Source organism: Cornus florida, unplaced genomic scaffold (genome assembly GCF_030987335.1).
Source record: "Cornus florida cultivar Cherokee Brave unplaced genomic scaffold, ASM3098733v1 CherokeeBrave_3.0.0_Hap2_Chr07, whole genome shotgun sequence".
Classification (NCBI taxonomy): Eukaryota; Viridiplantae; Streptophyta; class Magnoliopsida; order Cornales; family Cornaceae; genus Cornus; species Cornus florida.
In genome coordinates, this window is record NW_026775577.1 from 15,596,284 (window position 1) to 15,657,231 (window position 60,948).

Here is a 60,948-nt window from a genome sequence, read left to right on the forward strand (position 1 = left end):
ATTAATATGGCAAGAGTTTGTTATCCTTACTTAATATTGTAGGTTCATTCTTGGTTGTGCACCTTTCTAGCAGTTTTCATTCAGTATTAGGTATATTTTGGTTTACTGTTGTCTAAGTTAAATGACATGTGATTATCCATCATTCAAAGAATGATAAATCATTATGAATTCAAGGATTCACAACTTGAATTCGGGAATTGGGAAATAATTTGTACTTACAGCGCCATAAATGTGGAATCTTTGTTAGGCATTTTATATATCAGATCAATGTCATTGAAGCTCTGAACGGCTCTTTAAAGGACTTGTAATTCCTATCAATTTCTTGATCAGCCAATAAAAGAAGAAAGCAAGAAAGACTAACAAAAGGTAGAAGTGAGTGTAGAACCAGGAATCCTTCCACTCTTCCTTCAACCTTCAGTTGGCTAGCTACAAGCTCCAATTAGAATAACATTTGCTCACTGTGAACACCAAAAATCAGCTAAGGCCTAAATAATCATATTATACTAGAAACTTCAAATTAAAAGGATTACTAATCCTTATCCACTACGAGACACTCTCTTTCTTTTATAAAAGTAAACCGCTAAATTCTTTGATCTCTTAGTAATAAAGCATTCTGATTTAAAATTTACACCATAGATTAGCATAACAGATAAAAATAACCTATGTTCAATTAGACATTCTGCTACCATTACTCATGCAAACAACATACCTGTATCAAGCCCTTTACACGCCAAACATTATGTTTTAGAACAACAATATCTGGGTCATCCGGGTGCAAAGAATGCAATTCCTGTCTGACAGACTCTATGCTCGCATTATGCTCTGCTGAAAGCTGGATGGCAAGCACCTCCCCAGTTGCCTTGACAAGCCTCCCCAAAACAGCACGAGAATCGCCAAGGTTGGCTATGTAAAGGGTCCCACCACAGATCACACCGACTAGGCAGCAAGATCCAACAGCTGCAATTTGGGGTTTCACAGGAAATTGTTTACTAACAAGAGAGAGAAACCCCTCTTCTGTTGCTTGAAAAGCTTTCCGTATTGCATCCACTGACATGGACTGTTCCTCCGAGGTGAACCCTGCAAATTTCATTTGCAACTGAACCGTCAGTGATCAAAACACAGATTTTATATCACCGCCAAAGCACCACCTCCAAATGAATATATGAATAACAATAACAGCCACCGGTATGCATAAAAAAATATAGCAATTCTTGGAATTCTTAGTTATAATGAAAACTAAAAAATGCAGAACTTTACAAAACATTCTATTGTCAGGAAGTTACAAATTCAGTTCTAGTTCACTTACTCTTGAGATGCTGAAAAAGGTGGTCATTGATGTAGCGCGATGTCTCGGGGCCACCATGACCATCATATATTCCAACAAAGGTTCCATACGGACCAGAATCGAGCAAGCTTAACGAGCCGGATTCAATCTGGCTCTGGTCCTCAAGCAGATTGTTGGCCTGGACAACAGCCATTGAGAATTCACCAGTCAAATGCTGTCCACTGTCTTTGTACCAAAGGAGCCCATCTTGCCGCCCAGCTGTGTCGGAACCCTTGTGCACATATCGGTCTGATGCCGGCCGCCAGCAGGCTTTCAGGAATTTTATCAACTTTGATAACATCCCTCATCTCACCCAAGCCTACCTTCAATTCCTCAACATCCCAAATGGATGCAAAGACCACTCCAATCAAAAAAATCCACCAGCCTTCTTCACTGCAAACCAAATAATAACTATAATAACAAGTAAAAAGAAAAAAAAGATTAAACTAACAACCACAATATTTAGATGATTGGATCAAATCATTGATGAAATATATTAGCTTTCTAACCAAATTTAGCTATATTTTTCTTCTTAAATGAGAACAAAACTGTTTCTTATCTTGAACCCATCTCTATTTCGACTATAAAAGAGAAGAATTATAACCCATATCTTAACAATCCCTAAAGTTTGAAAGAAAACATCATAAACAACAAAGATTTCTGGCTAAAAGCAAAGGTTATACACACTTGAATCAGACAACTACTTGGGTCACACACACCCAATACAAGGTGGATTTTAAATGCCGAAACAGAAAGCAACAAAGAAGATATAAATTTGAAAAACAACATCAATAATCACCTGAATTCACAGTAGGAGAGGAGGCATTCACAGTATGATATACACGTTTTTCTTGTGTTTCTGGTCAGCTACTGAACAATATCAAATGGATACGGTGGAGATCTGACAGAAATAGAGCAACCCATGTGGCTATGAAAGCGTTAGATCTGTAGATCCTTCAAATCACACTCTATACACAAATACATACATACATATTATCATATATATAAATACACACCCGGTTTATTTGATTGAAGGTGTCTATGTCTTCTCTCTCCTCTAGGTTTCCTTGTGGGTGATTTTGAGAGAGAAGATGAATAAAAGATAAAGGTCATTGAAGGGTAAGAAGGGAGGAGGGAGTTTTCACGATTAGTGTGTTCGATTGATCAAAGTAGTGGAAAACTCTATCTCCCCTCTCTCTCTCTCTCCAAACAGACCCTTTTAAAGAAAGTGAACAATTCGATGGCTGAAAGCCAGCAATGCCCAAAATGAGTAATCATGGGCTCCACATACATTTCAATTAAAAATACAGTTATATATATATATATATATTGGGCTGCACATACATTTCAATTAAAAATACAGTTTTATATATATATTATTATGTATTTTTCTTTAAATATATGTGTATATAATAATATAGTACACACAAGGTGATGAACAATGATCATGCACTTTGAAGGATCACACAAGAATCGTTTGGCGTTGCTGATGATTAAAAAAAAAAAACATTTTTGTCAGTAAAATTGTAATACATTATAGTCTTTTTTACCATTAAAATAATTTTTAGTCTGTTTGATAATAATATTTTTTTAAACACTTTATAACTAATTTTACAATAATGTCCTTTAAAAAAAATGTATTTTTTTTTTTTTCAAATGTTACAATACTTGATAATAACTTAACAAAAGAATAATAAACTTACTCAGGAGAAAATAGTTATCTAAAATATAGAAGCTTTAATATCTGCACTTGTAAAAGTTAGAAATTTTAACTTCATTCAAAAGGTCTACTAAGTTAAAATTGATAATTAGAAAAGTGTTTTTAATGATTATCAAATACATTTAAAATAAATAAATAAAGAAAAGTGTTTTTAAGTGGTTCAACAACCATCTCAAAAGAGCTCTTAATAGTTTAGATTTTAAGTGACACAATTAAACATTTAAAATTTAAAAAGATATTAAAAAATATTTTTAATTTCCATTTTTTAAAAATTAACACTTAAAATTCAGCTTTTAAAATTTTTCGTACTTAATGTTTAGTTTTTTCACGGACCTAAAACTATTCATGAGATAAATATGATAACATATAATATATAATATAACATACATACATGCAAAAATAATATGTATATTATATTCAATCTCTTATTGGTAGCAAAACATGTTCATTCTTTCAAAATAACCAAAAGAAAAAATAAAAATTTGAGCTTATACAAAGTCATACAGTATTTTAGAAACATGTTATGTTTCATAGAGTTTGAAAAATAAATTCTAAACCACTTTGATTTAGAAAATAAGATTTAAAAAATGAATTGACAATAATTTGACACTATAATTATAAAAGAGTAGAGAAAATTCACAAAAATGAATGTATTGGTCCAATGTTACGGTTTTCATTTATATTTTGTCATTCTTCTAACCAAGTAAAGAAATCAAATAGTAATTTTTATTCAAGGATTTAAAGTCTCAAAATTATTTTACTGACATCAGCATATATAACTTTATTTTTGAAATTTGGCAACAAAAGAAAAAAATTGCATAACCAAATGTTATTTAAATAACTAATAATAATAACTATTTAAACTTATATAGTTTAAGCAACATTTAACCTCTCATTGACATAGATTATTCACCAACTAAAAAGTTTTGTAGTGGAACATTGTGTTGCTTTGATTTTACATCAAAATCTTCTTTTTATGTCGTTGATGTTAGTAAAATTTAATTAAAAAAGAATCCACTCAAAAAAAAGTTGCTTGCTTTTAGTATTTTCTAGAAAGTGTTTTCATGCAATTTGAAGAAAGAAGATTTATTTTACTGACATTGTACAAAGCAACACGTTGTACCTAAAAATATTTGTCCATATTTTTGCATTCTCTATTCCAATTTTTACCCATCTAATTTTTTTTTTTAGACGTTCTATGCCCACATGGAGTCTCAACACCCGACCTTTCTTTTAGAGAGAAGGGCTTGCCGGAAGATTTTGTACCAACTGAGCTATTGCAATTTTGATAAAAGAAACAAAATACACCCGTGACCCGACCTCTCCTTTAGAGAGGAGGGCTTGTTGGAAGGTTTTGTACCGAGCTATTACAATTTTGATAAAAGAAACAAATACACCCGTGACCCCACCTCTCCTTTAAAGAGGAGGGCTGGCTGGGAGGTCTTGTACCAATCGGGCTATTGCCATTTTGATAAAAGAAACAAAGTTAAGTGGCTGTTGGGATTCGTCACCACGGCCGCAACATGAAATTCTTACCACTAAACTACAACCACATTGTTTCTTACACATCTAATTTTGATTTAACATATATTTTTGTGGCAAAATCCTAACAACGATGTTTGTAGAGTAAAATATTCATGCAATTAAAGAGCTAATCACACAATCAACGCTAGATATATGATCCACTCAAACGAATGCACCGAAGTAATGTGATCCATTATGAAAAAGATGAAGAATTATAATACAGAATTTCTTACTGTGATCCACTCAATGGATTACTGTTACGTTTACGGACTGCACCGAACAATTTCATTATAGAGAAGATGAATAATTACAATAGAGAATTTCCTCTTAATCTCTGTCTAGATCTTTCTAGGATTGGTACAAAACCTATTATATATAAGAAAACAACATGCTGCACAAAATTTTGAACTTTTTGAAGAGTCTAAAACAAATAAAAAAACTAATTCCCCAACTTGTAAGGAAAATATGTATATATATTTTTTACAGTAAGAAAGTCAAATTAAAAGTTAGAGATATGAAAATTTGAGGTCCGGCTTTCAAAGACAATAGGAAACAATTCAATAGTTGGGCTACAAAGACATTCACAATTAAATATCATGTTTCTAAATTATGCTACTAAAAATTAATTTAAAATTTTAAGTACATAGTTGTGAGGACCTTGTGGGCGGGTGTGTCGTGGGCGGGTGCGAGAGATATTGACAGGCTACCACACTGGCGAGTTACGGATGCACAGTCTCACATCATCTAGATAGAGGAAAGGTGAAATGCTTATATGTAAGTGTGTCATCTCCAATTGGTATGAGGCATTTTAGGGTAAAGTTTAAGAGCAAGACCGTACGGGTTCAGACCCAAAGCGGACAATATTATACTATGTGGTGGAGTGGATCGTTACAAATGGTATCAGAGCCTGACTCAGCCGGAAGTGTACCGACGGGGACATCGGATCTCCAAGGGGGTGGATTATGAGGACCCTGTGGGCAGGTGTGCCATGGGCGAGTGCGAGAGACACTGACATGCTACCACACTGACGAACTGGGTAGAGGAAAGGTGAAGTACTTATATGTAAGTATGTCATCTCCAATTGGCATGAGGCATTTTGGGGTGAAGCCCAAAAGTCAAACCGTGCAGACTCGGGTTCAAAGCGGACAATATCATACCACGTGGTAGAGTGGGTCGTTACAATAGTGATTAACACTTGAATTTCCAAAATAAAAATTAAAAATTTCTTAATTTACAAGTACCACTTAACTCTTAAAAAATTTGACACTTTCGTTCTTTTTTAATTTTATCAAATAGTGCCTTAATAATGGCTCTTCTACAAAATGAATACTGAAAATCTTTTTAAATTTTTTTTTTTTTTTGGTGCACATTTTAAATATCCAACAAAATGAACAGCCATCAAGGTTTAATGGCTATTCATTTTTTGTAGAATAGCCATTTGAATTCATTAGTAGAAAAAGTTCGGGTGCACATTTTTTAAATACCCCACAAATTGAATAGTGAAAATTCTTTTTTTTTAATGCTTAATCTACTTCGATTGAATTCATCCGTGAAAAAAGTTCACCGCACTTTTTAAATATCCCACAAAATGAATACTGAAAATCTGTTTTTTTCCTTAATGCTTAATCTACTTGGATTGAATTCATCCGTGAAAAATTAATGGCTATTCATTTTTTGTAGAATAGCCATTTGAATTCATTCATAGAAAAAGTTCGGGTGCACATTTTTTACATACCCCACAAAATGAATAGTGAAAATTCTTTTTTTTTTTTTTTTTTTTTTTTTTTTAATGCTTAATCTACTTAGATTGAATTCATCGGTGAAAAAAGTTCAACGCACTTTTTAAATATCCCACAAAATGAATAGTGAAAATCTTTTTTTTTTCCCTTAATGCTTAATCTACTTAGCTTGAATTCATCCGTGAAAAAAGTTCAACGTACCTTTTAAATATCCCACAAAATGAATAGTGAAAATCCATTTTTTGATTCTTAATCTACTTAGAGATAGATAGAATCAGTAAATATCCCTGAATAGTAAAAACCCACTTTTTGATGCTTAATCTACTTAGATTAGATTCATTCATGCGAAAAGTTAGAGCCCACCTTTTGAATATCCCACAAAGTAAACTTTGCATTTCACCAAGTAATCATGCCTTCAAATGCAAGGGTGTTACAAGAAAATATTTGTACCATATCGAATTCGGATAAAAAAATGATTAGGTAAAATTAGGTAAGTATGCAGTACTATCGAATAACTTGAGTATCCTTAATCCGGTATCACGCCAAGCGTCCGGCCTAGAAGGCGTCCAAGTGAGTCACCTCAAGTAGGGAAGGTGACTAGATAACTTGAACTTTTAGATAAATAGACAAGGGTCCACCCATTATAATAAATCACTAAAAAATGAAAACATCTATTAATTTTGAAAAACAAATTATCATAAAAGATTCATAATTAATTCTGTATGTGTGCGGATGGTTACTTAGTTCAGTGAATCTGCATTAATGTTTTTAATACTAGATATGATTTTTTTTTAAATATTTAAACAATGTTTTTATAATCTCTTGTCATGGCTAGTAGGGATGACACAAAACGCCAATGTGTGGTGTGATTTTTTTATTTTACTTTTATATATTTTTTGTAAATGTAGTTGAACTTTTAAAGATTATTTAATTTGAATGGTGAATTTAATATGAATTTTAGCAAAACATGCTTATTAATGTTTATCTTTCACTATTTTACTAACACAAATGATCAAGGCATATCATTGTCTCAATGTTGTATGAATGCCACAAAATTAAAAAAAAAAATCTAGATTGAAAAAGTCAAAACTAAATTTATTAATATATTTTCATAATTCAACTTTAAAATAGAGATTTAATTTGGCTAAAGTTAAATGGATCCACTTTGAACCAATCCAAAAAATGAGAAAAAAAAATATATATATATATAATAAACAAGGTCAAAAACTTATCATTAAAGTGGAATACTTATATCTAGATAACAATTCAAAGTAAGATATTATAGATTTGTTGTATCTAAAGGTACATCTATGACCATATAGCATTTACACAACATCCCACTTGCCAAAGCTTAAAATTGAAAACAATAATAATAATAACAACAATTAAAACATGATTGAAATTGGAAAATAATTCACATCCAAGTAACATACCACCATGACACCATAACTTGCTTTTTTAAGCATTTGAATATCAACATGACCACTATATGATCCAAAATTTCTTCAACATTAATTTCTCTCTCTCAAACATGGATTTTCCTTTTCTTTTTATTTTCTTTTTGCCAATTTGGGATTTTTTTTTTTCTACACTAGATTTAAGCACATGGGTTATGTCAAATTATTGTTTGGCTGCCTTGCTAGATGTGGAAAGGAAAGGAACCACAAATTAAAAGAAAGAAGTGTAAAATATATAATATACATACATGACATATATCAAAATGCGAGTTCACATTGGTAAAGTAATTTTACAATTATTTTAACCCTACCCTACCTATAAATCAGCCAAACATCACAGTCACCCTTCCCTCTCTTTCTTTTCTTCCTTTCTTTTTTCCTTTTTCCTTTTTCCTTCTCTCTCTTCCATCGTCACTTTAGGAGTTAATTTGTTTTCTCTAGTATAATCACTTTACTTTGATGATTATTGAAAAAAAAAAAAAAAGTGATTATAAACAAATGATTTTGATTGGATAATTGTGATCCACTTTATCACTAGGCACTAAAAGTGATTTTGTAGAAATAATTGGAAAAAGAGCATCACTTAACAATTGCTAATATTCACATTGTGTTTACTTTTGAATTGGAAAAAAACTGCATAATGTCATTTTCATAGGAAAATAAATTTAGCGTAACACTCCACGGTTGAGATAATGCATACACATGCAATTTCAACATCAACATAGTCAATTATGATTAGTAACATCTAATCAATTGTGCAATGACTAATGGACGGTTTACACTCGCACAATGCATTTCACGTGGAAAAAAATAAAATCTTATATCGCGCCTGATTGAAAAATAAGTATATAATGTATTTTTTTTTGTCGCATATAATCGTGATAGATAATTTTAGTCAAATAATTATAGGTCAATTGGTACCTAAAACACGTTAATATATAATTGTGATAGATTATATATATTGCAGATGAGTAATATAACAATGTATATAATATTAGCAAGAGGCATATCTACACATTTTAATAGAACTTGTTGAATTAATAGTGCTCCCTAGTCCCTCCAATTGGTTTTTAATACATGGGAAGAAAAAAAAGGATGAATATGAGATTGATTCTTAATTGTCTCATCAATGTTTCAACATTTCTATAGTTCTCCAAATAAATTCATTAGTTTATTGGACTAATTATCAAAACATTGACATATAAAAAATTAATGGTTAGTGCAACATGCATGGTTCATTGGACCATTGGGTGTGATCATCTTCTTTCTTTTTTTATTTTTTAATGAGGCAGGTGCATTGTTGGAGTTTTTCAAAAGGTCCATCAATTACTTTGACATACACAACTAAATATGAACACAATTACACAAGCACTATAGTTCAACACATCAACTTGGTATATATTTGATATTCGTAATGGAGTCCATTCTTTAACACCTTCAACTTTTGAAACAATTAGTAATTTTACATGACATTTGAAAATTAAGATCTTTTTGTAATCTCAATAGCATTGGAAAGTTGACCAAACTCATATATAACAATATTGTTATTATTCCAGTAGATTCGATGTAATAAGCAGGGACAGACTTAGGAAATTGGGTAAAAGGGGCAAAAGTGATTTTTTATGTTTTTTAAAAATTTCATGGGATGGTAATAATATACCAAATTGTGCCAAAAGATTCGAATTCTGATTGATACAAAATTGTGCCAAAAGATTCGAACTCTGATTGACAAATAAGCACATATTTATCTATGACTTTGCATATGTAAAATAAACCAAAATTCAATTTGACTAGTTATTACTAGGGAATCATGCACTACGTGTGTGGACAAATAAGCACATATTTATCTATGACTTTGCATGTGTAAAATAAACCAAAATTCAATTTGACTAGTTATTACTAGGGAATCATGCACTCTGTGTGTGTGTGTGTGTGTTTTGTGTGTGTGTTTTGTGTGTGGTGACAGTTGTACTTTTTCAACCGTGTCTCAGTTCTTTCTGTTTTAATAGGAAAAGAAGAAAAATGATGTGAACACTCAAAATTCCCAGAGTAACAAGCCCTCTCCACCAAAGTATGAAGCAATTCCTTGAAAAGATTGCATAATTATTGTATACATTGAATAATATTTTTCATTTGAAATTAACAAAAGCCCTCCTTTGGTAAGTTGAAAAAAGTTGATTCGACTTTAGTGATTGCAAGTGTGGAATCACTAGTGTCAATTACACCAATTTGCATTCTGTGATGGACTAAAAAGCCCAACTTGAAAAGTCAAAATTGCAGTCTTTGTTACTGGGTGTGTGCGCGCGCGCGCTGTGGCATAGTCAACTAAATGGCCTCTTTTTTCTAATCCATGCTATTGGCATTGCCTTTCCAGTTTGCACTCATGAGGTGTTTAAATTCTACTTGTGGCTTAGTTTGGATAAGCTTTTCTATTACAGTGAGAACTCGTGGGGCTCAAGAATTGCGCAATTTTGGTAAGGGTTTATTTATTATTAATTTTTTTTTTTTTTCATGGTAAAAATGTTAGGAATTAATAGTCAAAGGGTGCAAACTCGAACACGAACTCCCAAATAGGGGAAGCAACTTAATCACTCGAGTAACACGGTACTTATATATAAGAACTTGTCGAGTCCATGAAAAAAATGAGGTTTGTAACCCTCTAATTCCAAATGAGTGCCTGCTGAATTGTTTCAACTTTACCAAATTATTAAATTTCGTTTAGTGTTGCAATTCCTTGAGCTGATTTGAATTGTGTGTGTAGTCGTAAGGAGATAGCTTAACGACAAAAACCCTCACCTCAATTTTAGTGGTAGTTTAAATCCCTTTGGGTCATCTCATGAAATGTTTCCGACAATCACCCACATGCACGGAGATTGTATGTGTTTGCTGGCAAATAGTGGGGTACTTTAAGAGGCGAGACAAAATTTTACAAACAAAATAAAGTAAATTTGTAGAATCACACAAGTGGTAAGACAAATATAAAAGATTGTGCTAAATCTCATTAGCCATAGTGACAATCTTAACAAAAAAGAAAGGAGACCGATCATATGGTATTTTGATTTTATCTTTTTATCAAAATAAGGGCAAAATTGATATTAAATGAGTTCCATTAAGCATTGCATTCATCTCCTTTCATTTCCTCTCATGTTTTGGAGATAGCAAAATTACTCATTCGCCTAATTTGTATCCCTCCATTTTCTCTCATTTTTGGATTAATAGCAAAACTACAAATGATATGTAATTTGTACCCTCCATTTCCACCCATTTTTAGAACAATAGCAAAACTATTCAGTCGTGCATTCTTTGTATCCCTCCATTTCCTTCCAAAATTTTATAATAAACATAATATACCATTTCTCTACATAAATTTTCTCTCTTTTTCCTTCCATTTCTCTGGAACCAAACCAACTGGACCTTTGTATTCGGTTTCAAGTCACCACTTGCCTTATGGATGTTGAAAATTAAGCTCTTTGACATTTAAGCCTTTATTTGATGGGTTTGACTTTGTAAGTGATACAGTAATATTATTAAAATAGGTAAATAAATAGTCCTCTTTATTTGATGGGTTTGACTTTGTAAGTGATACAGTAATATTATTAAAATAGGTAAATAAATACTTAAATAGTCCTATTTATTTGATGGGTTTGACTTTGTAATTAAATAGTAATATTATTAAAATAGGTGGCGATAAATGAATTAGATTGTAATTTTCTGATTGATATGCAAAAGAAAATGTCAAAAATGATGTATAATGCTTCATGGTAAACATCAAATCTATTCAAATATTATATCAACTTTAAAAATTTAAGTTGTAAAATAAATTGTTATTTTATTCATTTACTTCGTTTTATATGTGGTAAACATCAAATTTATTCAAATTTTATATCCGACTTTAAAAGTTTAAGTTGTAAAATAGATTGTTATTTTATTCATTTACTTCGTTTTACATGTGTTATATATTTTCTGATTCTTCGTTATAGTAAGCTAACACATTTATCTATTATAATTATACGATGAGACTCAAACACCATGCCAAAACAAAGTAAGGACTATTTATTGAAAAATAAAGACATCAATGGCCTGCATAGTCGAAATAAGGACTATATATTGAAATTTGATAAAATGGTCAGTGATTATTGGAAAATATATGGCATGTTATTGACTAAATAGAAATTTGATTTAGTGGGCCAATCATAATATGATAATTTCACCAAATGTGTGTGCATGTATATATTGTCATGTTACTGAAATTTGACGAAGGTTTGATATGGGCCTCTCAAAATTATTTGGACAGGTCTGAAACTAAAATATGGGCACACCCACTTTGGAAGTTGGGCCTTCTACTAACTAGATCATCAGGTAATGCCCGACAAGTTTGCTTAGCTTAAGGTTTTCGTAACGTGAATTTGGTTTGGAGTTGTGTTTTTCAACCTGCTTTGGTATTATTATTATTATTATTATTTTTTCTTTCCCTTGAAGGATGGTGGTATAGGGACTCTTAGAGGACTCATAATTCACCACCGAACACGTGTAACAATTATAAGACCTTGAACTGATTTGATCTAATCTGATCATCAGTCTTAAACATTGATTTACTCCTTCCTTTTATTGATCCATATAAGTTGATTACTTCTTTATTTAACACAACCCAAATATTAATTCCAAAAATTAATGCAGCTATTAAATTAGAAATATTAGGATCAACACCTATTCATGCTAAAATATGATCAATAATTATTGATCATCAATAATGCATCATATGGTACATTTTATTTTCTTTTCTTTTTTCTGTTTTTGAGGAAAAAGAAAAAGATTACTCGCGCCAAGTGCATGAACAATAATTATTTCTTTTAACCATCACAACTTTTACGATTAAACGTCTCACCACGCTGCTAATTAACGTGATAGTTCATGAAATCACGTGTCGAAAAAGAAAAAAGAAAAACTTTCAAAAAGTTTTAATTATATATATATATATATATATATATATATATATAATATAAGAATAAACGGGGTTATAAGGAAAAATTCAATCATGGAACAGGGAACTTACTAGGACCAAATGAAATATAGGCAGGATGAGAAACACAGTAAAAACAGGACATCAAACCTATAACCATTCTCAGCCAAACAAATACTCTCTCTCCTTCACTCCAACAACTCCTCAGTAATTTTTCACTTGCTTCTCTCTTTTCTATCACATTTTTGTGGCTGATCTTCAAATTCAACTAGTATTTTTTTTACTCTTTTACTTTGTTACCATATATATGAATTGTGGCCTAAACAAATAGAGACTTCAAAATATTACTACTAATTTATTTCTTCATACGAATTCTAGCCATGAAAAGCAACCTTGTTGACACAGGTCTAGAGACAACCAAGCTAGGGTTTGCTAGCAATGACCTCCCTGTCGTTTGTCCAAAGCCTCGTCGTCTCGGTTCTGCCATACCCGAATTCCTCAAGCCCCTCAGATGTAGCAAACACAGGTTTGTTTGTTCTGTCATTCATTTTTCGCGTCATTGAACGCTGACATGTAGGTAACTTATGCTTGAAATTTTAATCACTAAAAAAACTTTCATTTTCTAACAGTGTCACCAGCCAGCCGAAAATTGATGGAAGGAGTGGAATTCTCAACATGATTTCTGAAAAGGTTTTCGATAAAAGTTGATACATTTTTTTTGTTAACGAGTTCTGATTAATGGCCATGACTAGAAATGATTCCATGGATATTTACTGTGAATGCTTAATGCAGGCCATTGATGGACGAGAATCTACCTGCACCGGGTGCTCACCATCGTGTTACTATGGTTCCCCTCCCCGTAGAGCAGAGAACCCGTTGGTTCACGACGTACAATTCCTCCATCAGATGGAGCTTTTTTCACCATTAACGCGAACAAAGCTGTCTGATAAATTCGGCTTTACCTCTGCCCCTCCAATATGAGCTCCAGCAATGGCGAAATAAGCTAATTTTTGAGGGTTTTTTTTTTTGGGAAAATTACATATAAATGGAGTTAAAGTTCCATATTTACTTAGAGACTGAGTCAAAGTTTCATATTTCTCTAAAATGGATTGCTGAGGTGGCACATGGTTTTTTACTGTTTAGAAAATTGTGGTGCCTAAAATGCCCTTCCCTAACAAAAAAGTAGTACCTTCAGTTCAAAAAAGTAGTACCTTCAGTTTAAAAAAGTAGTACCTTCGGAGAAAAAGTAGTACCTTCGCGGGTGTTTAAAAAACATGGTACCTGGACACCAAAAAGTAGTACTTTCGAAGAAAAAGTAGTACCTTCGCGGAAAGGTATTTTAGGCACCACAATTTCTAAACAGTAAAAAACCATGTGCCACCTCAGCAATCCATTTTAGAGAAATATGGAACTTTGACTCAGCCTCTAAGTAAATATGGAACTTTGACTCCATTTATATGTAATTTTCCCTTTTTTTTTTGTAGCAAGTGATTAGTATTAGTGTTTTTTTATTCGTGTAATTTCTCAGTAGTTCTTTTGTAGATGTAGTGATTAATGCACCGGGATGTATCTTGTAAATATTTTTTTTTCTTGATCATATGATCATGCTCTTCAATTACTATAAGAAATTGTAATTTAAGCATATATGATACAACTAATTCATGGTTCGCAGTATTGGTTACGATCGCGGTGTAACGGACTCGGACAAAGTCAGTGTAAACTGCTAATAAGAGTCACATATCGAACTTGAAAAAGGGTCGTGTATCACGACGAACCATGGATTAGTCTTCATTTGCATAAGTGGTTTCACAATGTAGGATTAGTTTTGCATGTTTTGTCCTTGGTTATGACATCAATTTATGGTCTTAAGTATGAATAATTATTTTTTGGGATGTATTACTTAATTAGATATTATATGGATGTATAATGTATAAAATTTCATGACCCATTACATGATTTTTTTTCTTTTTTTTTTTAAGAAAATATTGCAAAACAAGTTCAGTGAAGAAATCAATTACAATGAACTAGTGATTTAAAAAGCACAATTGATGCATAATTATAAATAATGCTAATATGCAAATAAATTAAATAAACATTAAATATAATCCAATGTATTGCTAATTAACAATATAAAACAAGTAAAGAATTAGAAAATAAAACAGAAGGAATAGGTTGGCCTCATAACGAGAGGCGTGCATAGACACTATCCTAAAGCTTCTGCTATGTGTCGGTCGATTGAGACTACGAGATAAAACTCGAAGGTGCTCGTGACATGTCCAAAGGAAGACGAGGTGTTCCAAGTCTTTAATGTCAATTTGTTTAAAATTAATAATTAATATTAATAATAATAATAATAGTGAAAATAATATAAAATATGAAAAAACAAATTGTTTGTAATAGGTTGGGAGTGGCGGACAAGAGAGAATGATTGGTGGAGAAAGGGTGAAATTTTGTATGTAATTGATCCAATGGGCTAGGATGTCTGTTATAAGCTATTTGGGCTTCATGCTTGAAATTTTAAAAATTCATAAATTGAAGAAAGAAAATGCAAATAATGGTTTAAACAGCTGTGACGCGATGTAATTTGTTACATGATGTTGCATTTTGAATGTAAAAGTATTGCGTAAGTATTACATTGTTGGTTGGACTTGTTCGGAACCGCACTTGTGAGATATTGTATGTGCTCTGATGTGGATTAGTCTTACCGACAAAACTCAAATGTCTGAAAAAGAAAAAACAAAAAACAAAAAAATTACTACGTAGGTTTGTCTTTTTCCTCTACTTTTAATGATCCTATTGCGTCCTATATTTGATGGTACAGAGAATAATTTCTTGTCAAATGGACATGATTTATGAGAGATTTTTCATGGCTCGAGGAATCTGATGTGCAGACATTCATGATCTGCACATCTCAAGAACATATATATATATATATATAGTGTGTGTATTATATATTGTGGCTACAAATGTACTAATATGATCTTTTTCATGCATTCAGATTGCTTGTGTTGGTTGATGTAGCCTGCATTAACGTAATGGATGACAGTAATATTCTTCTTTTTTTCTGAATCAGTGTCGGCTCATTATTATATTTGATGGTACAAGAGAAATGTTTGATGGTATGATCCTCTCAACAACAATATTTGATGGTAGGAAAGAATCGGAAGATAAAAATCTCATGTTGCAATTTTGGAGATTTGGGCTTCTTGGCTATTAGATGTATCTTCTAATGAAAATATATTCGTTCAATATATATATATATATATATATATATATTGAAAAAAAGTTTTGAATCCTGATTTAACTATTATAGGTGATTTTTCGGGTAATTGCAAATATTTGTAATTAGTTAAAAGTGGAATGTTTACATCTTTTATTATATAATTTAATTTCATTGTCTCCTCCAACATTCCACTGCTACTCTTATACTCTAAAACAAAAACGTTTTATGTGTTTCAAGTCAAAATAAAAACACCAAAAAAATCGGTTACCAAATATATCCCTAATCCTCTAGATGCGTCTAATTGCATGTGTTTTAACTCCAACAGCAACTTAGGAACATGAGAGTAAAAGTTCAATGCTTCATATAAACAGTTTTACATGTATGACTAATAGTGTTGTGATAAATTTTTAGATGGTCGCGTCAATCGCTAGTTGACACGCAAATGCGGCTTTGTGTTAATTTTATTAGTATTTTTGCTTGCATGTGAACTAGAAATTGGTCGGGATTAATAATTCAGGAACTATATAATAGTTTCTCATATTATTGGATATTGCAAAGTGAACTATATATTTTCAAGATATTACTTAGTGATTTAATTGATAAAGCGTCTAACTCTCCAAACGAGTATGCTTACATTCAAATTCATACTTCCCAAATTCAAAGGTATGCTTATCTTAAAGACTCCGATAGTCGGTACTGTAAACTCCCACTCATATAAATTTTTCCTAATTGTTCTAATTTTGGGATTCCAAATCATTATTTATTTTTTTGAATAAAAAGAAGGGAAAAACACGTATTTGATAAACCCCCCATGTTATGAGTTGTCATAAACTCTCCCTAAAGCGGTAAAGCCACACTTTATGGGTCAGTTCAATTATTATAATTGGCACCACATTTAAAAGTGAAAAAAAAAAATAAAAGAAACTTGATGGGCCTGGTGGGTCAACACCTGACTAAACCCATGTTCATCAACCAAGTTTGTCAACTGGCTTTAACTAATGGGTCTTTTCCAATTATTTAGAAAAAATAAAAATAAAATAAATGGCCCATTTGAGAATGATTTCTCTTTCCATTATATCTTGTGGGCCTCATTTAGCATTTTTATTTATTTGATATGCAATGTATCTGACTGCTGAAATTAAAAGAAAGGCCTCTATATTTAAATTTTCTTGTATTCATTTATGTCCCTTGTCTCTTATTATATATATTTAGGCTTATCTTCTTATAGATTTTTTATTTTGTTAATTGACATTATTTTCTATTAATAAATAAAGAATCCTGATATTCATACTTCACTTTTATACTCTTGTCATCCATTTACTGGTATTCATCTAATTAAAAAAATCAAATGAAATATAAGTACAACATCATATCTCTTACATATTCAAAAGACTAAACTCGAATGTTTGGTTAGTTTCTCAAGTGCAAACAATCCAAACTTAACCCATGATTTATATGAAAGAACATCGAAAGAATTCTATTATAATAAATAATAAATGAATAACACGCACAACGTAAAATACACCTTACTTGAGTAAATTGTTCTTAAAAAACTCTCACTATTCACAATTATCATAAAATATATTTCTATAACTTTTAAGAATAATGATGGTGTATATCAAATTTAAAAAATCAAATGAAATACAAGCATAAACATCGCATCCCTAAATTAAATATCTAAAAGACTAAACTCAAATAGTCAAATGTTCCAAGTTACTCCCAGATGCAAACAATCTGAATTTAATCGTTATACATTGTACAATTTGTAGAAACATTGATATACGTTACAATATTGAAATACTCGCGACCATACCCACTATGGGTTATGAGTGTCACACCGTCCCAACAAATACAATTTTTCATCTTGTGCATCACAAATATCACGGAAAAATCAACAGGCCAATAGCCTCGGAGTACCAGACTTGCTCTTCACAAAAAAATGTTAAAAGTTCAAATCTCGAAAGAGATATGTGCCTATATATACAAATTAATATATATATATCACATAAAGAATTCAACTAGGTACGTGTCCCTTTTCTAGGCGGATTGATCGGTAGTTGACTTGACACACAGCCAATGACCCGAGAAGCTTCCTCGTCTTCTTCTGTTGCATTCTACTACCCGCCAACTAAAACGTTGCATTTAGTGGGCCCACCAAACTTAACAAATTAAACAAGAGGATGTTTAGAAAATCAAATGTATGACTCTTGCGGTGTTATTAGGTTGTCTTGGACTTTAAAAAAAACACACACACGCACAACAAAAGTGTGCCAGGTGTTCGTGCCAGGTCAAGCAAACGCAACCAATAAAAAAGCGCGAATGTCAACGGTTTTTACCAACCACCACCCCCAACTTATAAAAGAAATAGTAATTGGCATTTAAAAAATAAATAAACACTGATTAATAATTAATAAACCCTCTAAACTAAAACTTGACCTGACTTGGTAGTTCTGATAGTTCCTTGATTTTGATCAAATTTGAAACTCATTCACAAGTTTGTTAATGAAGTTTGGAATTTGAAATCAATACTTAATACTCCCTCCATCTAAAATAAAAAAAAATGTTTAGCTTTTTATTTTTATTATTCTAAAATAAATGTTTCAATGAAAAAGTTTATATATATATATATATATATATATATATATATAACATTACCAATTTAACCTTCTTTCATTAAAAGTATAAAAAGTAAACCATTACATCCTTATAGACCTATTATGAAATTTTTTTGTTAATTCATTTACTATTAATACAATAAAAAAAAAAATTAAAATCATTCTCTTACAAAATTAGATTTTCAAAAAGACAAAAAATAAAATAAAAAATATTGGGGAGGGGGGGGGGGGGAATAGAGTACTTGAGGACTATTCAAATTTGATAAGTAGCTAATAAATCACCAAAAATAATAGTTGAACACGGAAATTGAAAAAATTCTAAATTATTGAATGTATCAAAGTGGTATCATATGAGTTCCACTTTAATACGACCTTAAAATTATTGTCTTCTCACTCAACTATTTATATTAGAATACACTAACCATCAAGTCCATCTATTCATATGTTATTGAATTCGAAATTCATAATTTCCTCAAATGTGCAAGAAAGGGTAGGATTCTAAATAAGAGACATAATGTGAATGAATTTATGTATCTAAAGCATCAAATACGAGCTCTTGTTTATTAAATGAATCGAACTTGAAAAGTGATAAGTTCAAATAGTATAAAATCTAGGTGAAAAAAATATAATAATAAAATTAAAAAAAATAGTATAAACTCAATGGTGCTTTCTTATGTCAATGAAGTTTGGAATTTAAAATTAATACTTAATACTACTACTTGAGGACTAATCAAATTTAATAACTAGCTAATAAATCTAAGATTATGACATCAAAGAGAACAAATCAAACACGAGAGTTAAAAAAAATTCAAAATGGTTTTTCTAAAGAGTGAAAACAAGAGTCAAATCAAAGACAGGCAGGTAATTGTTCCACCTTTTCCATGGAAATAACATCTTTAAATTTTGAAAAGTTCTTACAATTTTATTAATATTAAAAAAACTATAAATAAATAAAAATTAAATTAATCTATGTAGCCATTATACAACCACAATATGAAACCCAACTACTTAGTCCACGTTCAGCCCACATTTTCACCAAACTTCCATTGTTACCTCACTGCCCCTGAATAAAACCCAACATTTTTAGTTGACTATATGCCCAAAAAAAATTAATAATAATAATGATAATAAAGTGTGCCCCACTCAACTACGGTTCCGTCTTCACACAGCTTATGACTTTTGTGTGTGTTTTCTCCCTCTCAGAGTCTCAATCGATAGTGGCCGGGGCTCTACACAACCGACCTCCAGGTGCGAACGCGTCAAAGAATTTAAATAAATCTCTCTCTAGTCATTTTTTATTCTTTCTCTCTCTCTATTCACCTCTTCTTTGAATATACATATATATCTTCTCTGCCCATTCATTTCCACAAACAGTTTCAGAGCAATCTGGTTTCAATTCAGCCTGATTCTCGTGAAACTTATACCCAGTTCAAATGGGTTCTTCTTCTAATTATGTTTTGATTTCTGGGTACTTGGTTTTTCTGATATTGATTTGGGGTTCGCAGAGCTGTGATGGGTTTGGTACGTTCGACTTCACTATCCACCACAGGTACTCCGACCCGGTTAAGGGGATTCTGGACCTCGATGGCTTGCCGGAGATGGGTAGTCGCCAGTACTATGCTGCTATGGCCCACCGTGATCGCTTCATCCGGGGACGTGGCCTCGCCGACGCCGTCGATTCCACCCATCTCACTTTCATGGACGGCAACGAGACTTACCGGTTCAGTTCGCTGGGATTGTATGACTTCTTTGTCCTTTACTTAATATTAATGTTTTTTTTATATTAATGTGTTTTTAGCTATAATTTTTTTTTTGATATGGAATATTTAAGTAGGTAATTTTGATTTGTTGTAGAATTCTAATGGATCTTTGTAATGGGTCAAGGGTAGAAAACACTTTCAAGTATGCTTACAGTGCATATTATATCCCTTACGTACAAAAAAATACTCTTAAAATTTTAATTTGGTTCAAATAGATCCCTCTAACAAATTTAAACTCAAAGTTAACTAAATTACCCTTACTTAACCATTTTATAAAATGAGTAATGATTTGTTGCACCGAATGTTTCTGATTAATTATTTATGCATAATACATGTAAGTGGAGGGTCCCACTTCTTTATTTATGCGATTTGTTGTAATGAATTGTCAGGCTTATTTCTTTTAATCGATCTATTTATGCATAAATAAAGAAATGGGGCCTTTCATTTACATGTACTATGCATAAATAATCAATCAGAAACATTCAGTGCAACAAATCGGTGCAAGTATCATTACTCTTATAAAATATATAAAAATAAATAATTTTGTAAAATGACCGAGGGATTCCCCTCTAAAGTTTCAATCTGATGTAAATAGGTCCCTCTAACAAATATATCAAAATAAATAATTTTATAAAATGACAAAAAATGGCACTATTGGAGGACGCCGGCAATGGACAAGTAAAAATAAAAATAAAAGTATAAAATAAAACTAAAAATAAAAATAGAAAATAAAGTGCAAACTAAAGAAAATAAATCTGCTCAAAACTACGAAAATCATGCACACAGATATTGGGAATTTTTTTTTTTTAACAATGTTGATATGAAAATAAAATAAAATAATTTTAGTAAAAAAGAGTAAACTGAAATCTCAAAAAATTCAAATCCTTGTTTTACAAATTCTCAAAGTTTTTAAAAAAAAAAAATGTTTAGAAATATATAAAGAGAAAAAAGTTTCAAAAAAAAAAAAAAATATATATATATATATATATATAAGGCAATGCGCATATAACACTCCTATTCTACAAGATTAGTTGCATATATAACTCTTTTGGGCATTTTTGAAAAAGTAAAAGGGTAAAATAGTTATTATAACTCTTTTTCAAATAGGGGGTAAAACTGCTACGCCAAATATACTTTAGAGTGTTTTCTACTCTTGTCCCATCTTGTATTTAGACACTGTTTGATTGGAGAGAAAATTGATAGGATAATGATATTTACCTTTTTAGCTATAGTTTAATTATATATATATATATATATATAGGTTGGAATTTGAGTAGATAGCAGTGATTTGTTGCACAATTCTAATGGATCTTGGATTAGTCCCTGTTTGACTGGAGAGAAAATTGAAAGGATAACGATGTTACTTTTTAGAAGATTCTCCTTCTAGAGCTATTTTGATTAGAGTACTGCTATTGTGACCTCTTTAAAGACACATGGACTCTCCTTATTGTCCAATAAATTTGAGAATACAAAAAGAAAACTTTGAAAGGTATGTTATTACACCTGTCTCAATCATATGGTTGGTAAAGAGCTGACTCTTATTATGTGAGAGTATTTAAATATCAGTTTGGTTTAAAATGAAGAAGAGAAGTAGTGCCAAAAGGAATTTATCCATCAGAATAATTAGATATTTGGAGATTTTGTGAAGCAATAATAAATTTTATGATTCTCAGTAATGGCTATCTTTATTGTAATTTGCAGTTTGCACTATGCCAATGTTTCTGTGGGGACGCCAGCTTTATCTTTCCTTGTGGCGCTTGACACTGGCAGCGACCTGTTTTGGTTACCATGCGATTGCACCAGTTGTGTGCGTGGCTTAAGGACATCGGCCGGAGATGTATGGTTGAATTATTTTGAATTTTAGTATTGCTACCTCTGTTGCATAATGCATGTCCTCTTTTCTTTTTTTCCTAGTTGGTATTCACACACATGTCTCTTCTACAACTTGAACCTCTGACCTTCCTTTGAAAAGTAAGAAACTGATACTGTTAAGTCATTGGCCCGTTTTCACATGATAATAAATGCGTCACTTGTCAAAATTGCTTTATATACAGATATTTTGTATGCTTCACGAGAATGATTTTTCTTTTGACATGACTACATTTTCGTATCCTTTTTTATGCTAAGAAACTATAATATTTCATTCTTTGTGTTAAAAGTTTGAATCCTACTGTTTTATTAATGATATGTGTTATTTGATATTATTCTCTTGACAATTACTTAACATCTTTGTAAAACAGGTACACCTTAGTATTTACAGCCCTAATACCTCATCGACAAGCACGAGGGTTTCCTGCAACAGTACATTGTGTGCTAGTCAACAAAGTCAATGCTCTGCGTCACCCAACACTTGTCCCTATCAAGTTGTGTATCTTTCTAATGGTACTTCCTCTACTGGTCTATTGGTAGAGGATGTGTTGCACTTAACTACAGATGATAGTCAACTAAAAGCTGTTGAGCCACAAGTTACGATAGGGTGAGTAAACGCTCATTTTTTACAATCCTAGCACCCCAAATCGATTTAAATCGCACATAAATCGTATTTGTGGTAGAATCGTAGATTAAGGTTTTTTTTTTTTTTTTTGTTTCATGGTCGATTGTGATTTTTCAGTGAATATAGGGGATGAGTTTTATGGGATTGTTCTGTTTTTAACTTTTGGTTCTTGACTTCTTGGTTTTAATTTTCTTTACTTTTGACCTAATAAATTGTTACTTGGTAGTAGACTATTTACTAGTAGTTCATGTTTAATGTTCATATAATAAAAATTTGTTCGTTCATTCCTCAGGTATTTTTTTATAGACAAAAACAGGGGTGTCTATCACCCAATTTTTATATAAATAATGTTAGTTACTTGTTTATTATTATTTTGGATTTACTTTTTAACAAACCTTGGTCGATTCCTCTTGTACCTACTACCTAGCATCTATTGCAAGTTAGTATTGTCTCTCACGATTCAAATTGAATTGATGGTGCACAGTTGTCATGCGAGATCTACCTTTTGAACTACATTCTCTTTGATATATATGTATGAATTTATCCCGAGATGTATGTAGCTATACTTGGAAATGATACTTTTATACATTTTTGTGTTCAGGGCTTATTCTTGGTATATTTGGTAGAATCTTATGATTCTCGATCCAATTCTACGGAGCCCCCAACGATCCTACATAGAATCCCGATCCTGACAACCTTGCTTAAAATTGATTCTTCTTCATCTTTACTAGAACCTTCAAATTTGTACTGCTTTCATCTACTAATTTTTAGTGTTTCTTGTCCTTACCTCAGTATACTGATGTTCATCTAGTAAATTTTTCTGCCCACAATCATTTATGATCTTGCTGTGCGACATTGATGGCAGCTGCGGTATGATTCAAACTGGTTCATTCTTGGATGGTGCGGCTCCCAATGGTCTGTTTGGGCTTGGTATGGAAAATATATCTGTTCCTAGCACTTTAGCAAGTGATGGGCTTGTTGCGAATTCCTTTTCCATGTGTTTTGGACAAGATGGAATTGGTAGAATCAGTTTTGGAGATAAAGGTAGCTCAAACCAAGCAGAAACACCATTCAATCTTGATGAATTACAGTGAGTAGACTCTTTTATTTGCACAATGCGTCTGTTTAGCATCTTGACTATCTTTCTTTGACATGCCAATTGTTCTGATTTTATTTTCTTTGGAATGATTCACCAGTCCAACTTACAATATCAGCGTGACACAAATAATTATGGAGAATAAAACCACTAATCTTAGTTTCGATGCAATATTTGATTCTGGTACCTCATTCACATACTTAAACAACCCAGCTTATGCAGAGATTTCTGAGAGTGTAAGTGGTTCATATAATGAACTTTCTATATCAACCAGATATTAATTGTTGACTTCATAATTATAATTAACTTTTGTTACTTTGCAGTTCAATTCCTATATCCGAGACAAACGGGACACATCTAATTCCAGTCTTCCTTTTGAATATTGTTACGAATTAAGGTCGATTTTCTTTGGATATTTGCTTCATCAAATTGATTTTGTCCCTTCGTTTTATTTTTTATTTCTATTTTTTTGGGAGGGGGGTGTGCAGAGGCTATGGGCTAAATCGATAGCCAAGCACTACTTCCCCACCCTCCAACCAAACACAATCCCGACGAAAGTAGGGATCCTATACAGTATCTCTTTCATGACTAACAAGAGTTGTTACTAGCTAGGGCTTCCTGGAACTTTAATACTTTTTCTTATTGAATCCTCATTAATCGTCTCTTTCTCTACATACAGTGAAAATCAAACCACCATTGAAATTCCCAATTTGAATTTAACGATGAAAGGGGGAAATCAATTTTATGTTTCTGATCCAATAGTTATAGTTTCAATTTCTCAGGTAAAGTCTCATTTTGTGTGTTTTAAATCCTACTCGTGCCTCTGGATGTACTAAAGTGTTTTTTACTATTTCCAGAGTGGACCATATTTATATTGTTTGGGCCTTCTCCAGAGTGGGGATATAAATATCATTGGACGTGAGTATATGTTTCACATTGCTTATTTCAAGGAATTTACTTCTTATATTAATGTTAATCCTACGTCCATTTGTTGGATTTACTTTGCTTTATATATAAGCGAGCGTGATAAATGTATGTGTTGTGTGATTGCATTCACATTTCCATTGAGAAATAGTTCCTAGTACAGTAATATTAACTTCTTGTTTTGTATCCAGAAAACTTCATGACAGGCTACCGTATTGTTTTTGATCGTGAGAAGATGGTCTTGGGCTGGAAGGAATCTGACTGTGAGTACATTATATTGTTATTGATTAGACTGTGTGTGTGTGTGTGTGTGTGTGTGTGTGTGTGTGTGAAGCTTTTGTGTTAACAAGAAGTGTTGTCTCAGGTTATGATTCTAAAAACTCCAGCACTCTACCAATCGACCCACGAAGCTCCACTGCAGTTCCTCCTAGTACTGCTCCCGGTGCTACTGTTGTACCAGAAAAGACATCGAATCCTGGTAATGGTTCCCCAAATTCCAGTCCTTCAACTGTGCCACCTACATCCAGTTATTCACCCCGCTTGAGTTCCTTCACTTACACAGTCTTGATGGTCTCTTTTTCTCTCTTTATCCATTGTTTCATCATTCTTTTCTCCTGAGTTTTTCCAGGCATAGTATTGTATTTTATTGTCATTTGTTTGAGATGTAATACACAACAGATTGGAGGCATTTGTTTGGCTTCCCTTTTTTCGGTATTAACACAAACCTTGGGTTGTATATATGGTTTTGATCATCAACATATATTTGTATAACAATAGACGGATCATTTATATACCAATTTTTTTTTTTATGGATTTAAGTATTGAAGTTACACTCTCTCTAACTGCGAAAGATTTAAGAATAGATGGTAATTAACATGATATTAGAGTCAAAGATCTCGAGATCGAACCTCACCAGTGCATATTGGATTATTGGTCATTTTGCTCATCAGATTTATCGTGGTTATACTATTTTTCCCTCTAAAAATGATGCTCGTCACAAGTTCTATTCGATGGGCTATAGTGGAATATGACTTTTTACTATCATGCCCTTGACATTAAATAGATTGTTTTGCTTGACAAGTCAACTTTTAATGAGAAGATCGAGGGTAAATTTGGTATTTTGGAAATCTCATTTTTACCGTGCGAAAATATCTTTGTTGACTAGTGTTGATTGTTAATGGAAGGGATCGGTTAGCAATTTATGAATTAGTGACATTTTTTTGTCCCCACTTTTTATCTTCTACTGCTCTGTTTGTTTTTTTTGAGTAAAATATTTTCTTCCGTTTATGACAATACGACAATTAAATATCAGAAAATAAAAAAATATTTTACATCTAAACAAACAGAGCTTTCATTTTTTTTTTTTTAGGTGTGCATATTCACAAGGTCGAATATCCACTACAAAATTATAAACAATTTACTGATAAACTCTTGCTCTTCATGAGTTTTTCCATTTCATTTGCTGCGCTTTAACAAAAGCACAAAATGGTTCATAATAGTATCACAACAGTATGTAAGTTTTCTCTATACAATATCTCAAATGTATATTATTATCATATCTCATTCACAAAATTCTTGAAAGCCAAGCTGTGAAATTCTTGAAGGCCAAGCTCAAAGCCGGTCGCAACAGTTGAAACGCAACTCTTGTAAAAGAAAAGAAAATATATATATATATATACAAATAATTTTGTACGTCTTCGAATCAAATATAAGAAAATCCAGTCACACAAGTTACAGGATCTCAAATTCTCAATCTTCGGTCGCAGACATTGGCTTTGAAAAATGGTTCCTATTATCAAGTCTTTAAAAAGTTGAGCTACAGCAATCCAATAACTGTGACACAACATGAATTGAACTAATTAGTCACCTGGCTATAGAATGCTGTCTTTGTTATAATGCGATAGGAAAACTGGAATGAGCGGATCAACAATCACCTACTTCACTACTAACTTATGGCATCCGTTACGTCAAACTGTTACGATCTCTGCTAGTTGAATATTGCCGCTTAACCCGGATGCCTTGCAGGATGGCAAGAACGAGAAACCATCTACAAGCTTCACGCACTTCAAACTAGAGCTGCAACACTGGCGTGGGCAATGTTTTTCTAATTTCGGTTTGGGCCTGGGCAATATATTTTGAACTCGAATTCAAATCGGGTTGGGTTTGGATTGATATAGATGAAGCCCAAAGCCCAACTCGAGTCCGAAAATATTATATATACTTATAAATATACTTAAATCACTAAAGTGTAGTAGTTAAGTTACTAATGTGCTTGAGATTTATGCTTAAGGTTTCAAGTTTAAGTTCAACCGCCCGAGTTGCGGCCCTACTTCAAACCCCATTTCACCATCAAGAACTCAATGAGATGATGCCCACTGCACATCATCATTAAAGAAATAATGAAAGGATATCTTTGTTTAAAACCCTCTCTGAGGTGAATATAAGCCATGACTAGAAATGATTTCATGGATATTTAGTAGTGTGAATGCTTAATGCAGGCCATTGATCACCATCGTGTTACTATGGTTCCCCTCCTCGTAGAGCAGAGAACCCGTTAGTTCACGACGTGCAATTCATTCATTAGATAGAGCTCTTTTCACCATTAATGCAAACAAAGCTGGCTGACAAACTCGGCTTTACCTCTGCCTCTCCAATATGAGCTCCAACAATGGCGAAATAAGCTAATATTTTAGGGTTTTTTTTTTTTTTTTCAGTGTAATTTCTCAGTATTTCTTTTGTAGATACAATGATTAATGCACCGGGATGTATCTTGTAAATATATATATTTTTCTTGATCATACGATCATGCTCTTTAATTACTATAATAAATTGTAATTTAAGCTGATATGATACAACTAGTCTTTATTTGCATAAGTGGTTTCACAATGTAGGATTAGTTTTGCATTTTTTGTCCTTAGTTATGACATCAAATAATGGTCTTAACTATGAATCATTGTTTTTTGGGATGTATTATTTAATTAGATATTATATGGATAATGTATAAAATTTCATGACCCATTACATGATTTTTTTTTTTTTATATTTAGAAAATATTGCAAAACAAGTTCACTGAAGAAATCAATTACAATGAACTAGTGATTTAAAAAGATAGCATGCTAAGCACAGTTGATGCATAATTATAAAGAATGCCAATATGCAAATAAATTAAATTAACATTAAATACAATCCAGGTATTGCTAATTAACAATATAGAACAAGTAAAGAATTAGAAAATAAAACAAAAGGAATAGGTTGGCCTCACCTATGTGTCGATAGATTGAGGGTCAGAGATAAAACTCGAAAGTGTGCGTGACCAATTGTCTCCTCTCCAGCCATGTCTGAAGGAAGATGAGGTGTACCAAGTCTCTGATGTCAATTTGTCTATAAAAAAAAGTTAAAATTAATAATAATAATACACGAGGTGTACCAAGTCTCTGATGTAATTTGTTGCACACTGTTGCATTTTGAATGTAAATGTATTGAGTAAATATTATAACGTTGTTTGGACTTGCTTGATGCACAAGATTTATAAAGTATTGTGTGTGTCCCAATATAGATTAATCTCATCCGTAAAGTGAGACCTCCAATATGAAAAAAATAAACAATAAAAATAAAAATTTGATGATTCTATTGCGTCCTCTATTTGATGATGGTACAAGAGACTAATTTCTTTTCAAATGGACAAGATTTATGAGAGATTTTTCCTGGCTCGAGGAATCTGATGTGCAGATCATTCTCAATTAAGAACACACACATATATATACACACTATATATATATATATATATATGGTGGCTACAAATGTACTAGAATGATGTTTTCATGCATTCAGATTGCTTGTGCTGGTTGATGTAGCCTGTACCGCGAGCCAAACCAATTTTCTCTCCTCCAGCGGGCTCGTGAAAATGGTAGGGCCCAGATTATGTTAGCGGTATTCCGCGAGCCGGCCCGCGATCGTGATAATTTTTTTTTTGTTTTTTCTGGTTTGAAACGGCGCCGTTTGGGCTGCCTTTTTTGGTCCAAATGCAAGGCAGTTAGGCACTGTTTGGAAGATATTTTTTAAAAAAAAAAAACCTTAAAATAGGTTATTTAGAGCTATTTTTTTTTGGGAAAAAAATAAAATTAAATTCATTAAATAAAAAACATATTGTTTAGGCATTGTTTGTTCAAAAAAAAAAAACTGGGCCAAAAATATATTTAAAAACCTTTTTTTTTTTTTCCCCCCCCTTCAAATTTGTTTTTTTTTTAAAAAAAAATTTGCTTTAAAATTTAAATTTGTAGGCCAAATAGTGTATTTGGCCATTAAGACACTATTTCTACAGTACCAAACAGTGCCTTAACAGCTATAATTTAAAAAAAAAGTTCAAAATTCAAATTTTACCTTTTTTCCCTTAAAATTTGGTTTTTTTTTAAATTTTTTTGCTTTAAATTTTAAATGAGTAGGCCAAATAGTGTATTTGGCCATTAAGGCACTGTTTCTACAGTACCAAACAGTGCCTTAACGGCTATAATTTTAAAAAAAAGTTTAAAAATTCAAATTTTATAACTTTATTCAAAAAAAAAAATTTAATTAAAATTTTTAAAATCTCTATAAATACCCCAACTCCTATCATCACTCATCACATCTCTATTATCTATCATTCAACTTATTTATTCTTCTATTTTCTCAATCTTAGATATTATTTTCAAAGTCATTTCGATTCCATGGATCCTCGACATCCATATTATTACAGCACCCAATTCAACCCATCAAACGATGAGTTTTTGTCATTTCCCGAAGAGAATATCAATTTTCATGGAGAAGATTCTCAATTTCTTTCTCATCAACCATCCCAACCTTGTTATCAACCATCCCAACCTTCTCATCAATATTGTGGTACTAGTGTTCCACAATCAAGTAACTCAAAACCCCCGTCAAAACAACCGTCTACCCGACCTAATAATTGGATCAAGGCTGAAGATGAAGCTTTATGTTGAGCGTGGTTGTCCATTACCTCTGATGCGATTACGGGGGCAGACCAAAGTAAGAAGAAGTTATGGGAGCGAATTCTGGAACAATATATACAACATATTGGTGTTCCTCCAACTGAGCGAAATGATATAGCTTTGATGAATCGTTGGTCGGTGATCCAACAAAAAATCAGCAAATTTTTCGGCTGCATGACTACCATAGAAATGAATTGTCCCAGCGGCTTCAGCAGTAATGATATGGTGAGTTATTTATTGTTTAAATATAACTCGTAAATATTTTAAATAGTCGGCTTTTAATTTTTTGTTATTTTTTTCGTGTAGATGATAGCAGCTAAAGACCTGTTTCGTAACCAAACGGGTGGTCAATTTAAGTTAGAAAGTTGTTGGGAGATCTTGAAGCATAAAAATAAATGGAATTCACATTGTGCCGAACAAGTAGGAAAAGGAAAAAAGAAAAAAGAGCCGAAGAAGAGGAGTGGATTTGACTTTGACATTAATGAGTCTATTGGGCAGTCATTACCATCTACTCCGTCAAGTCATGCAGCCACGACAGATGGAGCTTCAACTGAAGAATCACCACACATAGGGGAAAATGATTCACCCGGTGTGGAAGAATATCAACTACAAAGACCAGTAGAAAGAAAAGCGGCGAAGCAGCGTCGAGCAAAAATTAATTCAGCGAATGAATTGCAAACTTCATTCGTTTCGAAATTTAATAATATCACCACCCGTTTTGAGAGTCGTCAGGAGAAAATGCAGGATGCCCAAGTGGCACGAGAGGTAAGAAAAATGGAGAAAGAGAAGACAAGGCAGTTAGAGATTAAAGAGAAACAGAGACTTGAAGAGAAGGAGCTTATGTTAACAGATTCAAATTCAGCACCAACAGAAGCGGGGAAAGCTTGGATTATTGCACGACAAAATGAGATATTGGCATCTTTGAATTCACGGTTCGCCCCAAAGTTCCCATAGGATTTTGTAATCCTTGGTCTATTTATTTTCTTATTCCAATTTAGGATATTGTATTGTTTAAGTTATTTTTACTTTTTTTTTTTTTTTTTTTAATCCATAATGGATAATGTACTATTTCAAGTTCTAATATCAATTGTAGTTTTTTTAATAATTTACAAAAATATTGTTCGATTGAAAAATATTGCCGTTGAGCAAATATAGCCGTTGCAAATATAGCCATTTAGGAAAAGCTTAAAAAAAAAAAAAAATTTAATATTAATTTATTATTATTTTTTTTTTTGAAGAGCGAAAATTCGAAGAGCCTGATGGAGTGCATGTTTCTGGAGAGCGAAAACTGTTGACGTGGCTCTTAGAATTGCTGATGTGGCTTTTGGAAAAGCTGAGGTGACATTTTTAGAGAGCCAAAATCCGGAGGGCTGGTGCAGATGGCCTAATGTAATGGATGTCAGTAATATTCTTCTTTTTCTGAATCAGTGTCGGCTCATGATTATATTTGATGGTACAAGACAAATGTTTGATGGTATGATCTTCTCAACAACAATATTTTATGGTAGGAAAGAAAGAATCGGAAGGTTGCATCAATCAAATGAATATGCATTCACCTTTTAGGAACATAAGAGTAAAACTTCAATGCTTTGTATAAACAGTTTTACATGTACAACTATTAAGGTTGTGATAAATTTTTAGATGGTCATGTCAATCACTAGTTAGACAGGCAAATGCAGCTTTGTGTTAATGAACTAGAACTTGGCCAGAATCAATGATTCAGGAATCATACAATAATTTCTCATATAATTGAATATTGCAAAGTGAATCATATTTTTTCATAACATTACTCAGTGACCTAGTTAGTAGAGTGTTCAACTTTCCAAACAAATGTGATTATGTTTGAATTTTTCCTTCCCAAATTCAAATGTATGCTTATCTTAGAAAGTCCGATAGTCGGTAACGTAAACTCCACCCATATAAATTCTTCTTCGTTATTCTGATTTTGGAATTTCAAATCATTATTTATTTTTTGAAAAAAAAAAAAGAAAGGGTAAAAACGTGTATTAAACAACCCATGTTATGAGTTGTCATAAACTCTCCCTAAAGCCACACTTTAAGGGACGTTTCAATTATTAATATTGGCACAAAATTTTAAAATGCAAAAACAGAAAAGAAACTTGATGGCCCTAGTGGGTCAACACCTGACTGAACACATGTTCAGCAACCAATTTTATTTGTTTGTCATAAACTTAAAAAAAACAATCTTTTCCAATTAAAAAAAAAAAAAAGAAAAAAAAAGAAGAAGAAGAAGAAGGCCCATTTGAGAATGATTTCTCTTTCCATTATATATTGTGGGCCTCATTTGAAATTAAAAGAAAGGCCCCTATATTTACATTTTCTTGTATTCATTCATGTCCCTTTTAGGCTTATCTTCTTATAGATCTTTACTTTGTTAATCGACATTATTTTCTATTAATAAATAAAGAATAATGACATTCATATTTTATTTTTATACTCTCGCCATCCATTTACATCTTCTTAAAATAATAGTAATAATAAAATTGTCCTTTAAATGCACTCCCATGCACTATTCACAATTATCAAAAATATATTTCTATACACTATCTTTTAAGAGTAATTATTGTTGCGAAATCAAACAGAAAACTCAAGACATATATCAAATACATACACAACAAGAACACACAGATTTTACTTGGTTCACCCAAAATTTAGGGCTACGTCCAAAGGTTGCAGGGATTTCACTATGATGATCAACAAATAGCCACAAATACAGAGAGTTCAGTATGAATAAATACACTTGCACTAGGGCAACATAACAAGCGTGGAAATAACCAAAATACCTTCCAAATAAGTTAGGCCTTGGTGAACAGTATCTATCAAGCTCCACACTACCCATCAATCTCCAACTTAGAAACTGATAAACATCAAACTGTCAACTCCCGCACGCCTTCATACATAACAAAACACCATAGCAACTCACTCATTTGTCCTCAAGCTTGAACACCAACTGATGCTAAACAAAGCTTCAGTTTCTCAATTGTCACTGCCTTGGTTAACATATCTGCTGGATTTTTACTCCCATGGATCTTCTCAAGTGATAAAACTTTATCTTCTAAGTGAAAGTGTATGAAATGGTACCTCAAATGTATATGCTTTATTCTGAAATGGAACGCCGGATTTTTAGCAAGATGAATAGCACTCTGACTATTACTGTACAAAATATTATTCTCTTGCTTCTTACCCAATTCTTCCAAAAAAACCCTGCAACCAAATCATCTCCTTGCTAGCTTCTGTAATTGCAACATATTTAGCTTCTATGATTGATAGAACCACAATCTTCTACAACTGAGAAACCCAACTCACTGATGTACCACCTAAAGTATACACATACCCTGTAGCACTCTTCCTATTATCCATATCACCAGCCAAGTCTGAATCAATATAACCATGCAATGCAACTCCTTTCCCAGTAAAACGTAATGATGTTTCTGTGGTACTCTTCCAGTATCTAATGATCCATTTTACAGCCTCCCAATGATGCTTACCTGGATTACTTATATACCTACTCACAACTCCTACTGCATGTGCTATGTCCGGTCTGGTACAAACCATGGCATACATTATACTGCCAATAGCTGAGGCATATGGAACTCTTTCCATGTATGCTTGTTATTCCTCTGTCTTGGGTGACTGTTCCTTAGTTAGTCTGAAATGACTAGCTAATGGGGTGCTCACTGGTTTTGCATCTTGCATGTTGAACCTGCTGAGAACCTTTTTAACATACTCTGTTTGTGATAGCTTTAAAGTACCAGCCACTCTGTCTGCAAATTCTCATGCTAAGAATTTGTTTTGCTTCACCCAAATCTTTCATCGCAAAATGCACAGACAATTGTTTCTTCAGATTTTTAATCTTTTCGAGACTTGACCCAGCAACCAACATATCATTAACATACAATAGTAAGATAATGTAGCTGTTGCCAAACCTCTTAACATAATAACAATGATCTACATAGCATCTCGTGAAACCATTACTGCACATGAATCCATCAAACTTCTTGTACCACTGTCTAGGAGCTTGCTTCAAACCATACAAACTCTTTTTCAGCTTGCATACCAAACCTTGTTTTTCTGGCACTGTGAATCCCTGTGGTTGTCTCATATAGATATCTTCCTCCAAATCACCATGGAGAAAGGCAGTCTTCATATCTAACTACTCTAAATGCAAATTTTCTGCAACCACAATTCCAAGCACCAATCTGATTGTAGTCAACTTCACAACCGGGGAGAAAATCTCAGTGTAGTCAACACCATGCTTTTGCTAAAATCCCTTCATAACCAATCTAGTTTTATAACGCTTGTTGCCATCATGTTCTTCCGTGATTCTGTAAACTCACTTGTTATGTAAAGCCTTTTTGCCCTTTAATAGTTCAGTTATCTCCCATGTCTGATTTGACATGAGTGAGTCCATCTCATCCTGCATAGCTAACTCCCACTTAGTTGAATCACCAACCTGCACTGCTTCACTACAAGAAAAATGCCTATTTACAACATTATATTTACAATATGTGGAATTAGATGTTGTAAAATGTACTTTTAACAACATTCACTATAGCATCTTGTAAAAGTTGTCAAGAACAGCGGTTCCTACACCTTCTGGTTCACCACCATCAGACAACAACAAATAGTGTAAAGAAGGCGAGAAACGCTGCGTAGGTTTGGAGACTCTGGAGGATCGTCTTAATGCAGTAATAGGTGTGATTTGTTCCACCTGTGGAATAATATTTTTTGGATTGTTCTGAACTCTACTCTGCACATCTTCCTCGGAGATTTTCTCCAACTCAACAAACTCATCATTTTTAACATGAACACCTGCATTAGTAAAATCTAATGCTAACATATCCTTATACATTACTTTCTCATTGAACACGACATCTCTGCTTCTAATTATCTTTCGGTTTTGCCAATAACCAAACTCATCAGTACCATACCTAATAAAAGTACATTTTTTTTTTACTTTGGATCAAGCTTGCTCCTAGCATCAGAACTTATATGTACATATGAAACACAGCCAAACACTTTCAGATGTGAAAGATTTACCTCTAAACTGCTCCAAGCCTCCTCTGGTAAGCCTTCGTCCAAAGGAACAGAAGGTCCTCGATTGATCAAGTATGATATAGTGTTAATTGCATCAGCCCAAAACATCTTAGGCAATCCATCATGTATCCTCATACTCAGAGCACGCTCATTCAAGGTTCTTTTTAAGCATTCTGCAACCCCATTTTGTTATGGGGTTTTAGGAACAGTCTTCTCTATTCTGATCCCATTAATAGCACAAAACTCTTTGAAGCCTCTGTCTTCATACTCACCACCATTATCAGACCTCAAACACTTCACCTTCAAGCCTGTCTCATTCTCCACCATGGCCTTCCACTTCTTGAAAGTATCATATACTTCAGATTTATTTTTCAAAAAATAAATCCATACCTTTCTCGTAGAATCATCGATAAATGTAACATAATACAATGAGCCACCAAGAGATGAAACTGGAAAAGGCCCCCACACGTTTGTATGAACCAACTCTAATTTCTTTATCTTAGGTGTCCTACCAACCTTTGAAAAACTGACCCTCTTTTGTTTCCCGAAGATATAATCCTCACACAAACTAATTTCAACTGATTTAATAACTGACAGTTTTCCTTTCGACAGAAGTACCTTCATCCTTTTCTCACTCATATGACCTAGTCTACAATGCCACAAGTTTGAATCTATGCCAGCATCAGCAACAATAATGGCGTTCTTGGTGTCTGTTGTCATGTATAGAGTACCTGTCTTGCTTCCACGAGCCACGACCAAGGATCCCTTAGTGATTTTCCACAAGCCACCTATAAAATTAACTGCATGCCCATCGTCATCAAGTTGTCCCATAGAGATCAAATTTCTCTTCAAGCCAGGAACATGCCTCACATTCTGAATCTTCCATACAGCCCCATTAGATTGTCTGATCCGATCATCACATTTACCCACAATATTCAAAGGCTCATAATCAGCTAGATAAACCTTTCTAAAATCACCACTAACATAATTTTCCATGATTTCACGATGCGAGGTAGAGTGAAAGGATGCACCTGAGTCTAGAACCCAAAACTCAACCGGACTATCTACACGCAAAATTAAAGCATCAACAATCTCTTCTCTGACGGCGTTTACAGATTCTTGTTTTCCTTCGCTCTTCTTCTTTGGTGCTCTATACTCAAACCTTAAATGCCCCTTCTTTCCATAGTTCCAGTAGGTTCTAATTTTTGACTTGCTTCTGTGTTTGGATTTGGATTTACTGCGATCCGAGTCTGATCTTTCAGAAGTTCTTCCTCTACCCTCGGTATTGAAAATAGATCCAGATGATTCCCCTGTTTCCCTTCTGCGAATATCTTCGCTGAGGATCAAGTCTCGAACATCATCAAATTTCAATTTTCTTTTTTCTGAAGAACTACTCATTGCTGTAACAGTACCATTCCAGCTTTCTGGTAAGGAGGATAAGAGAAGCAGCGCTTTAGTCTCATCATCAAACTCGATCTTTGCAGAGCTTAACTGAGTTGTAACAATGTTAAACTCGTTCAGATGGTCAGTTATTAAAGCGTCTTCTGACATTCTTAGGTTTAATAATCGCCGTATCAAATATACCTTATTAAACGCAGTAGGTTTCTTATACATATTTGAAAGGGCAGTCATCAAACCTACTGTTGTCATCTCATTTGCTATGTTGAAGGAAATGTTACGCGACAGTGTCAATCGAATGACCCCTAGTGCCTGCCGATCAAGAAGAGCCCAATCATCATCATTCATCTCTTCTGGTTTCTCTCCGAAAAAAGGCTGATACAACTTCTTTTGATACAGATAATCCTTAATCTGCATCTTCCAGAACTCGAAATCTGCACCATTGAACTTGTCGATCTTGATCTTTCATTCTTCTGTACCCATTGCTCCCACTCGAACCTAATGGCTCTGATACTTGTTGTTGCGAAATCAAACAGAAAACTCAAGAAATAGACCAAACACACACACAACAAGAGCACACAGATTTTAGTTGGTTTACCCAAAATCTAGGGCTACGTTCAAGGGTTGCAGGGATTTCACTATGATGATAAAAAAAACAGCCACAGATATAGAGAGTTCCGTATGAATAAATACTCTTGCACTAGGGCAACATAGCAAGTGCGAAAATAACCAAAATACCCTCCAAATAAGTTGGGCCTTGGTGAACAGTATCTATCAGACTCCACACTACCCATCAGTTATGGTATTCATCAAATTAAAAAATCAAATGAAATATAAGTATGACATCACATCTCTTACATATTCAAAATACTAAACTCGAATGTTTAGTTAGTCTCTTAGGACGTAAACAATCCAAACTTAACCCGCGATATTGCGACACTCCCTAAGTAAGAGATTGTGAGCGTAGCAATGTCGTAACAAATACAATTTTTCATCTGAAATCCTGTATATCAAAGATCACGAAAATAATTCTATTACAATAAATAATAACACGTGTAACGTAAAATACACCTTGTTGAGTAAATTGTCCTTAAAAAACTCTCACTATTCACAGTTATCACAAAATATATTTCTATACTCTATCTTTTAAGAATAATGATGGTATATATCAAATTTTAAAAATTAAATGAAGTACATGCATAAAATTTGCATCCCTAAATTAAATATGACTAAACTCAAATGTTCCAAGTTACTCTCAAGTACAAACAATTGGAATTTAATCATTATATATTGCACAATCTACAAGGAATATTGAAGCGATATTGAGACACTCACGACCATGCCCACTATGGAGTTTATGAATGTCGCACCGACTTAACAAATATAATTTTACAACAAATGTCACATAAAGAATTCTATTGAAAAAAAGCACACACGCACACAATACACACTTCTTTTTGAAATTTTTTTCAAGGACTCATCAACGTTAAAGTACAATCAACTAGGTACATGTCCCTTTCCAAGCAATCACTCTTTATTAGACAACTAAAAATCTGGCGGATTGATCGGCGGTTCACTTCACTCACAACTGCCAATGACCCGAGAAGCTTCCTCCATTCTACTACCGCCAACTAAAACGTTGCATTTAGTGGGCCCACCAAACTTAACAAATTAAACAAGAGGATGTTTAGAAAATCAAATGTATGACTTTTTCAGTATTATTAGGTTGCTTTGGACTTCAGAAAAGAAAAAAAAAATATTGATAAATAGCTAATAAATGTGCTTTCGTATGTCAATGAAGTTTGGAATTTAAAATTAATACTTAAAACTACTACGCGAGGACTAATCAAATTTGATAAATAGCAAATAAATTATAGTAATGACATCAAAGAAAACAAGTCAAACATGAGAGTTGAAAATTTTTCAAAACTATTAATCGCACCGAAATAAATTCTATATGAATTACACTTCCACATTCAACGACTTTAAAAATATATATTATTCACAAGAGTGAAACAAAGAGGCAAATCAAAGGGTGATTGTTCCACCTTTTCCATGAAAGTAACATCTTTAAATTTTGAAAAGTTCTTACAATTTTATTAATATTAAAAAATTATAAATAAATAATTAATTAATTAAATTAATCCATGTAGCCACTATATAACCTCAGTATGAAACCCAACTACTAAGTCCAAGTTCAGCCCACATTTTCACCAAACTTCCATTGTTACTTCACTGCCCCTGAATAAACCCAACATTTTTGACAGCACGGTTTCGTCTTCACACAGCTTATGACTTTTGTGTGTGTTTCTCTCTGTCTCAATCGATAGTCGATGATCGAAGACCAGGCTCTACACAACCAACCTCCAGGTGCGAACACGTAAAAGAATTCAAGCAAATCTCTCTCTAGTCATTTTTTATTCTCTCTCTCTATTCTCCTCTTCTCTATTCTCCTCTTCTTTAAATATACATATATATCACAATTGGTTTCAGAGCAATCTGGTTTCAATTCAGCCTGATTCCCGTGAAACTTATACCCAGTTCAAATGGGTTCTTCTTCTAATTATGTTTTGATTTCTGGGTACTTGGTTTTTCTGATATTGATTTGGGGTTCGCAGAGCTGTGATGGGTTTGGTACGTTCGACTTCACTATCCACCACAGGTACTCTGACCCGGTTAAGGGGATTCTGGACCTCGATGGCTTGCCGGAGATGGGTAGTCGCCAGTACTATGCTGCTATGGCCCACCGTGATCGCTTCATCCGGGGACGTGGCCTCGCCGACGCCGTCAATTCCACCCATCTCACTTTCATGGACGGTAACGAGACTTATCGGATCAGTTCGCTGGGATTGTATGACTTCTTTGTCCTTTACTTAATTTTAATGTGAGATAGTATTGATCTGTTGCACAATTCTAATGGATCTTGGATTAGACCCTGTTTGTTTGGAGAGAAAATTGATAGGACAATGATAAACCCTTTTTAGCTATAGTTTGTGTGTGTGTGTGTGTGTGTGTGTGTGTATATTGGTTGGAATTTGAGTAGATTGCTGTGATTTGTTGCACAATTCTAATGGATCTTGGATTAGTCCCTGTTTGATTGGAGAGAAAATTGAAAAGATAATGATATTTCTTTTTATAAGATTCTCCTTCTAGAGCTATTTTGATTAGAGTAATGCTATTGTGACCTCTCTTTAAAGAGTCATGGGCTCTCCTTATTGTCCATTAAATTTGAGAATACAAAAAGGTTATTACACACAGTCTCAATCATATGGTTGGTAAAGAGCGATCGTGACTCTTATTATGTGAAAGTATTTAAATATCAATTTGGTTTAAAATGAAGAAGAGAAGTAATGCCAAAAGGAATTTACCCATCTGAATAATTAGATATTTGGAGATTTTGCGAAGCATCTAAATAGAAATAATAAATTTTATGTTAAAAGTCCATTCTGTTTGTATAACATTCATTTTCCTGCCTAGCTAGTTCAGATCATGATATGAATTGAACATTTAATTTGATATCCCATTAATGATTTGATTCTAATAACTAGTTAGTGGTAAATCATATTCAATCATGCGTCGACATGATATGCTTTAGGCAGGGTTGGGGTTTAGGTATTGGTTTTATTAGTTCTTAGGCATTGTAAGCACATCAATTCCTGATTTTCTTTTTGTTTTTTTTTTTTTTACTTACTTTGTTGGTCTTTTTCTCAAAAAGTAAAAAAAATAAAAATGCAGACCCGATGTTGCGTATAGGGTTGAAAGGAAAGTGTTTTGGTACTAGAAATTTTAAATCGGGGTTTAGAGTTTCATTTTATGATTCTCAGTTATGGCTATCTTTATTGTAATTTGCAGTTTGCACTATGCCAATGTTTCTGTGGGGACGCCAGCTTTATATTTTCTTGTGGCGCTTGACACTGGTAGCGACCTGTTTTGGTTACCATGCGATTGCACCAGTTGTGTGCGTGGCTTAAAGACACGGGCTGGAGATGTATGTTGAATTATTTTGAATTTTAGTATTGCTTCCTCTGCAGAATGCATGTCCTTTTTTCACATGATAATAAATGCATCACTTGTCAAAATTGCTTTATATATAGATATTTTGTATGCTTCATGAGAAGGATTTTTCTTCTAACATGACTACATTTTGATATCATTTTTTATGCTAAGAAACTATGATTTAACTTCCTATCGCAACTTAGAATCATTTTCATTTTACCACTGGACCATTGACCTAGGTTGTATATGCTCTCCTCCCAAAGGGGAGGTGAGGGTTCAAGCCTCGTAGTGGGGCTTTTGTGGAGGTGTGTGATTGTGTGTGAAAGTATTTACCTAACCAAAAAATGTTTAAAAACTTGTGTTTCATTTTATGGGTAGGTTGGTTCAGGTCAATTGGAGCTTATTGGTTCCTGAGAAAATTTAATATTTTCCTTTTAACTCTGCCCAGGCTTGTAATCAGTTCTGAACTCTATTTTTCTTTTGATTTTCTTTTATTTTTTGTCACAACCAGCATTATGCCTTAATGTTCTGCACATTTAACTATATGTATCATCATATTACCGTGTCCATCCTTTAAGGTTCATAGTAAATTCTACCAATATTAGTTTCTAGTGGAATTGTCGAAGTCAGCTCCTTCTCTCTGTGACTTAATTTAGGTTATTGAAAGGCTAATCTAGTCTATTATAAAATTCTTTTCCAACTTGAATTGCAACTAGTCTGGTTCACTTATATGCTTCATTTGTTAATCAGTTGTTCAAATGACAAAGTTCCATGAGATAACGTGCTAATTATTGTAATTAGCTGTGAACTATGCTGAATGAGACTCATTTTATTTTGTTATAGCATATGGCATTGCCTTTGGCAAATAATATTTCATTCTTTGTGTTAAAAGTTTTAATCCTAATGTTTTATTAATGATATATGTTATTTAATATTATTATCTTGACAATTACTTAACATCTTTGTAAAACAGGTAATAGACCTTAGTATTTACAGCCCTAATACCTCATCGACAAGCACGAGGGTTTCCTGCAACAGTACATTGTGTAGTCAACAAAGTCGATGCTCTGCGTCACGCAACACTTGTCCCTATCAAGTTAGGTATCTTTCTAATGGTACTTCCTCTACTGGTCTATTGGTAGAGGATGTGTTGCACTTAACTACAGATGACAGTCAACTAAAAGCTGTTGAGCGACAAGTTACGTTTGGGTGAGTAAACTCTCATATTACTTTTCCATTAAATAATAATTGGACCCTCCCTCTGCTTTATGGAAGTCCACCAAGATTGCCAACATTAAAAATGAATAACATGGTACTGTTATTTCTATGGATTTTATGTCAAAACTCAAAATGCAGGATAAATTTATATCATTTATGTAATTTTGTTTTAAAACTTAAAACTACAATTTTAGAAATTGCCACAAGGCCTCCAACGTTGTTAAAATCGCGATTCTAGATCGTAGAATCGTACCTAGCACCCCAAATCGATTTAAATCCCACATAAATCGTATTTGTGGTAGAATCGTAGATTCAGGTTTTTTTTTTTTTCATGGTTGATTGTGATTTTTCAGTGAATATAGGGGATGAGTTTTCTGGGATTGTTGTTCTATTTTTAACTTTTGATTCTTGGCTTCTTGGTTTTAATTTTCTTTAGTTTTGACCTAATAAATTGTTACTTGGTAGTAGACTATTTACTATTAATTCATGTTTAATGTTCATATAATGAAAATTTGTTCATTCATTCCTGTAGTACAATGCAGATATTTTTGTTTATCACCCAATTTTTATATAAAGAATGTTAGTTACTTGTTTATTATTATTTTGGATTTACTTTTTAACAAACCTCAGTCGATTCCTCTTGTACCTACTACCTAGCATCTAATGCAAGTTAGTATTGTCTCTCAAGATTCAAATTGAATTGATGTTGCATAGTTTTCATGCGAGATCTACCTTTTGAACTACATTCTCTATGATATATATGTATGTATGTATTTATCCCAAGATGTATGTAGCTATACTTGGAAATGATACTTTTATACATTTTTTTTTGTGTTTAGGGTTATTCTTGCTATATTTTAGAGATATCACTGTTTAAGAAGTTAGTTTGAATTATTTTTCTAGTAGTTTGGTGGAATCTTACGATTCTCAATCCGATTCTACGGAGCCCCCAACGATCCTACATAGAATCCTGATCCTGACAACCTGCTTAAAATTGATTCTTCTTCTTCTTCACTAGAACCTTCGAATTTGTACTGCTTTCATATACTAATTTTTAGTGTTTCTTGCCCTTTCCTCAGTATATTGATGTTCATCTAGTAAATTTTTCTGCCCACAATCACTTATGATCTTGCTGTGCGACATTGATGGCAGCTGTGGTATTATTCAAACTGGTTCGTTCTTGGACGGTGCTGCTCCCAATGGTCTGTTTGGGCTTGGTATGGAAAATATATCTGTTCCTAGCATTTTAGCAAGTGACGGGCTTGTTGCGAATTCCTTTTCCATGTGTTTTGGACAAGATGGAATTGGTAGAATCAGTTTTGGAGATAAAGGTAGCTCAGACCAAGGAGAAACACCATTCAATCTTGATGAATTACAGTGAGTAGACACTTTCATTTGCACAATGCATCTGTTTAGCATCTTGACTATCTATCTTTCTTTGACTGAATTGACATGCCAGTTGTTCTGACTTTATTTTCTTTGGAATGTTTCACCAGTCCAACTTACAATATCAGCGTGACACAAATAATTACGGAGAAGAAAACCACTAATCTTAGTTTCGATGCAATATTTGACACTGGTACCTCATTCACATACTTAAAAAACCCAGCTTATGCAGAGATTTCTGAGAGTGTAAGTGGTTCATATAATGAACTTTCTATATCAACCAGATATTAATTGTTGACTTCATAATTATAATTAACTTTTGTTACTTTGCAGTTCAATTCCCGTATCCGAGACAAACGGGACACATCTAATTCCAGTCTTCCTTTTGAATATTGTTACGAAATAAGGTCGATTTTCTTTGGATATTTGCTTCATCTAATTGCTTTTTTCCCTTCTTTTTATTTTTTTGGGAGGAGGTTTGCAGAGGCTATGGGCTAAATCAATAGCCAAGCACTACTTCCCCACCCTCCAACCAAACATTATCTCTTGCATGACTAACAAGAGTTGTTACTAGCTAGGCTACCTGGAACTTTAATACTTTTTTCTTATTGAATCCTCAATAATCGTCTCTTTCTCTACATACAGTGAAAATCAAACGACCATTGACATTCCCAATTTGAATTTAACGATGAAAGGGGGAAGTCAATTTTATGTTTCTGATCCCATAGTTATAGTTCCTCCTCTTCAGGTAAAGTTTCATTTTTTGTGTTTTAAATCCTACTCCTGCCTCTGGATGTTCTAAATTGTGTTTTTACTATTTCCAGAGTGGACCATATTTATATTGTTTGGGCCTTCTCAAGAGTGGGGATATAAGTATCATTGGACGTGAGTATATGTTTCACATTGCTTATTTCAAGGAATTTACTGCTTATATTAATGTTAATCCTATGCCCATGTATCGTTTCCATTTTTCTATGGATATATTTATCTAGAGACTTTTGAAGAATTGTCATTTACTAATTCTTCTCAAGCATACTCTTTACATGGGATTGTGTTTTCTTTCGTTACTTAGCCCGTGTTTGTTGTTACTTGTTAATGAAACATAGATCTTGGAAATGGGTACCAAATATTCCCAATATTGTTTTTAGATGAAAGAAGGATTTTGCAAAAAATCCTATAATCTTTCAAATGTAAGGGAGTTTCTGTAAGAGTAGATTTTTGTTGATGCCGTCGTTGGCTGAATTGCGGGTTATACATACTTCATTCTTGTTTACAGTATCCACAAAAATCCTGTAGTAAAGACCATAATAACAAAGGAAAAGGCAGAAGGCTCCTGCTAAACCGACTTCATACCATATTCCAAATCAGAGATTAATGTAAATGAGACACAGACAGAGAAACTAAATGCCTTCCATTAGAAACCTTCTTGATGACAAACGGAGGCATCAACCTTTCCTTGGTTTCAGATTTTTTAAATGGTTTATTGGATTTACTTTGCTTTATATATAAGCGAGTGTGATAAATGTATATGTTATGTGTTATTGCATTCACATTTCCATTGAGAAATAGTTCCTAGTACAGTAATATTAAATTCTTGTTTTTTATCCAGAAAACTTCATGACAGGCTACCGTATTGTTTTTGATCGTGAGAAGATGGTCTTGGGCTGGAAAGAATCCGACTGTGAGTACATTATATTGTTATTAATTAGACTGTGTGTGTGTGTGTGTGTGTGTAGCTTTTGTATTGACAAGAAGTGTTGTCTCAGGTTATGATTCTAAAAAATCCAACACTCTACCAATCGCCCCACGAAGCTCCACTGCAGTTCCTCCTAGTACTGCTCCCGGTGCTACTGTTGTACCAGAAGCGACATCTAATCCTGGTAATGGTTCCCCAAATTCCAGTCCTTCAACTGTGCCGCCGCCATCCAATTATTCACCCCGCTTGAGTTCCTTCACTTGCACAGTCTTGATGGTCTCCTTTTCTCTCTTTATCCATTGTTTCATCATTCTTTTCTCCTGAGTTTTTCCAGGCATAGTATTGTATTTTATTGTCATTTGTTTGAGATGTAATACACCACAGATTGGAGGCATTGTTGGCTTCCTTTTTTTCAGCATCAACACAAACCTTGGGTTGTATATATGGTTTTGATCATCAACATATCTTTGTATAACAATAGAGAGAGATCATTTATATACCAATTTTTTTTTTTTTTTTTATGAATTTAAATATTAAAGTTACACTCTCTCGAGTTTAAAACTCACCGTCACTTTTTTGGTTTTTGCATATTGAATTATTGATAATTACACTAATTTACTTTCTAAAAGTGATACTTGTCACAAGTTCCATTGGATGGTTGTAATGGAATATGACATTTTACTATTATGCCCTTGACATTATATATATTGTTTTACTTGACAAAGTCAACTTCTTATGAGAAGATCAGGGGTAAATTTGGTATTTTGTAAATCTCATTTTTACCGAAAGAAAATTTCATTGTTGACTACATGTTGATTATTAAGAGAAGGGATCGGTTTGCAATTTATGAATTAGTGCCCTTTTATTTTTTTGGCAAAGATATGGAATATCTCATGGATGTTCGATTCATTTGTCCCCCACTTCTTATCTTCTTCCGCTCAGTTTGTTTCGTAAAATATTTTCTTCGATTTTTTTTGTTTTTTTAGGTTAAATATTTGTATTAATTTTATTATTCGGTGCCTGGTCTAAGTTGGGGTCGAGTACTCGAGTATATCGGACAGAACATGTAAAATAATTTGTCGAAAATTTATAGGTAAATTACTTTTGTTAGATTTTAATTTTTTTTTCTTTGTAAATATAATACGTCAACCAAAATCAAAAAATAAAAATATATTTTCTGAAAAATATTTTACATCCAAACAGAGCCTTCCTTTTTTCTTTTCTTTTTTTAGGGTGTGCATATCCACAAGGTCAAATATCCACTACAAAATTACAGACAATTTACTAATAAACTCTTGCTGTTCATGAGTTTTTCCAATTCATTTTCTGCACTTTAACAAAAGCACAAAATAGTTCATCATTCTGGTTTCAAACTTGTTTTAGAAGGATCATAATAGTATGTAAGTAATCTCTATACAATATCTCAAATATATATTATTATCACGTCTCATTAACAAAATTCTTGAAGCCCAAAGTCAAAGCCGGTCGCAACAGTTGAAACGCAACTTTTGTCAAAGCATACAAAACAAAAATCATACAAATACTGTCTTCAAATCAATCTAAGAAAATTCAATCACACAAGCTACAGGATCTCAAATTCTCAATCTTCAGTTGCAGACATTGGCTTTGAAGAATGGTCCCTCGCTAAGAAATTGTGATCGTATCAATGTCGTAACAAAATACTATTCACAATTATCACAAAATATATTTCTATACTCTAGGAATAATGATGGTATATATCAAATTTGAAAAATCAAATGAAGTACAAGCATAAACATTGCATCCCTAAATTAAATATCTAAAATACTAAAACTCAAATATTCCAAATTACTCTCAAGTGCAAACAATTCGAATTTAATTGTTATATATTGCACAATCTGCGGAGAATATTGAAGCACCTTACGATATTGAGACACTCATTATCATGCCCACTGTGAGGTTATGAGTGTCGCCCCGTCCCAACAAATACAATTTTTCATCTTGTATATCAAATATCACAGAAAAAATTCTATTGAGAAAGAAAAAAAAAAAAACACATACAGCTGCAAATGAACCGAGATATTCATGAACAGCCCGAACTCGACTCGTTAAGGGCTCGGTTTGGTCTAGTTCATTTAGTTAATGAGCCAGCTTGAGCACAAATTCTGAGCTCTTTTAATAAACGAGCCGATCGCGAACAATATTAGGCTTGGCTTGTAAACAGGTTCGTTTATCAGTAATTTATAAAGTTTTGATCCAGCCCAATAAATTTGTTCCATTAAACAACATAAGCCCAGATGTATAGTACATTCCTATTATCTAAATGAAAAATCCAAAGACAAAATGGCCCATATTTCAATTTAAAGGCCCAACTGACCTACCCATTAATGTTGACACATAACAGACCTAATCTTTATACGTATCATTATCTGCAACGATGCGCAGCGCATCCCCATTTTGCCTCTCGATCTTTCATTCTTCTTCTTGTCACGCTGCAACAATCGGCGACGTTCTTCTACTTGTTACTCTCTGCAACGATCGGCGACCACCAGCCTCTCCCTTCACCGGTCCTTTAGTATTTCGTATTCTTTTGGGAAAACAAAGGACGAATCATGAAATTAATTGCAAAAAATGAACGATGCACAACTGTTGATGATATCAGACAACCTCAGCCTTAAGGTATGCCGTATGCATATACATATAACTATACATCTATAACTCAACACACAATTTGTTTGTGTTATGTGTAGACACTCATATGTTGTGTATTATATATGTGTATGCCCGAACCGAGTCGAGCTTGTGCTTGGCTAGGTCAAGCTCGCCCGAGCCCGAGCACCTCTCAGATTGTAGCGAGCCGGGCCCGAGCATGCCAAAGCTCGGCATTTGCAGCCCTTGACACACACAATACACACAAATTTTCTTCAAGGACTCACTTAACCTTAAAATAGTGTGCCCACCAAACTTGACAAATTTAACAAGAGGGTGTTTAGAAATTCAAATGTCATCAGTCTCATCTAACTTTAATGACAGCTTAATGCTATGTTCGGTAGGAAAGAAAAATGCAACCAAATAGGTACATGTCCCTTTTCCGGCAATCACTCTTTATTAGACAACTAAATTAGGCTGATTGATCGGCAGTTGACTTGACTTACAACTGCCAATGACCCGAGAAGCTTCCTCCTCTTGTTCTGTTGCATTCTACTACCCCAACTAAAACGTTGCATTTAGTGGGCCCACCAAACTTAAACAAATTTAACAAGAGGATGTTTAGAAAATCAAATGTCATTAGTCTTTTCTGACTTTAATGACTGCTTAATGCTATGTTCGGTGGGAAAGAAAAATACAACCAACTAGGTACATGTCCCTTTTCAAGCAATCACTCTATATTAGACAACTAAAATAGGCTGATTGATCGGCAGTTGACTTGACTCACCAATGACCCGAGAAGCTTCCTCCTCTTGTTCTGTTGCATTCAAATGTCATCAGTCTTATCTGACTTTAATGACAGCTTAATGTTATGTTCGGTAGGAAAGGAAAAAATTGAGTGGAAGGGAGAGAAGAAGGGATGGATGAGACATTCTTAGGGAAGAGATTATGTAATTCTTTCTTTTTGTTTAGTTGGAGAATAAAATGTTTGTTAGGAGATAAGGAAAGAAAAAGTTTTATTTGTTTTTACCATTATATCCAATAATATTTATAATATTGTAATTCATAAAGGATAGTATTGTAATTTAAAACTTGTATAATTTTTGTCATTGCTGAGAAGTCTTTACATAAAAATCTCATTGCTGGGTACACCAAATGTTGAGAAGGTTTTATATAAAAATCAAATGTCCGCATTATTGATTAATTAAAACTTGTATAATTTATGTCGTTGCTGAGAAGTCTTTACATAAAAATCTCATTGCTAGGTCCACCAAATGTCCACAATACTGATTAATTACTTCTTCTGCGAGCCTCCTCGCAGGTTCGTCTAAGCAACATTCTTGAATTCCACAACTCTTGCCAAACTCATGTCATCAGTCTTATCTGACTTTAATGACAGCTTAATGTTCTGTTCGGTAGGAAATAAAAAAATTGAGTGGAAGGGAGAGAAGAATGGATGGATGAGACATTCTTAGGGAAGAAATTATGTAATTCTTTCTTTTTGTTCGGTTGGAGAATAAGCTTATAATTTACTATATTCGTTAGGAGAGAAAGAAAGAAAAAGTTTTAATTATTTTACCATTATATCCAATAATATTTATAATATTATAATCTATAGAGGATAGTATTATAATTTAAAACTTGTATAATTTTTGTCATTGCTGAGAAGCCTTTACATAAAAATCTCATTGCTAGGTCCACCAAATGTTGAGAAGTCTTTACATAAAAATCAAATGTCCACATTACTGATTAATTAAAACTTGTATAATTTATTTCATTGCTAAGAAGCCTTTACATAAAAATCTCATTGCTAGGTCCACCAAATGTCCACATTACTGATTAATTACTTCTTCTACGAGCCTCCTCGCAGGTTCGTCTAGGTTGTATCCTTGAATTTCACAACTCTCGCCAAACTCATGTCATCAGTCTTATCTGACTTTAATGACAGCTTAATGCTCTGTTTGGTAGGAAAGAAAAAAATTGAGTGGAGAGGAGAGAAGAAGGGATGGATGAGACATTCTTAGGGAAGAGATTATGTAATTCTTTCTTTTTGTTCAGTTGGAGAATAAACTTATAATTTACTATGTTCGTTAGGAGAGAAGGAAAGAAAAAGTTTTAATTGTTTTTACCATTATATTCAATAATATTTATAATATTGTAATCTATAGAGGATAGTACTGTAATTTAAAACTTGTATAATTTTTGTCATTGCTGAGAAGTCTTTACATAAAAATCTCATTGTTAGGTCCACCAAATGTCCACATTACTGATTAATTACTTCTTCTGCGAGCCTCCTTAGATTCGTCTAGGACTCTAGGCTGCATCCTTGAATTCCACAACTCTCGTCAAACTCATGTCATCAGTCTTATATGACTTTAATGACATCTGAATGCTCTGTTCGGTAGGAAAGAAAAAAATTGAGTGGAAGGGAGAGAAGAAGGGATGGATTAGACATTCTTAGGGAAGAGATTGTGTAATTCTTTCTTTTTGTTCTGTTGGAGAATAAACTTATAATTTACTATATTCGTTAGAAGAAAAGGAAAGAAAAAGTTTTAATTGTTTTTATCATTATATCTAATAATATTTATAATATTGTAAGCTATAGAGGATAGTACTGTAATTTAAAACTTGTATAATTTTTGTCATTGCTGAGAAGTCTTTACATAAACATCTCATTGCTAGGTCCACCAAATGTTGAGAAGTCTTTACATAAAAATCAAATGTCTACATTACTGATTAATTAAAACTTGTATAATTTATGTCATTGCTGAGAAGTCTTTACATAAAAATCCCGTTGCTAGGTCCACCAAATGTCCACATTACTGATTAATTGCTTCTTCTGCGAGCCTCCGAGCAGGTTCGTCTAGGCTACATCCTTGAATTCCACAACTCTCACCAAACTCACGACATCAGCCTTATCTAACTTTAATGACAGCTTAATTCTCTGTTCGGTAGGAAAGAAAAAAAATTGAGTGGAAGGGAGAGAAGAAGGGATGGATGAGACATTCCTAGGGAAAAGATTGTTTAATTTTTTCTTTTTGTTCGGTTAAAGAATAAACTTATAATTTAATATGTTCGTTAGGAGAGAAGGAAAGGAAAAGTTTTAATTGTTTTTACCATTATATCAAATAATATTTATAATATTCTAATCTAAAGAGGATAGTATTGTAATTTAAAATTTCTAAAATAGTCCACTTGTCTTCTCTCTTTTCTTCTGCGCATTTTTGGGCGGATGAAAATTTGTAAAGGAGGAATGATATATCATCCTTCCCATTCTCTTTTCTTTCCTTATATCATCTCAACTGAATAAAAAAAAAATAAAATAAAATAAAAAAATAAAAAAAAAAATTGTTTTTTCCGTCCTATTTTCTCTCTACACCTCTCCCTTCCTTGCTACCAAACACAGCATAAAAGAATATGATATTGTAAAGAGTGAAACAAAGAGTCAAATCAAAAGGCACGCCGGTAATTGTTCCACCTTTTCCATGGATATAACATCTTTAAATTTTGAAAAGTTCTTACAATTTTATTAATATTAAAAAACTATAAATAAATAAATAAAAATTAAATTAATCTATGTAACCATTATATAACCTCAATTTGACACCCAACTACTAAGTCCAAGTTCAGCCCACATTTTCACCAAACTTCCATTGTTACTTCACTGGCCCCCTGAATAAATGGTTTGAACCCAACATTTTTAACAGTTGACTATAAGCCCAAAAAATTAAAATTAAAATTAAAAATAATACGGTAACCTCCAGGTGCGAACGCGTCAAAGAATTCAAACAATTCACTCTCTCTATTCTCCTCTTCTTTGAATATACATATATATATTCTCTGCTCATTCATTTCCACAAACAGTTTCAGAGCAATCCGGTTTCAATTCAACCTGATTCCCGTGAAACTTATACCCAGTTCAAATGGGTTCTTCTTCTAATTATGTTTTGATTTCTGGGTACTTGGTTTTTCTGATATTGAATTGGGGTTCACAGAGCTGTGATGGGTTTGGTACGTTCGACTTCACTATCCACCACAGGTACTCCGACCCGGTTAAGGGGATTCTGGACCTCGATGGCTTGCCGGAGATGGGTAGTCGCCAGTACTATGCTGCTATGGCCCACCGTGATCGCTTCATCCGGGGACGTGGCCTCGCCGACACCGTCAATTCCACCCATCTCACTTTCATGGACGGCAACGAGACTTATCGGCTCAGTTCGCTGGGATTGTATGACTTCTTTATCCTTTACTTAATTTTAATGTGTTTTTAGCTATAGTTTAATTTTTGATATGGAATATTTAAGTAGATAGTATTGATTTGTTTCACAATTCTAATGGATCTTGGATTAGACCCTGTTTGATTGGAGAGAAAATTGATAGGACAATGATATTTACCTTTTTAGCTATAGTTTAATTATATATATATATATATATTGGTTGGAATTTGAGTAGATAGCTGTGATTTGTGGCACAATTCTAATGGATCTTGAATTAGTCCCTGTTTGATTGGAGAGAAAATTGAAAGGATAATGATATTACTTTTTATAAGATTCTCCTTCTAGAGCTATTTTGATAGTAATGCTATTGTGACCTCTTTAAAGAGTCATGGGCTCTCCTTATTGTCCATTAAATTTGAGAATACAAAAAGAAAACTTTGAAAGGATGTTATTACACACTGTCTCAATCATATGGTTGGTAAAGAGAGCTCGTGACTCTTATTATGTGAACGTATTTAAATATCAATTTGGTTTAAAATGAAGAAGATAAGTAATGCCAAAAGGAATTTACCCATCAGAATAATTAGATATTTGGAGATTTTGTGAAGCATCTAAATAGAAATAATAAAATTTTAATTTTATGTTAAAGTCCATTCTATTTGTAGAGCATACATTTACGTGCCTAGCTAATTCAGATCATGATATGAATTGAACATTTAATTTGATATCCCATTAATGATTCGATTCTAATAACTAGTTAGTGGTAAATCTTATTCGATTGTGCATCGACATGATATGCTTTAGGCAGGGTTGGGGTTTAGGTATTGGTTTTATTAGTTCTTAGGCATTGTAAGCACATCAATTCCTGATTTTCTTTTCTTTTTTTTTTACTTACTTGTTTGGTCTTTTTCTCAAAAAGTTAAAAAAAATGCAGACCCGATGTTGCATATAGGGTTGAAAGGAAAGTGTTTTGGTACTAGAAATTTTAAATCGGGGTTTAGAGTTTCATTTTATGATTCTCAGTTATGGCTATCTTTATTGTAATTTGCAGTTTGCACTATGCCAATGTTTCTGTGGGGACACCAGCTTTATCTTTCCTTGTGGCGCTTGACACTGGTAGCGACCTGTTCTGGTTACCATGCAATTGCACCAGTTGTGTGCGTGGCTTAAAGACACGGGCTGGAGATGTATGTTGAATTATTTTGAATTTTAGTTTTGCTTCCTCTGCAGAATGCATGTCCTCTTTTCACATGATAATAAATGCGTCACTTGTCAAAATTGCTTTATATGTAGATACTTTGTATGCTTCATGAAAAGGATTTTTCTTTTAACATGACTACATTTTGATATCCTTTTTTATGCCAAGAAACTATGATTTAACTTCCTATCGCAACTTAGTTTCATTTTCATTGTACCACTGGACCATTGACCTAGGATGTATAAGCTCTCCTCCCAAATGGGAGGTGAGGATTCGAGCCTTGCAGTGGGGCTTTTGTGGAGGTGTGTGATTGTGTGTGAAAGTATTTACCTAACCAAAAAATGTTTAAAAACTTATGTTTCATTTTATGGGTAGGTTGGTTCAGGTCAATTGGAGTTTATTGGTTCCTGAGAAAATTTAATATTTTCCTTTTAACTCTGCCCAGGCTTGTAATCAGTTCTGAAGTCTATTTTTCTTTTGATTTTCTTTTATTTTTTGGCACAACCAGTATTTTACCTTAATGTTTTGCACATTTAACTATTTGTATCATCATATTACCACATCCATCCTTTAAGGTTCATATTAAACTTTACCAATATTAGTTTCTAGTGGAATTGTCGAGGAAGCTCCTCCTCTCCGTGACTTAATTTAGGTTATTGAAAGGCTAATATAGTCTATTATAAATTTCTTTTCCAACTTGAATTGCAACTAGTCTTGTTCACTTATCTGCTTCATTTGTTAATCAGTTGTTCAAATGGCAAAGTCCCATGAGATAAAGTGCTAATTATTGTAATTAGTTGTGAACTATGCTGAATGAGGCTAATTGTATTTTGTTCAAGTATATGGCATTGCCTTTGGCAAATAATATTTCATTCTTCGTGTTAAAAGTTTGAATCCTACTGTTTTATTAATGATATGTGTTATTTAAAATTATTATCTTGACAATTACTTAACATCTTTGTAAAACAGGTAGTAGACCTTAGTATTTACAGCCCTAATAACTCATCGACAAGCACGAGGATTTCCTGCAACAGTACATTGTGTCCTATTAAAAAAAGTCGATGCTCTGCGTCACGCAACACTTGTACCTATCGAGTTGTGTATCTTTCCAATGGTACTTCCTCTAATGGTATATTGGTAGAGGATGTGTTGCACTTAACTACAGAAGATAGTCATTTAAAAGCTGTTGAGCCACGAGTTACGTTTGGGTGAGTAAACTCTCATATTACTTTTCCATTAAATAATAATAGGACCTTCCCTCTGCTTTATGGGAGTCCACCAAGATTGTCAACATTAAAAATGAATAGCATGGTACTGTTATTTCTATGGATTTTATGTCAAAACTCAAAAGGCAAGATAAATTTATATCATTTATGTAATTTTGTTTTAAATTTTAAAACTACAACTTTAGAAATTGCCACAAATCCTCCAACACTTAACATCAATTGGCTTAAAATCAAGGTTGTTAAAATCGCGATTCTAGATCGTAGAATCGTACGATTCTACGATCCTAGCACCCCAAATCGATTTAAATTGCACATAAATCGTATTTGTGGTAGAATCGTAGATTCAGGTTTTTTTGTTTTTTTTTTTCTTCATGGTTGATTGTGATTTTTCAGTGAATATAGGGGATGAGTTTTCTGGGATTGTTGTTCTGTTTTTAACTTTTGGTTCTTGACTTCTTGGTTTTAATTTTCTTTAGTTTTGACCTAATAAATTTTTACTTGGTAGTAGACTATTTACTATTAGTTCATGTTTAATGTTCATATAATGAAAATTTGTTCATTCATTTCTTTAATACAATGCAGATATTTTTGATTGACAAAAACAGGGGTGTCTATCACCCAATTTTTATATAAATAATGTTAGTTACTTATTTATTTTTATTTTGGATTTACTTTTTTAACAGACCGAGGTCGATTCCTGTTGTACCTACGACCTAGCATCTATTGCAAGTTAGTATTGTCTCTCACGATTCAAATTAAATTGATGTTGCACAGTTGTCATGCAAGATCTACCTTTTGAACTACATTCTCTGTGATATATATGTATGAATTTATCCCAAGATGTATGTAGCTATACTTGGAAATGATACTATTATACATTTTTTTTTGTGTTTAGGGTTATTCTTGCTATATTTTAGAGATATCACTGTTTAAGAAGTTAGTTTGAATTATTTTTCTAGTAGTTTGGTGGAATCTTACGATTCTCGATCCGATTCTACGGAGCCCCCAACGATCCTACATAGAATCCCGATCCTGACAACCTTGCTTAAAATTGATTCTTCTTCATCTTTACTAGAACCTTCGAATTTGTACTGCTTTCATCTACTAATTTTTAGTGTTTCTTGTCCTTACCTCAGTATACTGATGTTCATCTAGTAAATTTTTCTGCCCACAATCACTTATGATCTTGCTGTGCGACATTGATGGCAGCTGCGGTATGATTCAAACTGGTTCATTCTTGGATGGTGCAGCTCCCAATGGTCTGTTTGGGCTTGGTATGGAAAATATATCTGTTCCTAGCACTTTAGCGAGTGATGGGCTTGTTGCGAATTCCTTTTCCATGTGTTTTGGACAAGATGGAATTGGTAGAATCAGTTTTGGAGATAAAGGTAGCTCAGACCAAGCAGAAACACCATTCAATCTGGGTGAATTACAGTGAGTAGACTCTTTCATTTGCACAATGCGTCTGTTTACCATCTTGACTATCTTTCTTTCTTTGACATGCCAATTGTTCTGATTTTATTTTCTTTGGAATGTTTCATCAGTCCAACTTACAATATCAGCGTGACACAAATAATTATGGAGAATAAAACCACTAATCTTAGTTTCGATGCAATATTTGATTCTGGTACCTCATTCACATACTTAAACAACCCAGCTTATGCAGAGATTTCTGAGAGTGTAAGTGGTTCATATAATGAACTTTCGATATCAACCAGATATAATTGTTGACTTCATAATTATAATTAACTTTTGTTACTTTGCAGTTCAATTCCTATATCCGAGACAAACGGGACACATCTAATTCCAGTCTTCCTTTTGAATATTGTTATGAATTAAGGTCGATTTTCTTTGGATATTTGCTTCATCTAATTGATTTTGTCCCTTCTTTTTATTTTTTATTTCTATTTTTTTGGGAGGGGATTGTGCAGAGGCTATGGGCTAAATCCATAGCCAAACACTACTTCCCCACCCTCCAACCAAACACAATCCCGACAAAAGTAGGGATCCTATACAGTATCTCTTGCATGACTAACAAGAGTTGTTACTAGCTAGGGCTTCCTGGAACTTTAATACTTTTTCTTATTGAATCCTCATTAATCGTCTCTTTCTCTACATACAGTGAAAATCAAACCACCATTGAAATTCCCAATTTGAATTTAACGATGAAAGGGGGAAGTCAATTTTATGTTTCTGATCCAAAGTTATAGTTTCAATTTCTCAGGTAAAGTCTCATTTTGTGTGTTTTAAATCCTACTCCTGCCTCTGGATGTACTAAAGTGTTTTTTACTATTTCCAGAGTGGACCATATTTATATTGTTTGGGCCTTCTCCAGAGTGGGGATATAAATATCATTGGACGTGAGTATATGTTTCACATTGCTTATTTCAAGGAATTTACTTCTTATATTAATGTTAATCCTACGGCCATTTGTTGGATTTACTTTGCTTTATATATAAGCGAGCGTGATAAATATGTGTTGTGTGATTGCATTCACATTTCCATTGAGAAATAGTTCCTAGTACAGTAATAACTTCTTGTTTTGTATCCAGAAAACTTCATGGCAGGCTACCGTATCGTTTTTGATCGTGAGAAGATGGTCTTGGGCTGGAAGGAATCTGACTGTGAGTACATTATACTGTTATTGATTAGACAGTGTGCGCGCGTGGGTGTGAAGCTTTTGTGTTAACAAGAAGTGTTGTCTCAGGTTATGATTCTAAAAACTCCAACACTCTACCAATCGACCCATGAAACTCCACTGCAGTTCCTCCTACCAGTACTTCTCCCGGTGCTACTGTTGTACCATAAGCGACATCGAATCCTGGTAATGGTTCCCCAAATTGCAGTCCTTCATAGTATTGTATTTTATTGTCATTTGTTTGAGATGTAATACACAACAGCTTGGCTTCCCTTTTTTCAGCATTAACACAAACCTTTGGTTGTGTATATATGGTTTTGATCATATCTTTGTATAACAATAGACAGATCATATATATACCAATTTTATTGTATGGATTTAATTATTAAAGTTAGACTGTCTCTAAGATTTAAGAGTAGATGGTGATTAACATGATATTAAAGTTAAATATCTCGAGATAAAACCTCACCGTCAATTTATTGGTTTTTGCATATTGGATTAGGTTTTTGCTTATTGGATTATCTTCGTGAGTTTTTCCATTTCATTTGCTGCACTATAACAAAAGCACAAAATGGTTCATCATTCTGGTTTCAAACTTGTTTTAGAAGGATCATAATAGTATGTAACTAATCTCTATACAATATCTCAAATATATATTATTATCATATCTCATTCACAAAATTCCTGAAGGCCAAGCTCAAAGCCGGTCGCAACACTTGAAATGCAACTCTTGTCAAAGAATGCAAAACAAAAATCATACAAATACAGGATCTCAAATTCTCAATCTTCAATTGCAGACATTGGCTTTGAAAAATGGTTCCTATCAAGTCTTTAAAAAGATGAGCTACAGCAATCCATTACTGTGATACAACATGAATTGAACTATTTAGTCACCTTGCTATGGAATGCTGTCTTTGTTATAATGCGATAGGAAAACTGGAATGGCCGGATCGACAATCACCTCCTTCACTGCTAACTTATGGCATTCCTTATGTCAAACTATTACGATCTCTGCTAGTTGAATATTGCCGCTTAACCCAGATGCCTTGCAAGATGGCAAGAACGAGAAGCCATCTACAAGCTTCGCGCACTTCAAACCCCATTTCACCATCAAGAACTCAATGAGATGATGCCCACTGCACAACATCATTAAAGAAATAATGAAAGGATGCCATTGTTTTTCCTTTATAGAAATCTTAGATGAGCGAGAGAAATGCATACTTTCCCGGTAAAATGACAAGGTGTAAAGCGCATGAAAATACCTCCTATTATGATAGGTTGTTATGAAAACTGATCCGGGAGAATTTTGGAGCAGAAATGTCACGGTGGCAAAGAGATCATCGAAGGCTTACAACACATGTATGATAAAAACATCTCATCTTCAATTTACTGATGGAGGAAATTAAAGAGCAGATAAATAGGTAGCAACAATTATCGTACCACTAGCATCATATAATACATCTGCTCCGAGGATGACTTTGGGGTGTAAACTGAAGATAGGTGCATCCCACACACCCCACGTGAGCCCCAGTACCTACAAGATAGAGCAAAATCACCTCAAGAAAAAAAAATTCTCATCATGCTATTCAGGTATGGACTTCAACAGTGTGTAGACACGATCTTGGTATATAATGTGCATTTGTGCAAAAAAGAGGGCAGAAACAGGAATGTTGATGCGCTCCGGCTAGGAAATACAATTGAAAGACAGCAATCATAGTGAAATGTTGTACACTTGTACCACCACTCTGGCCACATGCATCAGTTAACCGGGGCAGGTTTTATATATAAATTGATGAAGAGGATAGTTTACCTTACACTCTTGGTTATTCAAATCGCAAACTCTTCTTATGTTAGCCAGCACCTGCAGATCCAAGTTTGCAGGATTGTGAAAAATCAGTAGATCAATTTTCACACAGTCACACACATCTGAGCATTTAATCCCACAGACTGAAATTGTGAAACGATTTGTTCGGACAAGGGCCAACAGAAGGGTAAAAAGGATTACTTTTCTACTTCAAACAACAGAATGCCATCCCCAAAATGCCAATGTGGAACAAAATGGACCCCTTCAATCTCCAACTTTAGAAACAGCCATCCCAGTCCCCGACCGAAAATTAACAACTTAAATAAATAATAAATCTTTATTTAAGTTCCAATCGGCCCATTAATTTAAGCTTCCTCAATTTTGCACATGGTGCAAAAATATACATTCAGAACCACCAAATCGTTTTGAGGTCTCAATAGTCAGTAACGAAGCACTAGAAAAGAGCTGTAATTTTTTCAGCATGCCATGGAAGATAACTGAAGCTTTCAATTCATCAATTTGCATATAAATATATAATATACTTACATATATTATACATCAAATTTCAAGCAGCAATCTGGGACATGCATTGACAAATAATTAACATATAATACCTCTAGTCTGTTCAAGTCATCAGTTAGTGTGACATCTGCACCCACTTTTGCAGCAACCAAACCAGGCAATGAAGTTCCAGCTCCAAGCTGTAAACTAATAATAACAAAAAGAATTAATAACAAAAAAACCCCAAAAAAGGGCATTCATGGCTTAAAATCAAACACCGTCATACGGAGTATTCTTAAAAGACAAATTTAGCAACCAAAGTTTTTTTTTTTTTCCTGGTAAACTAAGGAAAGGGGGAACTTGAACACGAGTTCATCCGCTCGGGAAGCTAGGGCGCTTTACCAACTAGGCCGGGGGACTTGAATTTAACAACCAAATTTGTCCTACCTTTATAACAAACACTTCTGCTGCGTGAAAAAAGTTCAAATAGTAACCCAAAAAAAAAAAAAAACATAATAATTGAATTAAACTACAAAGCCAAGTGAGTTGAATTGCAATACCTCAACTACGCTAATTCCAGAAAAGCGTGATCTTTGTTGCCAAACATACTCGGCCAGAACGATACTACACGGCCACATGAACAACCCGTAATCTTCTTTCATATTCTGAATCAATGACATAAACAGAACAAAATTTAAACAAAAAATTTATAATAAGCGTTAGGAATTCACATCTACCTTCTGTTTGGTTGCTAAGAGAATAGAGGGATTTGCTATTGTTTCCAAAAAGTGTGCTCATTTTTACTGGGTTTCTTCTATATTCCTCCAATTTTCCCAGAAACCAAACGGAGTTCCTGATTGAGTTTTCCAAAAAGGCTAATAATACTTTACGGGTGTGCCCATTTTTACTGGGTTTCTTCTATATTCCTACAATTTCCCAGAAACCAAACCGAATTCTATAGTGGGTTCGAGTATTTTGCTGAAATTCTTGAGCAAATGAATCTAAATTTGGTGCCCTAATATATATATATATATATTCTTAGTTTTTATTAGGGTGAGAAAGGGCACCTCAATGATGGTGATGGAGAAGGCATCGGCGTTCTCAGTTGGGTTCCCGAAATAATGTTGTGCAACGGTGGTCATGTGCCCGTCGTCCGTCGACGGTGTCGCCGCCGGTTCGTCGCCGTCGGTGACTTCCATATTTGTCTCCTTGTAGCCAAAAAGTTGGAGCTCTGCTTATGTAAGAGTAGGATTTAACACTGCGTTTTGTTTGGAGGGAAGAGAAATGCAAGAGCACAAGGAATTGACAGAGGCAAGAAAAGAACATTTTTTTTTTCCTTCCCCTTTTTCACAGAGGAAAAGGAAGTGTCCAAAAAAAAAAAAACACTAAATTATTGACTTCAAATAAAAAATTTCAAATTATAATTTCAAATTTCTCCCATATATAATTTGATGATGATCGTCTCGAGCCACTTTTTAATTTGAAGGCTCAACTTATTTAATTCAATTTGAAAATTCTAATTTAAATAAAGGATAAATGCACTCCATTTTTATTATAAATGCAACTCTCTATTGTTTGAGATGAAGTAAAAATTTTAGCAATCTCATAATTTTCAATTCAAATTTTTTTGTTTGAAAATATGAATTTACATTTTATAATTAAATAAAAAGAGTAAATTTATTATTGAAATGGTCATGTTCGTAATTTAATACTGTAAATGATTTGTTATATTTGTGTCAGGTTTTTTACCATTTGATAAACAAGGTGTATAATTATTTCAATTCTTTTGTTTGAATTTCCATTATATATATATATATATATATATATATATATATATATATATATATATATATATATATATATATATATTCCTGACAAATAGAGGAAAAAAACTAGCAGAGGAAAGGATATTATTCCAAATCCACAAACTTAAGCATCTCCTCCGGAAGTCGAGAGATGACAGAATCAGCACACAAGCAAGATGAGGAGAGTGATGCAAGAGCATGGACTGCTCGATTACCTTGCCACCGCACATGAGAAACCTTAATCCACGAGAAGAGGTCCAGATTAATGTGAATATCATAGATACATGGGGCGATGACAGAAGGGCACCAAGAACCCACTTGCAGAGCTTCCACAAGATTTTTAGCATCACATTCAAAC

At 33.4% G+C, this 60,948-nt stretch overlaps 5 protein-coding genes across 9 annotated transcripts in view; 3 read left to right on the top strand and 2 right to left on the bottom strand.

Annotated features, from left to right (window-relative positions):
* Positions 1-2,540, bottom strand: part of LOC132266545 (probable protein phosphatase 2C 60) — a 7,173-nt gene extending 4,633 nt beyond the window's left edge. The window contains exons 1-4 of one of the 2 annotated variants that reach the window (XM_059767443.1): positions 2,341-2,540; positions 2,124-2,225; positions 1,307-1,717; positions 710-1,077 (exon numbers count right to left, since the gene is read on the bottom strand). In XM_059767443.1, the coding sequence (XP_059623426.1) occupies positions 710-1,077; positions 1,307-1,625 (687 nt within the window). In that variant the 5' untranslated portion in view covers positions 1,626-1,717; positions 2,124-2,225; positions 2,341-2,540. Of the gene's footprint in view, positions 1-709; positions 1,078-1,306; positions 1,736-2,123 lie in introns of both variants that reach the window. The other variant, XM_059767444.1, reaches the window with a different exon arrangement.
* Positions 2,541-19,860: 17,320 nt separating this feature from the next.
* Positions 19,861-25,654, top strand: LOC132266546 (aspartyl protease family protein 1-like). The gene is made up of 10 exons (XM_059767446.1): positions 19,861-20,300; positions 22,024-22,159; positions 22,563-22,798; positions 23,682-23,906; positions 24,013-24,148; positions 24,236-24,309; positions 24,592-24,694; positions 24,770-24,830; positions 25,028-25,099; positions 25,201-25,654. Exons 1-10 carry the CDS (start codon positions 19,996-19,998, stop codon positions 25,452-25,454), a joined length of 1,602 nt encoding a protein of 533 aa, XP_059623429.1. The 5' UTR covers positions 19,861-19,995; the 3' UTR covers positions 25,455-25,654.
* Positions 25,655-38,516: 12,862 nt separating this feature from the next.
* On the top strand, positions 38,517-45,138 carry LOC132266547 (aspartyl protease family protein 1-like). Of its 2 annotated transcripts, XM_059767448.1 has the most exons (11): positions 38,517-38,647; positions 38,896-39,128; positions 40,130-40,265; positions 41,247-41,482; positions 42,644-42,868; positions 42,988-43,123; positions 43,211-43,284; positions 43,523-43,625; positions 43,702-43,762; positions 44,487-44,558; positions 44,644-45,138. In XM_059767448.1, exons 2-11 carry the CDS (start codon positions 38,989-38,991, stop codon positions 44,895-44,897), a joined length of 1,437 nt encoding a protein of 478 aa, XP_059623431.1. In that variant the 5' UTR covers positions 38,517-38,647; positions 38,896-38,988; the 3' UTR covers positions 44,898-45,138. The 2 variants fall into 2 exon arrangements, with proteins under 2 accessions (XP_059623431.1, XP_059623430.1); XM_059767447.1 differs by lacking the exon at positions 38,517-38,647 and having other exon boundaries at positions 38,654-39,128.
* A 1,740-nt stretch (positions 45,139-46,878) lies between these two features.
* Positions 46,879-56,870, top strand: LOC132266548 (aspartyl protease family protein 1-like). 3 transcript variants are annotated; one of them, XR_009468641.1, is made up of 11 exons: positions 46,879-47,231; positions 51,197-51,429; positions 52,470-52,605; positions 53,586-53,824; positions 55,052-55,276; positions 55,387-55,522; positions 55,609-55,682; positions 55,965-56,066; positions 56,142-56,202; positions 56,395-56,466; positions 56,550-56,870. XR_009468641.1 is itself a non-coding variant. In XM_059767449.1 (10 exons), exons 1-10 carry the CDS (start codon positions 51,125-51,127, stop codon positions 56,591-56,593), a joined length of 1,392 nt encoding a protein of 463 aa, XP_059623432.1. In that variant the 5' UTR covers positions 49,749-51,124; the 3' UTR covers positions 56,594-56,870. The 3 variants fall into 3 exon arrangements, 1 of the variants encoding a protein (XP_059623432.1); XR_009468640.1 differs by lacking the exon at positions 46,879-47,231 and having other exon boundaries at positions 49,743-51,429; XM_059767449.1 differs by lacking the exon at positions 46,879-47,231 and having other exon boundaries at positions 49,749-51,429; positions 55,965-56,045; positions 56,123-56,202.
* A 229-nt stretch (positions 56,871-57,099) lies between these two features.
* Positions 57,100-60,093, bottom strand: LOC132266549 (uncharacterized). Its single transcript, XM_059767450.1, has 7 exons — positions 59,853-60,093; positions 59,346-59,450; positions 58,899-58,985; positions 58,291-58,341; positions 57,921-58,014; positions 57,743-57,827; positions 57,100-57,616 (listed from the first exon to the last, which is right to left on the bottom strand). Exons 1-7 carry the CDS (start codon positions 59,982-59,984, stop codon positions 57,475-57,477), a joined length of 696 nt encoding a protein of 231 aa, XP_059623433.1. The 5' UTR covers positions 59,985-60,093; the 3' UTR covers positions 57,100-57,474.
* Between the last annotated feature and the right edge of the window lie 855 nt (positions 60,094-60,948).

Excerpts from the sequence above, each read along its gene's own strand:
- LOC132266546 (XM_059767446.1), top strand. The coding sequence starts at position 19,996 with ATGGGTTCTTCTTCTAATTATGTTTTGATTTCTGGGTACTTGGTTTTT. Across the intron at positions 20,301-22,023 it reads CGGTTCAGTTCGCTGGGATT|TTTGCACTATGCCAATGTTT; the intron begins GTATGACTTCTT and ends TGTAATTTGCAG. Across the intron at positions 22,160-22,562 it reads TAAGGACATCGGCCGGAGAT|GTACACCTTAGTATTTACAG; the intron begins GTATGGTTGAAT and ends TTTGTAAAACAG.
- LOC132266547 (XM_059767447.1), top strand. The coding sequence starts at position 38,824 with ATGGGTTCTTCTTCTAATTATGTTTTGATTTCTGGGTACTTGGTTTTT. Across the intron at positions 43,763-44,486 it reads GGATATAAGTATCATTGGAC|AAAACTTCATGACAGGCTAC; the intron begins GTGAGTATATGT and ends TTTTTTATCCAG. Across the intron at positions 44,559-44,643 it reads GGGCTGGAAAGAATCCGACT|GTTATGATTCTAAAAAATCC; the intron begins GTGAGTACATTA and ends GTGTTGTCTCAG.
- LOC132266548 (XM_059767449.1), top strand. The coding sequence starts at position 51,125 with ATGGGTTCTTCTTCTAATTATGTTTTGATTTCTGGGTACTTGGTTTTT. Across the intron at positions 51,430-52,469 it reads CGGCTCAGTTCGCTGGGATT|TTTGCACTATGCCAATGTTT; the intron begins GTATGACTTCTT and ends TGTAATTTGCAG. Across the intron at positions 55,277-55,386 it reads TTCAATCTGGGTGAATTACA|TCCAACTTACAATATCAGCG; the intron begins GTGAGTAGACTC and ends ATGTTTCATCAG.
- LOC132266549 (XM_059767450.1), bottom strand. The coding sequence starts at position 59,984 with ATGGAAGTCACCGACGGCGACGAACCGGCGGCGACACCGTCGACGGAC. Across the intron at positions 59,451-59,852 it reads TCTCCATCACCATCATTGAG|AATATGAAAGAAGATTACGG; the intron begins GTGCCCTTTCTC and ends TCATTGATTCAG. Across the intron at positions 57,617-57,742 it reads ACAACCTATCATAATAGGAG|TGGGCATCATCTCATTGAGT; the intron begins GTATTTTCATGC and ends GATGTTGTGCAG.